This window comes from Coptis chinensis, chromosome 3 (genome assembly GCF_015680905.1).
Source record: "Coptis chinensis isolate HL-2020 chromosome 3, ASM1568090v1, whole genome shotgun sequence".
NCBI classification, from domain to species: Eukaryota; Viridiplantae; Streptophyta; class Magnoliopsida; order Ranunculales; family Ranunculaceae; genus Coptis; species Coptis chinensis.
The window spans coordinates 67,009,404-67,070,351 of NC_141458.1; the positions used below are offsets into that span (position 1 = coordinate 67,009,404).

The following is a 60,948-nucleotide window of genomic DNA, read 5'->3' on the forward strand; positions in this document are numbered from 1 at the left end:
ATGAACACTGAATTTTCATACATATATTTCCTACCATTCATATCCTAACATGTAAACTGTGTAAGCCATGAAAATCCTAATAGTGATATGAACAAATAATGTTCATATCTTTTTCTAGCAAAAAAATCACGAATTTCAATAATTATAACATGAAAAATATAATTCAATATCATTGAAATGTACCCGTAATTGTAGTTTTCCTTCTTCCCCGTCTTCAAGTTGTGAAAATAACACAATTTGTTGGTCTAATTTATCTTGGTGTTCTTCTCAATAAATTTGATTTTGAAGACTTATATTTGTGCAATTTTCAGTGTTGCATGTGTTATCTTCAGTCTGCAATGGTGATTTTTATATTTTGTTTTGTTTGGATGGAAATTTGAGATTTTGCTTAGGTTTTCGGTTTGTGGAGAGTTTTTTGGGGGGGTTTTTTGTTGAGCGTTTTTTGCAGGGGTTTGTGGAGCGTTTTTTTGTGGGGATTTGCGAGGGTTTTTTTTATTGTGGACACACATTCAATGGAAAACTTGAACTTTCCCATCCCTGTCCTTGAGAGTGATTATGAAATAAGCTTGGGTTTGGGAGTGATTATTTCACTCGGTCTCTCATTTATGCGCCAGAAACTCTTCTCCAAACTCTACAAGCTTTCACTCTTCTTGTTTCTAAACATATATACTTGGAATTAGGGATTTGGAGATATCACCTGCGACCATTCCGAACTCCTTTTTTTTTTTTTTTTTTTTTTTTTTTTTGTTGCATTGTTTTTATTAACATATGAGGGCATTAACTTATTAAATTATTTGGTTGTTTATTTTTCCTCTTATTTTTGTTTGCCCCTGTTAATGTGTTTTTTGTGTTACATACTTACATATAAGCATCCAAACTGATCGTTCATTTTAAGATAGTTTCATTGGAGTATACTCAATCTTTTAATTATTATTTATTTGAGGTGGTTGCACAGTTTAAACTATGTTTTTATATAAACAGTAAACACCTACAAATACGATTATGCATCACAAAATTATTTTAAACGTTCTAGTGGTGGGAGATGATCCTCACTTGGTTACAACTAACATCGAAATGATTACGTTGCAGCGCTTCTACTAGAACCAAAAGAAGTTGTATGCACAAAATGGGAACGGTCATACCGCCACGGACCAGCAGTCACTTGTATATGCAAGATGATCATATATCGTCGTTACTTGTGGAGGGAGTGGTAATTTATTTTGATTTCTACTCTTCTTTAATTTTATTGCACATATCGATTCACAACCAATAACTCCTATAAATGATAAACAGGATCGTCTAGTGGTTCGTACCCATGAGCACACAAAAAATTTACATAAGTGGAAGTTATCTGGAGACCAAAAGAAGATAGTTTCAAAAATGGGGTTTCAATACCTTAGAAAAATTCAACATTTCCAAGGGGACAGAGAGTTGATATCTGCTCTGATTGACCGATGGAGACTTGAAACCAATTCTTTCCACTTCCCGTCGTTTGAACTTACAATTACTCTTCAGGATGTAGGTCATATATTAGGCTTGAACATCTTTGGGAATTCCCTTGTTGACAACTTGGACTGAAGTGCATAAAAGACTTGCTCAAAATTTTTGGGCATTTCACCCCCTAAAGACAAAGTAAGAGGGAAAGACAAAGTAAGAGGGAAAAACGTTGATATCCGATGGTTAACAGATACCTTTTCCAATGTTGGATCTGAACATCAGATAAGGGCCACAATTGCATATGTCTTGTACCTCATTGGAAACACCATATTTTCTGAATGAGGGGGCAACCGTGTCCATACCAAGTACCTACAATTTCTGAACAATAATGAGTCTTGTGCCATGTATGCTTGGGCTAGTGTTGCTCTTGCGTATTTATTTAAGTCCCTAAAGGGAGCATCAATCCGCCGTACACCAAATGAGTGTGGGAGAGGAACAAAATCAAATTTTTGACTCAACTTGTATAGTTCTTCTACATTGTTGTTGGTATGTATTGTTGGGTATAGTTGAACTTTTTTGGATTAATTATATGTTGTGGAATTGATGTAACTTTTAAATTTTTGATTGTAGACTTGGTTTTAAGAGAGGTTCCGCTTGTATCCATTGACTCGTGAACCAAAAGTTGTATTCCCTGCAGCTTGCAGATGGAAATATACCAGGGATCGACCTCGCAAAAAGCAATCGTATCAACTTATCAGAGATGAGTTGAACACACTCCGTGAGGATCAGGTTAGCGTCTTATTAGTACCAACAATTTATAAAACACATTATGTCTGACATATTATTACTAATATTAATTTATTTCTTAGGTTGTCTAGTAGCCATGGGATAAGTGGCTGAATACTCCTGGTTTTGCCTTTTTGTCTTCACTCTTGGTCCCGACACCTACATGGCTGATCCACTTTGATTATGTAGAGAAGTATATGCCTTATCATTGTATGAGGCAATTTGGGTTTCAATAACGTATACCATCCCCGCTAGATAGATGGGACAGTGAAGCGAAATCAGAATTCATTGAAAGATGTGTTAGGGAGTGGAATGATTGGTGGATGGGTCATTGTGAGCACGTAGTAGACTACTCTCAGGATACAAGTGAAATGTATCTGGATTGGGACCTGGATCACTGTTTGACTCGAGTTACACCACTGGCTTCTAGCGAGTTGTTGTTCATGGATAGATAGAATCGAGAGGTGATTTTTTGTGAATCTATTAGTTTGCTCTATACCCCAACTTTTACTATGATATGACGAATGACTTGAAAAAAAATTAAAATTGGTGTTCAAATAAATAGTCTGATGGTGACCTACCCATGCCCTATTGTTGTCATTTTATGATGGACTTGTCATTACAATAGTCTCGTTATTTTTGTTTACTTATGGTTAATTCTATAATTGATGTAATCATTAACAGGTTATTGTAAGTTTCGTCTTTCTTGCAGAGGGAGCGCTCTGTTCAGTTTGCAAAGTTGGTTGAACCAATACTGCTAAATACTCGTGATCAAGAAATCCCTCCTCAGTGCGTTCGATGCTTGCGGAGATATTAAAAGATTCCTCAATACAGCAAAACCCACGTATGAGTAGCGAGCAATGTGACCTGACTGCAATTGATCCTGGATTGGTATCAACTTATACAAGCTCCAATAGTGGCAGTGACACGGACGGAGAGGCTGAAGATGACACTAATAATGATGCTCCAATTGGTGACACTTTAGCCACTCATCTTGATAGCAAATCCATTAGGGACCATTATGGAGGGATTTGGGTTGGTAAAAAGATGAGAGGGATGAAAGTATGGGTGTAAAATGGTTGTAAAGTTGTTGATTCTCTAGAGATGCAGCTTAATGAAATGACAAGAGCGAAGTTGTTTAATTGGATATGAGAAGTTATTGAATGTCCCTCTGATGAAAATGTTATTGTTTGTTGGCTGGTTAGGGGCATGAAAATTACACTAGAGACTGACGACGCGGTGATAGAGTTCTTTGCCAATTCGGCTCCTCATGAAGATGGGCTCGTTCATATTTATGTGGACTTTGTGCAAGATTTGACAGAGGCGGTCCTACCAAGAATTCAACCAACCAGCCAAGACGGTGAGTATTCCTTTTCCATCTTCACTTGTCATTGTCACATGATTTTCCTAAGTTCAATGGGTGAAACTGAGAAGGACTGAAAGACGAAGAGTATGAACATTCAGTGTTCATAGTGTAGGAACCGTTATGGTTGCATCGAATGGTTTACAAACCGTGAAAACCCATGCGCGCAGCGGAATAAGGGTGTTCACGATTTTGGTTAGGAATCATACCTTTGATCAGCTGTGATAACTCTGAGAATCCAAGCTCTATGAATCAGCAACCTCTTCATCTTTTGTTGTATTCCTATCCTTGGAATGGACGTTGTGTAGGCAACGATCTACCAGCCCTTTCTTTCTCTCTTTGCCTCTCTTGAGCAATCACTAAATATTTTGGCCAAGAGAAAAGGGTTTCTTTATATAGGCTACAACAGGGACCATGAGGAGAAATTAGGGTTAGGTATCCTGATGGGCTTGGGCTTCCCTTCGCTCAGAACACACAACCCAAGTCCATCAACAAATGGCTTATTCCACTAAATGTCATTGTTGCACTACCTCCCTAATCCCAAATTACGTGTATTACGGTTATGGGCTCCATATTATATGCTCGTTGATCTCCCCGTGTTAAGATATCGAATGCCCGTTGATTAAGTCAAGTTACTGACAACTACATTAATCAACTTCTTATGTCCTTGAGTAGTACCACTCAACCTCATTGTCATGTCTGATTAAATCCACTTGCAGGATTTACATGACAATCTTTATGAGCTCCTCAAGGGGATATCATCAACCCGACTTCTTGCGGGTCATGGATTCGTTCTATAATCAACAGCACACCTTACATACAATGCCATTACCCAATCCATCGAAGTTTGTTAATTCACAAATGAATCTCACTCATTGATGATTTAAAGCAATGTACAATGCACGTAAGTGCCCGTTATTATATCTGGATTAAGAGGACAAGCATCCATAATAACAGAGGTGTTTGTTCACTTATATAGTCAGTATAAAAAGAAACAACCTCACGTGGTCCTGTTTAATACACACAAAGTGTACTAGTCTAATTATGTAGTCAAGATAGACTAATACCAGATTATACTACAACCATACCAATGGTTTGTCCAAATCTTTCTAGGTTGTGAACGTTTAGTTATACTTTATAAGGTACTGATGATATGATCTTTTGTGTGTCACAACACACCATATCATCTACAACATAAAGTATTAGACGCATGCATATAACTAATAACATATATAATATGCATAACATTTGCCCATATGATTCTCATTCAAAATATAAAGAATTAGAGTTAATACAAAAGTAATACTTTTAGTATATAACCTTATCACATAGTCCACTAGGAGTATGAGTGGACTATGATCATTGAATGTTCATAGTCCAACAAGTGTATGAACATTCAGTGTCCATAGTCCACTAGGAGTATGAACACTGATTGCTTATAGTCCACTAGGAGTATGAGCACTATGAACACTGAATGTTCATAGTCCAACAAGAGTATGAACATTTTATGTTCATAGTCCACTAGGAGTATGAGTGGACTATGAACATTGAATGTTCATAGTCCAACAAGTGTATGAACATTCAGTGTCCATAGTCCACTAGGAGTATGAACACTGATTGTTCATAGTCCACTAGGAGTATGAGCACTATGAACACTGAATGTTCATAGTCCAACAAGAGTATGAACATTCTATGTTCATAGTCCACTAGGAGTATGAACACTGAATGGTCATAGTCCAACAATGAATATTTAATGTTCATAGTCCACTAAGAGTATGAACACTGAATGTTCATAGTCCAACAAGAGTATGAACATTCAGTGTTCATACTCCAATGTTCATACTCCTAGTGGACTATGAACACTGAGTATGAACAACAAAGGAAAGGAAGGAGAGAGAAGAAATGGGACCCATGATTGTCCTTAACTCATTACTAGTTTCGACTCTTGAGTTCTCGACTCAAGCTCAAAGCCATATTCCTTCTGAACAAAGTACATGGTTGTCCACCTAAGCAAAAAGCTGGCCATTAGATTAATTGATCCGACACGCTATTTAGAGTATGAATGTGAGTAAACTGTGGTGAGTAAACCGATCCCATCCCTATATCTATATTTCTTTCGCCATTTGAGAGTTAGTTGACTGTGAATTTGTTCTTTATTTAAATAGTTCAATTTGCTATTTCGGTATATTATAGGACATATGATATATTTGACAATATAGCTAAAGACAATATAGTGTTCTTAATTGTATTTTATTGTTTTTTACATATATTGATGTTTTGAGGCATCTAGCTCCATTGCCTAATTCCACAATTGCCAAGGAAACACAAGCAGGTGCAACAACAGTGTAAGGGGCATCAGATTTTCAGCAAGAAGGACCCTCGGTGCAGCAACTACAAAGAGATGTAGTTGACGTTGGCAAACAAAAGAAAGAGAATAAGCGGAAGCTTGGTGTTGAAGAGTCAAATTCCACTCCTAAAGTTGCCAGGATTACAAGATCGATGAAGCGTCTGGAAGGCTGACATTTGTGGAGTTTTCGCCCTTCATTTCACCGGATTTATTTGCCAAAATACTTGATGAAGAGAAACACTCGTCTGTTTATGAAGAGAAACATTACGCCAAAGCAATGTTACATTGGCATAATGTTTCTCTTCATAAACAGACGAGTGTTTCTCTTCATCAAGTATTTTGGCAGTATAAATAATCAGGTGACAAAGTTACAATCTGAGTTTGAAGTGTGTTAGTTGGCAGCCGATGCAAATCCAGAAGATTGTAAGCTTCTTCAAGACTTGGAAACTAAAGAAAGATGTTTTAATTAATGTAGAATCAAATAGTTTCCATGGCAGCTTAAGGATAGAATCAAATAGATTCCATGGCAACTATGTCCCAATCGAAATTCAATTTTGTTACTATTGAGACATCTGCACAGCCTAAGCCATAAAAATCCATGAAAACATATAATCAATCAATCATCATGTATGTTGAATTGTTTGATTCCCGAAGTTTGAAATGGAGAAGGTTGAATGACTTGGAGTTGTCATTTAATTATGAACACATCAAGAACCATCCCGTAGTGGCTGCAAAAGGATCTCTTCACTGGTCTCTTTATGATGCAGGCATATTGGTATTTAACATTGCCCTCGAATCTTGGATGAGGATTGGGCTACCGCAGACTAAATCCCCACCAAAGTTGTATAAACTGTTTCAGTTTAATGGTACTATTGCTATTATGTTCAGGTTCTGGAGTGAGGAGAACATTGCTACTATGAAATTAGAACTTAGGGTTTTACATGAATACAACAACAGGTTGTGGAGTGAACCGGGGACGTATTCATTGGACAAATTGTATTCCTCTTACCGTCACCCATGTTTCGTCGACCTACCCACAGAAAATATTGCAATTTTTTAATGCAACAACATGATCCTTTGGTACGATTTCAGTCTAGAAAAGTTGGTATATGTCAAAAAAATCCCAAGCTTCGGCAATCACTCCATTCTCCCATTCATGTCAGACTTCACTGCAACTCGGTTTAACCCATAGTTGATGTCACCATTCATGTTATATTTATCGGAGCTTATATTTTTATTTAAAATTAAGTAATATCTTGTAATGTACTACATATATTTAGGGTGACATAAATCTTTCTAGTTTATGCAACTGTTGATGTTCATGTTACCTTCAGAATTTATTCTTTGTAGGCTTATGCTGGTTTTTATGTCAGTAATGTTTATTACCTACTTCAACAACCTATTTCTGACGAGAAAAACTTACAAAAACTTATCACCAAAGTTAACACACAAATTTAGGTTTGACAAAAGTTCCTAAGAAGGACAGTACTACCCGCAATATAGTAATTCATTAAGAGTAGGAACATTCAGTGTTCGTAGTTCTATTGTATAAACATTGAATGTTCATAGTCCAATAAGAATATGAACATTCAGTGTTCATAGTTCCATTTTATGAACACTGAATGTTCATAGTCCAACAAAAGTATGAACATTCAGTGTTCACACTTGTAAGACATGAGTTTATAATAGTTTCAAATAAGAAAATAAAGATTAAGAGAACACATGATAAACATCAATAATAGTTCACTTTCATAACAACTGATATACATATATATAGATTTTTATTTGTCTTTCATAACAACTGATATACATATATACTTACGCACTCACGCACATTCATACACGTAAAAATATAATGTTTTATCCTTCCTCACATTCTTCATTAAACAACCCCTTTCGATAATTTTCCATAAACAAATGATTTTCTAGAGTCTAGCTTTTTGGTTTGTGATAAACGTAAAATTGAATAGTTTTACCTACGAAATAAAGCGATGAAACTCTAAACGTAAGTAAAACTAAACGATAATTTACATGCCTAATTTATCAAAGATTTCTACTCTCAATCCTATGAGATATAGTGGAGTAGAGTGATTCGTTCCACTCCTAGTCCTTCCGCATGTTAATGTTCTCTAAGTATAAGTATTCAACTCTTAAAGTCTAATGAAAGATTTACGAAAAGGCAACTAGACTACGATGCAACTACCCACGAGATGCACTAGTCAACTATTAGGACAACTAAGGGAATGCTACGTTGATTCTATGATAAGGAGTTTAGGGGGATTGATTCCACCTTAACTCGACTTAATCCTATTAACGGCGAATTAATCGTAATCCGAATTGAATCGCTTCGAACAATTGGTTCTTCCTAATCCCTAATTACACATGGCATTCCTACCAATTCATAACTAGCATGTGAACGATTAAACCCATTCTCATGGTGAACTAATCGTTTCTAGAGTGGAAAGGAAATTACGACGATTCTACGATATTCGGAATCAAGCTTTCATCAAGGCTTCTCAACCCCCTCTAATGGAGGTTTAGCCGAGAATCATTATGCAATTATTTCCGATTACATTTAAACTAAACATGATATAAAGAATTGAAATTTACTTAATTAAACAATAATGAAATCTAATTTAATGACTAACATGAAATAAGGACAGGAATTGAAATTAGATCTAGAAATGGAAATGACAAAAATCAAAATTGATAAAAATACTATTTTATTGATCTAATCAAAATGAAGAACAAGATTCAAAGGTTTAATCTAATACAGTAATTGAAATGGAACTAAACTTAATTAATCTACATGAAAAACTAGATCTAGAATTCATTAATGGAGGCTACTAATCTAATTCTAATCTAGGTCTAACTATCTACCATTAACTATCTCCCATTAACTATCTACCATTAACTATCTACCTCCTTTTAACAAAGATTTAAGCTTTTGTTTTTATACTTCCAGATCCAAAAATCGTGCATGGGCTTGGAGCCATGTTTTGGGCCGAGAGAATCAGGCCCAAAACCCAATTCTTTCAGTCCAAAAAGGCCTCTTCAGCTGCGGTTGGCTTCAACAGAATTTTCGTCCACTTTTGCTCCTCTGATTGGATCGAGGCTTAGACCATTGGAAAGATCTTTCCGAGCCGGTCGTTTTGACATAAGGTAGGCCCCATTCCGAGGTTTGAGTCCAAAGATACGGCCTTCGGAAGTTTTGCTGACTTTGTGTGCTATTTCTGCCCGCGTCGACTTTTCAGCTTTTGACTGGGCTTTAGAAAGGCTTTTTCTTCTTGAATCTTGGCCTTTAATCACGGAACTCCTTAGTAACCGACCTTTGCTCCTTTATCTCGCTAAAGTGGCACATTTCTGCACATAATGGACTTTGAAGCCGAAATGCATAAAACACGTGTCGGTGTTAACTCTTAATTATTACTCACATAATTGGTCTAAAAGTATGTGCTATTATGGGGTTAAAACTACAGTTTTGGGCTCTTATCAAACCACCCCCAAACAGCATTTTGCTTGTCCTCAAGCAAAGATGAGAAATTAGAATAAGTTACCAAAAATGGAGTTCTAACTACTCTCGTTTCGCTGAGTGCGATTGCATTAACCATATGCAACAAGGCCTTAAACCACTAGGAATTCCCTAGTGGACGAGTTATAGCCTCGTGAGAGTTTCCCAGTGAATGTACTCACAAACTTCATCTATACTACAACGACTAAGAAATAAAACTATTGTTTCCTTATTCATGCTCCAAATTATCTATACATCTCACTAGCTATGAACAAGAATAACCAAGTCAAAAACCTAAGCTAATATATGCATAATAATCAATCATCTATAATAAACATATATACAATGAGTAATACTATGAAATGTCTAGCAGGTCCGTTTCAAACTTCGAATAGCGTCCCCAAGTAGGTTCTCACAATAATAGTCAAGATACAACACTCTGATTTTTCCACTCAAGTTTAGCTACTCTAGTGCGTAGTGGGCACACTTTTACCTTACAATCTCAATGACAACAAGGAAGCCGAGTCGATCAAACACATCTGCCACTTACTATCACACTAGCCTATTCCTAATTGAGCTAGAGGTCTTTATTAGGTGTTGCATGGGATTAGGAGATGGTTTAAGAAGGAAGGAAATGGATATTCAAAAAGGACAAGTCCGAGATAATAGAGTTTTCATATTATGTAACTTAGAGAAAACCTTGTTATTTTCTTTTGCTTCTATACTTTGTTTCCATCCCTAGCCATATTTTTCTTTTTCTTTTCTTTGGCTTTTGACTCCCTTTTATTCTATTTTTGGAGTTTTTATTTATTTCTATTTTTTTCTTTTTCTTGGATGGAAACTTCTTTTCTTTATTTTGTGAAGCAATTAACTAACTTTTGTTTACACAAGTTTTTCTCTTCTTCTTTCTTCCTCATTCTATTCTCAGACTTATTCTAAATTGGGTAGGTTGATTTATTTTTTATTTATTTTGTTTTTGTTTTTGTAACAGGGTAAAGGGATTGTGGTTTATGAAAGGCTAAAGAAAGGCTCAGTGGGGTGACTAGCGGACAATAATTCATAGGTTTGAATTTCTGGCTATATCGATCCAAAGAGGGCCTAAATTCTCGCTTAGGATATGGCATAGTGATCAAGCAAGTGGACGTGTGATTTCTCTATCCGGATTTTACTTCTCCCTTGTGTCATTTCTCAAATGTTTCGCTCATATAAGGCTTTAGGCTATATTCTCACAGGATTTGTAGAATAAGTACTCTAGCCTAGATTTCAGAAACTTACTGCTAACAATCATAGATACTCATGTAATATATTTATAGATAGATGCAAAGATTATTACCTACATATTAACCTAAGTTTCTAACAATTATTCTAATGCAAAGCTACGGAGATTTCTAGATTGTTAAGAGCATAGAGAAGGAAAACAATACCACTATTCCTAAGTGTATAGCATGAACTTATTTATTTATATTTTTGAATTTTTAAAATTTTAACTAGAAAACAAATGCATATTAACTCTATCTATATCCTAACAGATGCCTTAATTACACGTGTTTCTATGCCCCCAAACAAGAAGCATGCTTTGTCCTCAAAGCATTGTAAATAAAGAGGGTAAGAAAAATACCATTGAAACGCGTGTGAAATTCGGAACATCCGCGAAAACAAAGTTAGAACGTACTAATAAAGGAAATAAAATTGACGCAACTCTATACGAGTTCTACCCATTATGGGGTTAATAAGAATGAAATTGCTTGGGACATAAGCAGACACTAACTAGAATGAAACTTACCTTATCTCCCGCATTACTCATCATCTTCCTCATCCTCTTCTTCCATAAAGAAGTGAGGTTCCTTTGCCCCCTTACGCCATGATAATTTGCCAGGCTTCCCGCCATTTATCATCTATTATTGCTAACCTATTAAGAGCCACTTGGTCTGACGGGGTGTAAGGTGCAACCTGATGAGGTTGTATCCTCCACCCTTGCCAAGTCATTGCACGGAAAGATCGAATAATACTATTGGTGGGTCGCATGATTAATCGACCGTAATCCAATCCGTGAAACGCGTGCACAAAAACAGAAAGAAACATAGCATAATACGGAAATCGAATGGGCATAAGAAGGTACTTATGCCTCATGCTATGGGCTCGTGCTAAACTAGACATCAAGGTTCGGGAAGGTCATGACACATACGCCCCGGCTAAAGCAAGGAAGACGCCGCAAGTGGCATCATTCACGTAAGAAAAACGCCATTCCCTAAAATGTTTAGCATGATCCAAAACATAACAGCCTCCTATGTTCATGGACAAAGCTACCAAAGGCGACGTTATATTCCCCTTGGTCCTCAATACGGAAAATGCCCGCCATACGACTCATGCAAAACTTCGTAAGTGTAGACATACATATTATCGACCCAATAGCACCATGGGTCTTGTATTTCAACTGGCATAGCCAGTCCAAGAACAAATGCTAGCAAGAACCTGGTAATTTCCATTGGTTCATTATCAATGTTGATGGAGAACACTTGTTCTCCATCTGGTCTTTCAAAGAAAATGCAATTATCGTAAAAATAAGATGCTAGTGTTGGAGAATAAAGTGCATCCGGTCTTACCATAAGCGGCTCCCAGCCAACGAATGTGATCGCTTCACGAAACCAAGCACCATAAGTAGTGCTTTGGAACAAATCTTCGAAAGACTGTTCCGGTATCAATGTTGGAGATGTCATCTCAAAATTACGCTCTGGAAAAGCTGCGAATGATCCGGATACTACTCGCAAAAACTGGAAATTTCCTAGTCCACGGAAGTCAGAGCGCGAGTGCGCTCTGAAGAAATTGAAATTTCCAAAGAGTTTGAGCGGTCGCGGTCGCTTAAGCTTAAGCGCGAAGCGCTCTCGACAAAAAACAGAAAAAAATATACAGAGCGTGAGTGCGCTCTGTAGAGGCGAAAAGCTTCGGAGTTGCTGAATCTCGGAAAATGAACCGAAACGTGGGAATCGTGGGAGTGAAAGGTGAGTGATGGAGTTTAGGTGTAGTGTGAGTTGTGAGTGTAGATTGTATGAAGTTTATATAGGTTTTATGTTGTTAAAATGGATCGGGAACTTGCCAAAACTAATTACGGCAGTTTACGGAAATCCTAAAATTTCCAAACTCGAAAACGGAAACAACTCATTTCCTTGATTCTAATTCAAACCCAGTATCTTTTAGGTTGATTTTATGATAGAATGTACCTATTTAATCTAGATTTCATCCTACCATGATACTTATTCATTTATATGCCTAAACAGCCATATTTTCACCTTGACTCCGCAATAAATTCTAACACGAGGGTTATATAAAAATCATGCTTGAATAGATAAAACCACTCCCCCCCCCCCCAAACAAGTTGGGAAGGTGGGGTCAATATTAAACAACCACGCATAATGAAAATAACCCATTATATTAAAAATAATTCATTCGGAGTACATTTCACTACAAAATTCAAATTACGGAAATAAACTTACATAAAAATAAATGACAGTAATGAAACTACAAATAAAACATAAAACATCAAACTATACTATCCCTAGCTACTCCGAATCGGTAGCGGAGGGCACACGGTCCGGAGATCTCCCCGAGCTCTCGATGGAACAAAGACCATTCGCCTTTCGGGCGACGGCCGCCGTGTCTCGAGGGTGTATCCTCGTAGGAGAATCCCCGTGAGGTGGGAATCGTGTCGCAAGATCTGTTCGAACCGGGCGCTCGAAGCTTCTAGCTCGGCCCTCATCTGTTCCCACCTCTCGTCCTCTCTCTGGGTACGGACCTCGAAGTTATGATGCATCGTTGCCTGTCGACTCTGGAGGTCTTCGCAGATAGTGTTGAGCGAACACATGCCACGATGAATCATAGCCATGCGTTCTGCATCTGACCAGCACCTCTCCAAGGCATCCGCGTCAAAACACGTCAAATCCTCCTCATCCTTCGAGGCATTCTGATTTCCCCCAGCCTCCTCGGCATTCTCCTCTCCACCAGCCTCTTCTTCTTCTTCTCTATCCTCAGCCAACCTCCAAACCCGTTGGACACACTCTTTATAGATGCGAGGGTTACGGTGGAGGGTGATGTATGTCCGATCAGTCGCCTGAGCTGCTCTCAACTTCAGCATGATCTTTATTATCAACATAGGGAGAGGGGCAACAGACTTCCCTACTCCCCTAATCATGCTAAGCAGAAACTCCAAGATACAGAACTCGTACTTCTGCTCCTGGAGTATCCATAAGATATGGAGGCAGTTCAGGCCGATGTCGCTGACCTTCTCCTTCCCCAGATCGTTCGACCAATCCATCGAAATGCGGCCGGTGGTTGGTCCTAAAGGAAGCTTCGTCGAACACAATCGCGATCTCGCGATTGTAGTCGCCTAATAACTGTCTCATGCATCAATGGCTCTACCCCATTATGTTGGGACTCCTGCAGGGGGTGACATCAGATGGATTCTAGGCGGATGCCTAGAATCTCACCAACAACCCGGTCGTCACTTCCTTCCACTCTTCGCCACAACAACAAAAATCCTAGTCCTTTCCAACTCCTTCAGATCGTAGAACCGTCGACTAAATCCTCGTGGGTAATAGGCTTCGCCGAAAGTACCACAAGCTATTCCAGTCTCGATCGATCATTTCACACCGTGAGAACGGCACGAAGTGGTCGGCGGTAAAAGCTTGTTCGGAAAAATTCGGCGTTGTTGAGCCATTGGAAGTTTGGAATGTAGTGGGGTTTAAAATGTGATGTGGTGGTGGGGGATTTTAATAGACCGGGTAAAAACAACCAGTGGTGGTGGTGGAGTGGTGGCGCAGCAGCACCAAAATTTGATATTTTGGTGGATTTTTGGTGATGTAATTTGGTGGTAGTGGTGGTCGGACGTGTTTGGAGTCGATTTGGGTTGAGTATTGATTTTGGGCGTGGGTTAATTTTTGTTTTCTTTTTATTTTGATTTTGTTTAGGTTTTGTTTGGAGCTTGGGCGTTAATGGCGGATTTGGGGAAGAAGGTCGCGACTGTTGGCTAAGATAAGGGTGCGGTCGCGCTGTCGGTGGGCACGGGTTGGGCCCAAGCCCAAATTGAAATTTTTGATTTTTTTCGATTTTTCGCGAAACTTCAAATCAAAATTGCCGCTTCGTTACCGGTCCGATTTTTGCGAATGAGATATGGAAATGATCAGGAGAGAATTTCCAATCCAATGATCCATAAAACACTCTATTCCGACCGTGGATGACATATAAGATAGTGGAAAACGCCTCGAAGTGCGTGCATGATGTACGTTATGCGAACAATTGGACTCTAAAATCATGGATTATGTCAACCCGAATCGTTATACAATTAAACGGCCTAAACAACTCTAATGGGACATAAACATTCTAGGATCGAAACATTTAACACCCCACCCCAAACAAATTTTTACAACGGAGCTTAGAAAATTTGTTTTAGCAAATGGTCTTTTAAAGTCGATTCCCCGAGACTTCCTATATTACTATGTTTATTCTTTAATATATATATATATATATATATATATATATATATATATATATATATATATATTTATTTATTTATTTATTTTTAATTTTAAAAAGAAAACAATAAACAAGAAAGACATAATTCACCCCATAGAGAAACATGACTCAAAAATCCGAGAAAACATGCAAGAGTGGAAAACGTGAATTATGTCAAACATGGACTTAGGATCCGGTACTTACAGCCACACACTCCATAGGGAGGGCCCGGTTACCTTAATGGTGCACTCACCAATATATGGAAATGAACGGAAATGCACCAAACACAAAAGTTGAGTCGTTTATAGTTAGATACTCGAGACTTATCCAAACATATGTATGAACATGCAATTTACCATATATCAACAACCGAAATAGTTGTGGATCATTCCATAAATAAATATTACAGAAAACATATCCAAACACAATCAAGCACCAAGATTTCCTATGACGCAACCTAGTAAAATGAAAGCGAAGTCGGATAACCCTATTACTTAACCTAGCATGCACCTTTTTTTTCATTTTTGAATGAGAGGGTGTCCTAGTGAATAAGTGTGGAAGAGTGAATGGTTGTGGAGAATATGGTGGATATGGATAAGTTGTAGAAGGAAAGCATGGAAAAAATGAGGATGTGGGTTTAGCACAAAACTCATTCATAGTGTAGGTAGGGATTGTCTCAAGTCTGAAAATGAAGGTGTCAAATGCTTTTGTCTTCTGAATTATTTGTTTACTAGGTGGATTTAAAAAATTATGAAGCACAGAAAAAACAAAAGGATCGAGTGCAAACTCGAGATTCCTTTGAAAGGGTGGAAGGAGGGGAGTCGAGGTGGATGTTGTGCAAAGTAGTTCTTGATAGGGTGAATCATCACCTCCTCTAAGAAACTCATTGAATTCCTCATCTAGATTGGTCATATCCACGTTACTATGATAGTCCTCTACATCTTTGAGAAAGTCATCTATCTCATCCTCATCCGTAATATGTGTATCGACTAGTGTAGGGATGGAAATGTTGGAGTCTGAACTTCCAAAGGAAAGAAATTTGGGCATATGATTATCATGGAACGTGTTGTTGAAATAATCTCGAGCAAAGCTCTCGATCATGCTAACCTCTCCATCCATAGACGAATCGGGTAACTGTGTCTTTGTTTTAAAAACATTGACTTCAACAGCAAGATGGCCAAAAGACATGGACATTGAACCATCACGGCAATTTATGAGCGCATTGGCAGTTGCCAGAAAAGGACGCCCTAAGATGACCGGGACAGAGTCGTTAACGACTTCTGTGTCGAGGATGACAAAATCAGCCGGATAGTAAAAAAATGAATTTTTACGAACATTTTCGACGACACCCTTAGGATACTTAATAGACCGATCAGCTAATTGCAACGTCATTCTAGTGGGTTGCATCTCGTCTAGACCTATTTGTCTATACAAATAAAACGGGAGTAAGTTGACACTAGCCCCCAAGTCTAATAACGCGGTCGTCGTATAGGAATCTCCTAAGGTGCATTGTACATGGGGATCTACCGGTGGTCCTTGTACTTAACAATTCCATTATGTTCGGATAGAGTTGGGAATTGTTCGCTAAAAAGCCGCCTTTTGGTATATTGGTCTTACGCCTAGTAGTACACAATTCCTTAAGAAACTTAGCATGGTGTGGTAGCTTTTTAATAGCTTCGAGGAAGGGAAGGTTTATAGTTAGGTTCTTGAAAACATCCCTAATTTCCTCATAATTTGTATCCCTAGTTAACATGGCTAATTTTTGTGGAAACGGCGGTTTCTGTTTATATTTAGCAATGGTATCACCTGGATGTTTAACCGTGGCTTCCTGTTTCTTAGGTTGTGTTGTAACTGGTACCTCTTCAGTGGTAGGCTCTTCCATTTCTATTTCGGTATCTAGTAAAATAGCAGGTGTAGGGGCTACTGGTGGGGTAACTATAGGCATAGTTACTTTGTTATTAACCACTTTGCCAGAACGGAGAGTGGTGATGGCCTTTAGCTCACCTACATTTTCATATTCATTACTAGTATTATCGGTTACCTCAAAGGCTGTATTTGTTGTTTTAGGATTAGGTATTTCGTGACTTGGAAACACACCTTTGGGTTGGGCTTTATTTTGAGCCAACTGTTGGGTTAAATTATTAACGGATTGTAAAAGCTGTTGGTTAGATTGAGCCATGGTTTGGAAAAGTTTTTGGCTCACTTGTATGAAGGTGTCAAGACGATCCGATTGTGTGGGTGTAGTAGTCACGGGTGGTGTGACTGGAACTATTTCACGTGAATTATTTATGGGTGGATTTTGATATTTATTATTTACCAGAACGATACCTCTATTAGCATTATAATTATTATAACTACCTTGACTTTGTGCTTGACCTTGTCGAGGTTGCGCTTGGTTGTTATAATTATTAAAATTACCCTAACCCTGTCCTTGTCGTAGTGGGGATTGGTTAAAGCTGTGCGTAGGCCTAACATATTGATTATTGTACCCTTGAGGTGTGACGTTTTGGTTATTTCTCCAACCGAAGTTGGGATTTTGTCTCCAAGGGCCGTTAGGTTCACTATTAATAGAACAAGCCTGTTCATAGGCTATAGGACAGTGGGAGTCGGGATGCTCAGGGCTCCAACAGAAACTACATGGATTTGAATTTAAATTCATGACGGGGATTGGCTTTTGTTGTATAGAAATGGCCTCTACCTTTTTTGTGAAGGATTCAATTAGAGTTTTAAGCTCAGGGTCTGATTTAACCTCAAACATACTGGTAGCCTTAACTGTTGAAGAAGAACTAGCGGAGCGGGAGTAATCGTCACTACCCCCAATTATTATTTCGCTTAGTCTGATCTTCCAAAAATTTATATGCCTCTGAGGCTCCTTTACTTAAGAAACTACCCCCATTCATTATGTCTAGGACTTCTTTATGGTGGTGTAGAAGTCCTTTGAAAAAGGCACGAACTAACATGTTTTTCGCTAAATTATGATGTGGACACTCTATAAGGAGATCGGTGAAACGATTCCAAGCCTCTGAAAATGATTCAAGAGGATTTTGTCGAAAGAAATGAATCTTGGAAAACATCTCATCCGTCTTTAGGGGTGGGTAAAATGTTCCATAAACAAATTGACAAGTTTAGCCCACGAAGTCCACGTAATTAGGGGCTTGGGCAATTAACCAAGACGCCTTATCGCCAAGGTGAAAGGGAATACCCTTAATTTAATTTGTTTCGCACCAACCGTAGGGATGGTGGAATGTTGTTAGGACTTGTTCAATCCTACGCGTGTCTTTGATAAGGTTTTTCATGGTCTAATCCATGAAAAATGGGTAACAAATTAAAATATTTGGGGATTCGAAATCCCCCATCGGTCTGCTAGAGAACGATGCAAGATTTGGGGCTATCTCTCAAGGCTTTGTAGAAGTCAGAGAGAGGAGTCTCTTCTTCGTTGGGCATTGTGTCAGGTGATGTGTGTGAAATAGTAGCTAGAGGTGTAGTGTTTGGTATACTAGATAGACTTGATTGTTGATGTTGTTGTGTATTTACGCTCGGTGTTTTTGTTCGCCGCACCTTAACCTCATACAAGGCTAAGACCAAACTTAGCTAAACACGCCAACACTCCAAACAATTCTCGATATACTAGTATAAACCTCTAACAGAGATGCGAGGTGTGGAAGAAAGGAATACCTGATTCGTCCTTGCTTTTATGAATAGCGTCTTGTTTATGCGTGTTCGTGTATATAAAAAGTTAGAACACCGAAAAATATGAAAAAATCAAAGTTCGAATCAAAACCGCCGAACCGAAAAATTAACAAAGGCGCGAGTGCTTTCGGATAAAGCGGTCGCGCCCCGGGTAATTTTCAAATTACAGTGTTTTAGGGCGGGTCGCGCTCCACATGGGGGCGGGTCGCGCTTTGCTCCAGTATAGTAGCGGTGCGCTTCTACTAGAAGCGTGGTCGCCGTCGGTGTAATTTTTTTTCCCGGAATTTTCCAACGTTGAATCGGATAACCACAGTATGAATCAAACACGGGTGGGTGGGTGAAATGGGACTTTAAGAAAAGTACTAACACTACGAAAACAATGCGAAAGTGAAACTAAGATGGCAGCGGCGCCATTTGATAAACGTAAAATTGAAATAGTTTACCTACGAAATAAAGCGATGAAACTCTAAACGTAAGTAAAACTAAACGATAATTTACGTGCCTAATTTATCAAAGATTTCTACTCTCAATCCTATGAGATATAGTGGAGTAGAGTGATTCGTTCCACTCCTAGTCCTTCCGCATGTTAATGTTCTCTAAGTATAAGTATTCAACTCTTAAAGTCTAATGAGAGATTTACGAAAAGGCAACTAGACTACGATGCAACTACCCACGAGATGCACTAGTCAACTATTAGGACAACTAAGGGAATGCTACGTTGATTCTATGATAAGGAGTTAGAGGAGGATTGATTCCACCTTAACTCGACTTAATCCTATTAACAACGAATCGTTGTAATCCGAATTGAACTACTTCGCAGAACAATTGGTTCTTCCTAATCCCTAATTACACATGGCATTCCTACCAATTCATAACTAGCATGTGAACGATTAAACCCATTCTCATGGTGAACTAATCGTTTCTAGAGTGGAAAGGAAATTACGACGATTCTACGATATTCGGAATCAAGCTTTCATCAAGGCTTCTCAACCCCCTCTAATGGAGGTTTAGCCGAGAATCATTACGCAATCATTTCCGATTACATTTAAACTAAACATGATATAAAGAATTGAAATTTACTTAATTAAACAATAATGAAATCTAATTTAATGACTAACATGAAATAAGGACAGGAATTGAAATTAGATCTAGAAATGGAAATGACAAAAATCGAAATTGATAAAAATACTACTTTATTGATCTAATCAAAATGAAGAACAAGATTCAAAGGTTTAATCTAATACAGTAATTGAAATGGAACTAAACTTAATTAATCTATATGAAAAACTAGATCTAGAATTCATTAATGGAGGCTACTAATCTAATTCTAATCTAGGTCTAACTATCTACCATTAACTATCTCCCATTAACTATCTACCATTAACTATCTACCTCCTTTTAACAAAAATTTAAGCTTTTGTTTTTATACTTCCAGATCCAAAAATCGTGCATGGGCTTGGAGCCATGTTTTGGGCCAGAGAATCAGGCCCAAAACCCAATTCTTTCAGTCCAAAAAGGCCTCTTCAGCTACAGTTGGCTTCAACAGACTTTTCGTCCACTTCTGCTCCTCTGATTGGATTGAGGCTTAGACCATTGGAAAGCTCTTTCCGAGCTGGTCGTTTTGACATAAGGTAGGCCCCATTCTGAGGTCTGAGTCCAAAGATACGCCTTCGAAGTTCTCACGACTTTGTGTCTTTTACGCTTACGCCAGCGTCGACTTTTCAACTTTTGACTGGGCTTTAGAAAGGCTTTGTCTTCTTGGATCTTGGCCTTTAATCACGGAACTCCTTAGTAACTGACCTTTTCTCCTTTATCTCGCTAAAGTGGCACGTTTCTACACATAATGGACTTTGAAGCCTGAAATGCATAAAAACACGTAATCAGTGTTAACTCTTAATTATTACTCACATAATTGGTCTAAAAGTATGTCTGTTACAGGGTTAAAACTACAGTTTTGGGCATTTATCAGTTTGTCTGTCAGTAAGTAGCATGCAATGTTAGGGCGCATGTTGTGTGCTTCTTTTGCATCTGTTAATTCAGAGAAATCCCATCGACCATTTATAAAAAGAATTTCCATCATTTTGCAAACATGGAGTCCACAATCAGTGCTGCAATTTTGAAAATACAATTCTCAGGTCAATTATAACTTTCTTAATGTAGAAGTTTATAAGAATTTCAGTGAATAATTATGCATTTACCTATTGGTTTGCTGCGGACATTTAGGAGAATGTATTCCTGCTTGACTACTGAGCATATGAATTGTCTTTTTCTCCTTTCTGATCTGAAGATTTATTTTCTCAACCAGTTTCTTCTTCTGCAAAATAACAAGAAGTTATTCCTTTATTTATGTTAGAAGATACAAAAGTTTCTTCTCATTTTAGTGTTGAAATTACCATGTCTTTTGCAATTTTGAATGACTTTTTCTCGTGGCTTAAGGAGTTAAAATGTAACCATTTCTCTTGTTGTCCCATTACGAACTTCACAACCAGTAGTGTCCAATGGTTTTCTGAATGTATTGGAATTGCCAAGAATTTGGCACTCAAGTCGATTGTGTCCACTATTTTTGCAATGCCTCCTTCCAATATATGCTGTGACATTAAGTGCATGAAATAATAAAAATGTGAGACCAACTACAAAATAGATTGGAAATAATAATTTGAAATAAATAATTCACCTTTGAGTTGGCAGATAGTAGACATGTTTCTTTTTTAGTTGGGAACTTTTTGCGAAGTTGGAAAGACCACCAGTCGATGACCTATTGAATTGAGCATTTTTTAGATTCAAAACAAAGTATAAATGAAGTAAGTTCTACAAATAAATGAAGGTCAGATATTGAAATTAAAAAATAGCAAAGTATAAACATTATTCGGTTGATGTAAGGTCAGGTATGAACATTCATTGTTCATAGTTCAATGGTATGAACATTCATTGTTTATAGTCCACTAGGTGTATGAACACTGAATGTTCATAGCCTAACAAGTGTATGAACATTCATTGTTCATAGTCTAGAAAGGGGTATCAGAATTTACCTGATAATCAATTTCCCTATCAAACAAAAGGTTTTCTACTAGAGAACCAGCTATTTGGAAATTGTCACCATCTCCCCATGCGATTGCGCTTCAAAAACACCAAGAAATTAGCATCAGTAAAAAATTCTATTTGATGTCATTTTAAACTTGTAAAACACTTACAGTCTTCCTAGCTTTACCTGGTGTCCACTATTTTGAAGAAAGTGTCGATAATTTGTTTACTGCTTTCTTTTAATCAATGATAGTAGGGACTTGTCTTAGGGTCTAGCAGTGGCCCACTCTCAATATCTCTGACTTGCTTCCCATTATCAAGAATTTCTTTGCAATGTCAAGGTTCATTACTTTTTTGAGTGGCTTCGTCTTCCCTTCTTTGGTGAAATTGGGGTCCATCTGTTTAGTTTTCCTATCTCTATTGTTCTTCACTTTCCTGGTTATGGAAGTCATTTTAATTTCTATCTCAGCTTCTTTCTTCCCATCATTTCTCTGTTCTTTTTCTTTCTCCTTAGGTATAGGTGACAGAGGAATACCGATGGAAATTGAAGGACCTCTAAAGTTTGGAGACTCATTTGGCAGCATTTCTGCAAACTCATTTGGCACCATTTCTGCATCCTCATTGAACACCGTTTCTGCATCCTCATTTGATACATGATGGTGGACTGCTTTATCAGTTTTAGGTTGCACTTCTTCCTTATCCCCCTCTTGCTGGTCCTTCTTTTTCAACTTTTCCTTGAACTTTTCATTTTCTTCTTTGCACAATAGAAGTTCTTGTTTGAGTGTGTTGACCTTCTTTCTCAACTCTTCCTTCAACTTTCCATTTTCTTCTTTGCACAAAACAAGTTCTTGTTCATGTGTGTAGACCTTCTCCCTCAACTCTTCCTTGAACTTTTCATTTTCTTCTTTGCACAACAGAAGTTCTTGTTCGAGTATGTTGACCTTCTTTTTCAACTCTTCCTTTAACTTTCCATTTTCTTCTTTGCACAAAAGAAGTTCTTGTTCATGTGTGTTAACCTTCTCCCTCAACTCTTCCTTGAACTTTTCATTTTCTTCTTTGCACAACAGAAGGTCTTGTTCAAGTATGTTGACCTTCTTTTTCAACTCATCCTTCAACTTTTCATTTTCTTCTTTGCACAAAAAGAGTTCTTATTTTAGTGTGTTGACCTTCTTCCTCAACTCTTCCTTCAATTGTTCATTTTCTTCTTTGCATAACAGAAGGTCTTGATTGAGTGTGTTGACCTTCTCCCTCAAAATTTGGTTCTCCAGTCTTATTGACATGGCCTCAAAATCTTTTTCAATCATAGGCTAGACAATCATTTCCTCATCAGAGGGTACAACGTCACTGTATATGTTCTGTAGCAATGCTATTTCCTCATCTGATATACCTTCGACATCAACAATTACCTGATAAAGTTCGACATCAACAATTAGTGTTTGAAATTTGGACCATGAACAATCAATGTTCATACACTTATTGGACTATGAACATTTCGTGTTCATGCCTATTTGGGGGTATGAACACTGATTATTCATAGCCAATAGAGTATGAACAATGATTGTTCATAGCCAGTTTAGTGGTATGAACAATATTTGTTCATAACTACTTTTGGATATTAGTAATACTAATACTATAGTATATTTATACACTAATACTATAGTGTGTATTTATACACTTCATATAGGTTGAAATCTACCTGATCAGAGGGTACAACGTCACTGGATATGTTCTACAACAATGCTATTTCCTCATCTGTTATAGCTTCGGCATCAACAATTACCTGATAAAGTTCAGCATCAACAATTAGTGTTTGAAATTTGGACATAGCCAATGGAGTATGAACAATGATTGTTCATAGCCAGTTTAGTGGTATGGACAATATTTGTTCATAACTACTTTTGGATATTAATAATACTAATACTATAGTATATTTATACACTAATACTATCGTGTGTATTTATACACTTCATATAGGTTGAAATCTACCAGATCAGAGGGTACAACGTCACTGGATATGTTCTGCAGCAATGTTCTTTCTTCATCTGTTATAGCTTCGACATCAACAATTACCTGATAAAATTCAGCATCAACAATTAGTGTTTGAAATTTGGACCATGAACAAGCAATGTTCATACTCTTATTGGACTATGAACATTTAGTGTTCATCTGTGAGCGTAGCGAACTCCTCAGGTCGGTTTCAAAAGCCCCCCTAAAATCCACTTCGTTGGTGTCTGTCTATAACCTCTCTAATAATCTCTCTCTCTTCTCTGCCCTTCATCTCCCCCCCCCCCTCTCCCTTTAACAGTTTCTCTCTCTTCTCCGCCCTTCATCTCCCTCCTTCATCTTTCTTCTCTCATCTCCCGCCCTTCTCATCTCCTCCCTTTTTCATTTTCCTCCTCTCATCTCCTAATCTTCTCTTCATCTCCCTCCTTCATCTTCCTCCTTTCATCTCCTCCCTTGCTACGCTCACGCCCCTACTGCTATGCAGTTATTCTAGTTATACACTAATAATATAGTGTCTATTTATACACTTCATATAGGTTGAAATCTACCTGATCAGCTTTTAACATGTTAAGTGTTGTGCTTCGGAATTGTCCAATCATATTCTTTAGATTCCATCTCGCACACCTTGGGAACTTTCTTTCATGATTTTCCACCTTTTTAATGAGTGTTGTGTGCTCACATATCCAAAACTGCAATGTGTGTGATGAAACCTATATTTAGTGCTAAAAATGTTATACAAACAGGCATTTACAAAGATTTTATATATGAACAATCATTGTTCATACTCCACCAATTGTTATACAAACATACAAACATATATTAAGGAGATGCAGTGAAATACTATACCATAAATGAAGACAAATAGTGCACGTACCTTTTGTCCAAATAGAGCAGCGAGATCAAAAGCAGAAGCGGAATCGTCGATGATCAAAGATACGTCTCTTGGTGTCATCGCCACAATTACTAGAATAGTGGCTTTGTTTTCACACAGTAAAACCCTATATAGTTGGCCAATGATTAATGGAGAGAAGAGAGAGTGAGAATCAGAATCTTGGAGTAATTCTACGTTGGTTTACTCTTCCCTTCTTATAGGGAGAAAGTGATACATACGTATCCTAAGTGATACTTATCTCAATCTCAACAAGTAGAGTTTTGCCTTACTTGGAGACTTGAGTCTTTATCCAACTTGGACGTACGCACATAGCCCATGTCTTACATCTCCCACTCGTCCATGTTGGTACTACAATACCATTCTCTTTTCCAACTACAACATTGCAAACTTCATACAGAGAGATAAAGCGTGCGACCAACGAGAGCTTGCTTTCATGAGAGAGTTTCAAATCAAGTCATTCCCCGACTGAAACGGCACATCACATCTCTAACAACTCATAATTGCCCTAGACTTATTTGGTCACATTTGGTTGAATATTTTCTAATCCCTCAAGAGTCTTAACTTCAGTTAATATTCAACCCAATCGCATGTTTGAGTTCCCAAAAATAAAAATAAATCATATAAATAATTATAGATATGGATATCATACTAGAATTAAAAATCATGGAAAAATCAAGTAGTTTTGCCGGCAGGAACTCAAAGTCAATGCGTACATATTGCCTCCAGAATGTGTTACCAAATAGTCATCCTCAATTCCTCATGTCATTTAGTTTCAGATTAATTGCTTTCCCAGACATGTTCCATATGCTTAAATTATGCTTAGCCATAGGTCACAAGCTAGAGTAGCATACATCAAAATCTACTTCATGACACAGTCATTAGTCACTGAGGGCATAAACAAGAATATGCTCACACAGTAAGTAAACAAGGATCAATTACTTACTCATATTAGGTCGAATAAGCACATGTAGTATGATTACATGCTACGGTGGAGCTCTTAAAAAAATCGTCAGCTTCCACACCATACGAATCTTAGTCAAGTCGCTTACCAAGCGCCTCACTTGAGTTTTTCAATCCAATTCCTTACCAAAGGAATCGATTAAAGTCTCACATCCGGCTAACAGGCTTTTGTTATAATTTGAAAAAATTAATAACTCATCTCAACTATTTTGAGGTGATAATTTGTATGCACCAAGCTCACATCCATTGTGCCATGAGATTATTAAAATCTAATCAACCTTTCTAAGGTAAAAGATTTTAACTCATTCATACATATCTCATCTTGCTCACATTCCATGTGCCAAGGTGGTCTCCGTGTGAGTGAACGACCAAAGCCTTACGACGAATATCCATATAATCTAACAACAAAAAATATGGAAACAATATGTGCATAGAATAATTTCATGTAGTAAAGAATCTAACGATCTCAAAAAACATGAATAACTATCAAAGTTATAAGGTCATTACATACAAAATCATAACCTACGAAGTCCTAAGCTCCTAACATGAGACATAAAGGAATCCCTTGGGATCGCCTTAGTAAAGGGATCTTCCACCATGTCCTTCGTAGATATATGTTTGAACCTTTTTACGCACAACCATATCACGAATGTAGTGGTAATGAATGTCTATGTGCTTGGATTTTCCATGGTACTTAGGATCTTTAGCGAATGCTAATGCTGCCATGTTATCACAATACACTGTGATAGGGTCTTCGGCATTTTGCACTACATTTAGTCACTTAAAGATTCTTCTTAACCAAACTGCTTCCTGAACAGCAGCACAACAAGCAACATACTCGGACTCCATTGTGGACAATATAATGCATGCTTGTTTCTTACTACTCCAAGAAATAGCACCTCCTGAAAGTAAGAATGTATAGCCAGATGTGGATCTACGCTCATCCAAGTCACTAGCCCAATCAGCATCACTATACCCTTGAAGGTTTGCTCTTGCTCCTTGATAGCAAAGCATATAGTCTGAAGTCCCACGAAGGTATCTAAGAATCCTTTTCACTGCCTGTCAATGTGCATGTCCAGGATTACTCTGAAAACGGCTCACTAATCCTACTGTAAAGCAAATGTCTGGTCGAGTACACATCATAGCATACATCGGATTCCCAATTGCATTTGCATAGGGTACATTAGCCATTTGTCCCTTCTCTGCCTCTGTCTTAGGGCAAAGACCAAGATGTAAAGTATGACCCTTTTGGACAGGAGTATCAATAGGTTTGCAATTTTGCATTCGGAATCGTTCGAGAACTTTCTTAATATAAGTCTTTTGAGATAAGCCAAGTAACCTCTTAGAACGATCTCGGGTAATCTTTACCCCCAATACAAAATTTGCCTCGCCCATATCATTCATATCAAAATTAGAGGACAACCACTTCTGAGTGGCTATGATTAACCCCTTATCATTTCCAGCCAACAAAATGTCGTCAACATATAATGACAGCACAAGAAAACTCCTATCAGATCGTTTGGCATACACACAATGATCCTCCTCAATCATCTCAAACCCATATGAAGTAATGGCTAGATGAAACTTAAGGTACCATTGTCTGGATGACTGCTTTAATCCGTAGATAAACTTTTTGAGCTTGCATACTTTGCGCTTTTGTCCTTCTACCTCAAAGCCTTTGGGCTGATCCATATAAATTTCTTCATTTAGATCCCCATTAAGAAACACTGTCTTAACATCCATCTGATAGAGTTCTAAGTCAAAATGTGCAACAAGTGCTAAAATGAAGCGAATTGAGGTAAATCTCACCACTGGTGAGAAAGTTTCCTCGTAGTCTATACCCTCTATTTGGGTAAAACCTTTCGCTACCAATCGGGCTTTATACTTATCAATAGCTCCATCTGCAGTTTGTTTAACTTTCAGAACCCATTTGTTCTTAATCATTTTGCGCCCTTGAGGAAGATCAACAAGTTCCCAAACTTGGTTCTTCTTCATGGAACTTATCTCATCTTGCATAGCAGCTAACCATTCGTTTGAAACAGGTGATGACAAAGCCTCTTGGTATGACCTAGGCTCATCATTGTCAATAGCAGCACACATGAAAGCTTCCCCTTCAATCTCAAAATGACGACGGGGTATACTTCCACGTTTGCTTCTACATGGCTCAAGATTGTCTTGATCATCTGAGTCATCTAGTGGTAAACTCCCACTATCCTCGACGATCATTGGAACTTCAGAAGGAGGAATTATTACCCCACCATCGCCGAGCGTAGGTGGAGTTACCTCTTTTGTAGCCTCAATTGGTTCTATCATCTCATAGAATTCAGTTGACAATCGAGCTTTCTTCCTACTTGGAAAATCATTTTCCATAAAATCAACATCGCGTGACTCAATTTCCACCATCCCACCATTATTTTCTTCATGAAGAAAGACATAACCCTTAGAGTGCTCAGAGTATCTAATGAATATACATTTCTTAGCTCTCATGTCTAACTTCCCAGTCTGTGAAGACGGGGTATGAGCAAAACCAGTAGAACCCCATGGACATATATGACCTAACTCAGGTTTTCTGCTAGTCCATAGTTCATAAGGGGTTGATGGGACAGACTTAGAGGGCACCCTATTGAGAATGTAGGCAGCAGTCAGCAAAGCATCACCCCAGAAGGTCGTAGGGAGGTTTTCTTGCGCCATCATCGATCTCACCATATCTAAAAGGGTTCTATTCCTTCATTCAGCAACACCATTTTGTTGCGGAGTTGAAGGAATAGTAAGCTGTCGTCGAATGCCTTTTTGTTCATAGAGCAATCTCATTTGCTCAGACAAATACTCGTGCCCTCGGTCAGTTCGGAGAGCCTTAATACATCTCTCCAATTGATTCTCAACTTCAGCCATAAATCTTTTGAAGCAATCAAAAGCATCAGATTTATGCGAAATTAAGTAAACATAACCAAATCGCGTATAATCATCTATAAATGTGATAAAATAAAGTGCACCACGACAAGCCCTCACATTAAATGGTCCGCATATGTCAGAATGTATTAACTCTAGTGGAACAGATGCTCTTAGCACCTTTCCAAATGGTTTTCTAGTTGACTTCCCAGCCAGACAGTGTTCGTAGACTGGGAGATTGACTTTTGTAAGAGGACTCAGAAGTCCTTCCCTTGCTAGTCTTTTCATCCTGTCCTGCCCAATATGTCCTAATCTAATGTGCCATTTCACTAAATTTGAAACGACATCATCATCCATAGAAGTTAAAAAAGAATCAGCTGAATTATAATTACCAAAATCAATATCCAACTCAAATAAACCATTCGAAATAAAAGCTCGTCCATACAAAATGGAACCTAAAGAAATAGAAACTGCTTCTAAGATGAAATTAACAACAAAACTAAGTTCTAAAAGACAAATAACTGAAAGTAAACTGCGTCGAACTCCTGGCGCATAAAGAACATCATGGAGTATCAGCGTGCGACCAGTGCACATCCGTATCTGGTATGTGCCAATTCCCAGTACGTATTCACTAGAATTGTTTCTCATAAAAGTTCTTTGACTGCCACTTAGAACCCGACGAAACTCCACAAATCCTACTCTTTCTTTTGCGATGTGTTTGGTTGCTCCTGTATCCACAATCCAATTTGGATCACATGAATGAGCAACATGCACCTCAGTGCAAAAAAAGCAATCAGAATAGCTAAAAGTGTTTGAGTTTACCTTCTTCAGCTCAGTGCATTCATGAGCGAAGTGTCCAAGTACGCCACAGTTGTTACAAGCCATCTTAGACTTGTCTTGCTTTTTACCAGCTCTATTACCTCTGCGGTGCTTATTTATGTTCCTTTTAGGCGCAAGTGTGTTGTTTTGAGCCCCTGTACCTGCTTTACCATTTTGCTTGCGCTTGGACCTAGTCCTGCGCTTGCTTGGTTCAGCAAAACAAGCAGTGGCATCACTGCTATTAGTCCTAGCAGCTTGCCGCTCTGCCTCTAACTCCAAATGACGCGATAACTGAGAAAGGTTGGTTATATTCTCATTATGCGTCATAATGAGTTTCATCTGTTCCCAAGAATCAGGGAGGGACCTCAAAACAGCCAAAATTTGATGCTCATCAGTAAGAACATTTCCAGCAGCTTTTAAGTCACGTATCATCTGGGACATCTTCCTAAGATGTTCAACCATAGTGTCATTCGAAGCCTTCTTATAGGTTTCGAATTTCAAAGTCAATGCACGTAACCTAGTAGCTGTGGTGCCAGCATAAGTCAATTTTAAAGCATTCCACATTTCCTTGGCGGTTTTGTACCCCTCGAACTCACCAATCAGGTCGTTGTGCATGCTGCTTAACATAGTAAAGCACGCACAACGATCCTGTTTTTGCCAGTTCTAGTACACCTCCAAGCTACGACGGTGTTGAGCAGTAGTGCCTTCTTCAGGCAGCTCCATATTATTAGTCAGAGTTTCGAGGACATTTTGCTCCTCTAGGAGGTATTGGATCTTACGGTGCCAAATATCATAATTTAGACCATCCAATTTCTCTCCTTTGTTCAAGTCAGCAACAATACTCTTAGATGCCATGTTACACTACATGCATAGATAATAATTAAAAAATTGTATGAGTTTGCTGTAAAAAGGTATTAGTTTATGTCACACACGTACAATTGCCCCCTTTCTTAAAAATTCATCGTTAACAATATTGCCATTGGCACTCAATCGAAAACTCAGTAAACATAGCAATCATCTCAAGTGCCTTTTGGTTTCTTGTCACAATAAATTATTAAAAAAATGCAAAACTTAATGAGGAGTTAAAACAGTAACTACCACTCATTGAAACAGATTATTAGTCTTTGAATTTAATATCACAGATTTAAAATATACATGCTCAACATTATATAGTGGTAATTGGATATGTAAAAAAATAATACACCGGGTTCTATCGGCCAGATATTTCGCGACAAAGGCAATGATTTGAAATATGCATAGTCTCGAACTAACACCGCAAAGATGGTGATCGGCATGATATAACAAAGACATATGCATGCAATCAAATTAATTTATGAAATAAAAGAGATCAAATAACCCGACTCACAATGGATGATCGTTTCTAGCATCAAACCAATTACCCATCTCTACTCAAGTGCCATAACGCCATAAGCCCATAACTAGTACCCATCTATGGTACTTTTATGTTTCTTTTATCTATCTTTTGTAAAGCTAAAGCTTTATAACATTGGTTTAACAGTGTTACATTAAACAAAAAAATAAAACGCATGGATGGTATGATAACTTGTTAAGTAATGAGCAACCCAACTATTCAAAAAAATAAAGGTACTGATATGTTCCATAGCTCTTTGAACTACCATAGTCTCAAGGATTGTCTATATTACTTGGAACGTGACTCTAACCAACAGTTCATTAACTTGATGAAAGCTCTCTTTTTGTTTCACACCGAACCAAAACAGAATAACATTAATCGAAACAAAGCTATTGGTTTAAACATGCTGTATACATGCATCTTATTACTGAAAAGAAAATACATTTCACTCTTCACAACTTTATGATTACGCACAGATCACCAAACATGCAATCAACAGAAAAACATATATCTTTCGATATTCATGCTTCAACAACCAAGATACGATCTTTAATCTTGTTTGCTCCGATACCAATGAAGACAAATAGTGCACATACCTTTTGTCCAAATAGAGCAGCGAGATCAAAAGCGGAAGCGGAATCGTCGATGATCAAAGATACGTCTCTTGGTGTCGTCGCCACAATTACTAGAATAGTGGCTTTGTTTTCACACAGTAAAACCCTATATAGTTGGCCAATGATTAATGGAGAGAAGAGAGAGTGAGAATCAGAATCTTGGAGTAATTCTACGTTGGTTTACTCTTCCCTTCTTATAGGGAGAAAGTGATACATACGTATCCTAAGTGATACTTATCTCAATCTCAACAAGTAGAGTTTTGCCTTACTTGGAGACTTGAGTCTTTATCCAACTTGGACGTACGCACATAGCCCATGTCTTACAATAAACATTATTGTGCATCCACTGATCGTCTTTATCTTCGTTTTTTGTGCTTTTTGGCTATAGCAATCAATTCGTCATGTATGGCATTGGGCCAAGACAACTTTCTCAATAATTCCAAGTCTTCTACAGCCTTAATTAAGGGCCAAGCTGCTCTGTAATTTGTGTTAGCAAAGAAGCAAGTGGTGAACATGTAAAGCGACATAAGCCTTGACAAATCTTCAGCTGCATGTTCATCATTTGTCTTATTCAAGGTCTACAATATTGCACCAATTAAATCAACCTTGTTGATTACTAATTTCTCCCCACCACCCAAGTACTTTGATTTTAATCTTGTTTCTTTCTCTTTAGAACCAATAGTCTCCGTTGGGTTAAAAGACATTACTGTTACAGGCAGCCCAAACATATGACTTATCTCCTCATAAGTCAGCTTTAAACTTTTTCCATCTATCTGAAATTCATTAGAGTTGTTATCATATTTGTCCAACAGATCAAATATTTCTTTGTTGGGCTTGTTTATGTTATCTTCTACAATCTCCCCTTCCCACAATGCTTTAAACAACAACCATAATGGTGTCTTCTTCATTGCCTCAACATATTTTTCTTGAATTTTCTTTTCCTTTAGAAGTTTTACTAGATTTATCATCCAGGAGAGGCTGCTTCGCAGTTGAGGTGCCAGTGCCTTGATCGATACTAGTTCCTTTCCCTGATCTTCCTTCTCCTACACTTCATTCTCTTTTCACCCTCCTCTTCTGCCTTCTTTTTAGAAACTATTTTCCTACTCTTCTTCCTTTTCTTGGTAGGAGTGCTACTCGATTCTGGCTTCTATTTCTTAGTTGCAGATTCCGAACATGATTTTTTACTTGGGGATTTTTTTTTTTTTTTGTTCTTCTTCTTGGATTTGCTTTTCATCCCTAGGAGTAAGTCCTACAAATTACTGAACAAATAAATGAATGTCAGATATCAAAATAAAAAAAAAAAAAAAAAAAAAAAAAAAAAAAGTACCCTATAAACATTAGTCTGTTGTTGTATGGTCAGGTATGAACATTCAATGTTCATAGTCCACTAAGATTATGCACACTAAATGCTCATAGTCCAACAAGAGTATGAACAATTAATGTTCATACATATATTTCCTACCATTCATATCCTAACATCTAAAATGTGCAAGCCATGAAAATCCTAATAGTGATATTAACAAATAATGTTCATATGTTTTTCTAGCAAAAAAATCACGAATTTCAATAATTATAACATGAAAATATAATTCAACATCATTGAAATGTACCTATAATGGTAGTTCGTCTTCTTCCCCATCCTCAAGTTGTGAAAATAACACAATTTGTTGGTCTAATTCATCTTGGTGTTCTTCACAATAAATTTGATTTTGAAGTCTTAGATGAGTGCAAGTTTCAGTGCTGTATGTGTTCTCTTCAGTCCACAACGGTGATTTTGACATTTTGTTTTGTTTTGATGGAAATTTGAGATTTTGCTTAGGTTTTTGGTTTGTGGAGAATTTTTTGCGGGGGTTTGTGGAGAGTTTTTTTGCGGGAGATCGAATTTGTGGACATACATGAAAAAGTTGTCCCGTGGACAATAGAATATAATTGGTCCACCTAAACACTTAGTCCACGTCAGGCTTGTGGTCCACTTTACTTAAAATTGGAAAAAAAAAAGGAAATAAATAAAATGGAAAGAGAGAGCGTACAAAATCCCCATTGTAACATTTTTCTTCTTCACCAATCGAGAGTTCATCATACCAATCTTCTTCTCCAGTCGGAATTTCAACTGATATATAATATATATAACAATTCTACTCCTTCTAATCCCTTTAAGCCCTCTAAATTTATATCAGTAACAAATACCCACAGAAACTTCCTCTAACTCTATTTTAAAGAATGTAAGTTTAAAAATCCGGTTGTTGGTTTCGAAATTTCACTCTAATTTCTAAACGGTTCTAATATGTTGGGTGATAATCGTAAAAACGATAGTTTTACCTACTCTTAACTAATTAAACTCAAGAATAAGTAAAACTAAATGAATTTTACTCTATTGTATCAAAGTTCCACTCTCATTATCAATGCAATATTTGGAGTAGAGAATTTGTTCCACTCCTAGCTCGTTTAGAATATAACGTTTCCTAGTTCATTTATTCTAACAAAACGATGAGAGTAATGAAATGAAATTATGCTAAGATGGTGATTTAACCAATTTAGATGTTATGATTTAAAATACGGCAATTCAATACTACGATGACAATATGAGAATGAATTAGGGGAATTTGATTCTATATTGATTCGACTTAATAAACTAGCATAGAATTCGTTGTAATCCTAATCTTTATGTTTTCACTTAAAGATTGGGTATTTCTAATCTCTAATTATTCATGGCAATCTCTACCAACTAATAATTAGTATGTGAAACAATTAAACCCATTCTCATGGTGAACTAATTACTTTCTAGAGTGGAATAGATTATCACAACTATATCTACACTAACACAATCAAGTTTTCATCAAGGCTTCCTCAAACCCTTCTAATGGAGGTTTACCCTTGAGTCATCAAACTATCATTTATAAAATAAGAACAATAAGAACAAAACATTATTGAAAGAATAAATATACTTTATTGAATCTAAAATAAAATAGTATAATGATTCAAACTGAATTAAACTAAGTAAAATCACTAATTAATTAATTCTAAAACTATTTTATCAATCTAATCTAGGATCCAAAAGAATTTAGCCTTAGTCATCTTTATATAGAAGAGGCTAGATCCATAATTTCGTGAATGGGCTTAGGAGCCATGTTTTGGGCCCGAAAATCGAGCCCAAAACCTCATTACTTCAGTCCACAAAGGGGTTTTCAGCTCAAAATGGCTTCAATAGCTTTTTCGTCCACTTCTGCTCCTCTTATTGGGTCAAAGCTAAGACCATTAGAAATTTCTTTCCGATCCGGTCGTTTTGACATATGGTAGGCCCAATTCCGAGGTCTGAGTCCAAAGATACGATTTGCGGAAGTTCTGTTAACTTTTGTGTTATTTTTGCTTGCGTTGACTTTGACTTTTCAGCTTTGACCGGGCTTAAAAAGTCTTTTTCTCCTTGAATGTTGCCCTTTAATCATAGAACTTCTTAGCAACCAACCTTTGCTCCTTTATCTCACAAAAGGGACGTATTTATACACATAATTGACTCCAATGCCTGAAATACACAAGAGCACGATAACAGTACTAACTCTTACTTATTAATCACATAATTGGTCTAAAAATAATATTGTTAAAAGGTTAAAACTACAATTTTGGGCTCTTATCAAACCACCCCCAAACAACATTTTGTTTGTCCTCAGGCAAATATGAGAAATTAGAATAAGTGACCAAAAATGGAGTTCTAACTAATCTCGTTTCGCCGAGTGCGATTGCGTTGACCATATGCAACAAGGCCTTAAACCACTAGGAATTCCCTAGTGGACGAGTTATAGCCTCATGAGAGTTTTCCAGTGAAGGTACTCACAAACTTCATCTATACTACAAAGACTAAGAGATAAAACTATTGTTTCCATACTTATTCTCATATATCTATCCATCTCACTAGCAATGAATACAGAATAGTCAAGTCGAAACCTAAGCTAATATATGCATAATAATCAATCATCTACGAATAAACATATATATAATGAACTATGCTATGAAATGCAATAACAGGTCGGTTTCTGAAATCATAGAATAACGTCCTTCAGTAGGTCCTCACATAAATGTCAAGACAAAAACACTCTAATTTTTCCGCTCAAGTTTTGCTACTCCAGTGTGTAGTGGGCACACTTTACCGTACAATCTCAATGACACACAAGGAAGTCGAAGTCGATGAAACACATCTGCCACTTACTATCACACTGACCTATTCCTAATTGAGCTAAAGGTCTTTATTAGGTGTTGCGGGGATTAGGAGATAGTTTAAGAAGGAAGGAAATGATTCGAAAAAAACCAGTCTGAGATAATAGAGTCTTTATATTATGTAATTAGAGAAAACCTTGGTCTTGCTTTGCTTCTACACTTTGTTTCCATCCTTAACCATTTTTTTTTCCCCTTTTGGCTTTTAACTCATTTGATTCTGTTTTTGGAGTTCTAATTCTTTATTTCTTTCTTTATTTCTTTCTTTTCTTTGGATGGAAACTTTCTTTTCTTATTTGAAGCAACTAACAAATTCTTGGTTTCACAGGTCTTTCTCTTTTCTATTCTTCATTTCATCTCTATTCTCAGACTCATTCAAAGATGGGTAGGCTGAATTTTTTTTTATTTTGTTTTGTAAAAGGGTAAAGGATTTGTGGTTTATGAAAGGCTAAAGAAAGGCTCAGAGGGGCGATTAGCGGAAAATTATTTCATGTAGGTTTGAATTTCTAGCTATATCGATCCAAAGAGAGCTTAAATTCTCACTTAGGATATGACATAGTGATCAAACAAGTTGACGTGTGATTTCTCTATTCGGAATTTACTTCTCCCTTGTGTCATTTCTCAAATATTTCACTCATATAAGGCTTTAGGTTATATTCTCACAGGATTTGTAGAATAAGTACTCTAGCCTAGATTTCATAAACTTACTGTCAATACAAGCATAGATACTTATGCAATATATTTATAGAAAGATGCAAAGATTATTGCCTATATATTAACCTAAGTTTCTAAAAACTATTCTAATGCAACATCTAACGTGAAACTTCTAGATTATTAAGAGCATAAAAAAAGAAAACAATATCAATATTCCTAAGTGTATAGCATAACTTTTTATTTATATTTTTGATTTTTTTACTTTTTTTACTAGAAAACAAGTGCATATTATACATATATATATCCTAACAGGTACCTTAAATTACGCGTGTTTCTATGTCACCCCCAAACAAAAGCTTGCTTTGTCCTCAAAGACATAAAAAGGGTAGGAAAATACCATGGAAACACGTGAAATTTTGGAACATCTGCGAAACAAAGTTAAAACATACTAATATAGATAAATAAAAAACAGACGCAACTTTATATGAGTTCCACCTGTTATGGGGCAACGAAAAGTAAATTGCTTGGGACATAAGCAGACACGAACAAAAAATAAAACTTACCTCCCATCCAACATTTAGGCGTCATCATCCTCCTCTACATAGAAGCGAGGTTCTTTTGCGTCCTACCACGGCACGATAACTTGCCAAGCCTCTCTCCATGTATCATCAACCCGTGTTAACCTGTTAAGTGTTACTCGGTTTGATCAGGTGTAAGGCGCAATCCATTGAGGTTGCACCCTCCATCCCGACCAAGTCATAACAAGAAAAGAACGAACAACGCAATTGGTGGGTCTCATAATTTCAACCCTAACCTAATCCGTGTAGCGGGTACAGAAATCAGGGAAAAAACAGCACATGATACGACAAACCAAGACAGGCATAAGAAGGTACTTATGCCTCATACTATGGCCTCTAGCTAGACTAGCCACTAAAACCTTGGGAATGTCATATAGGAAACGTCCCTCAGCTAAAGCAAGGAAAACATCACCAACGGTACTATGCGCAGAAATAAACTGCCAATCCCCTAAAATATTCATCATAATGAAGAACATGGTAAGGCCTACGTTCAGGGACAAGCTACCAAAGGCTATGTTATACTGCCCTCGAACCATTACACGAAAACCCCTTCCCTCATAAGTCTTTTGAAAATACTCATAGTTATAGAGGTACGCATTATTAGTCAGATATCCACATGAGTTTGTAAGAACAGGCATAGGCATTCCCACAACAAATGCAACTAAGAACTTGCTAAATCCATTGTCGTATCATTAACTACGACAGAGAACATTTGTTCTCCATCTGGTTGACAAAAGAACTTTGAATTATTATAGAAATATTCAGTAAGTTAAGGTAAATACGAGTCATCAGGACTTACCAGTAGATGTTGCCATCTTGACTGCACGATTCTATCACCGAACCATCCTCCATAGGTGTCACTTCGGAACAAATCTTCAAAAGACTGTTCCGGTATGATATGAGGGGATGTCATCACAACAAATACACTCTAGAAGAATCAACCAAATAGAAAAAAAAAACAGAAGTGGCTATGGAGGTGCAAGGCGCGTGGCGTGCTCAAAGTTGGCTATGGAAGGGCGTGGGTCGCGCTCTTGCCTAACTCGACTTCCAGGCACTTCAGGCATGGCGCGCTCCGTATACCTTGGGTGCTCTGAAGTGAAAACAAAAGAGAAAAAAATTGAGAGGTTCAAGGTGAGAGATGCAAAGTGAGAGTTGTGGTTTGTAAGTGTAGAGTGAATAAAGGATTTATAGAGATTTAGTTTCTAAAACGAATTCTACAAGTTTCTCAAATTGTTAAGGCAATTGACGGAAACAAAATATTTCTAAAAACCAAAACAGAAACAGACCAGGTGCATGTTCCAAATATAAACCAACAAATTGTTTGGTTTGAAATTAAAATAGCAACTTCCTAATTCTATTCATTGAAATTCCATCACTACAACACTATATAATCTTAGCCACACCAAATTTGGCAACATTCCCACACAACTCATATTTTCACAGTTTGCAAAATTAAGTTCTAAAACGGTGGATAAGGATAAAAGCAATGCTAAAAATAATAATACCACCCCCAAACAATTCGGGAAGGTGGGATTCATGTAAAAATCATCCCATGCTTGCACAAAACCCAAATTAAATTAAAAATTCAATTAACAATCAAATATTCAAAAATAATTACATAATCCAAATCTAACTAATAAACTAAACAACTCAAAATAAAATTCTACTGAAAATAGGGAAATTTCCTAAACACATCACAACTAAACTCCTAGCCACGAGACGAGGATGGTTCCGAGTTATCAGTCATGCGTCGACAATGCTCATGCCTCTCAGACTCGTCAAATGTAGAACTTTGATAGGGTGGCAAGCGTCGTAGAATTTTCACTTGGAACTTCCGCTGACTCTCTAGATATGTGTTCATGGATTCCTCGCGCTCCTTATCACGCTGGACTAGGGTCTCCACGGTAGTCCTGAGCTCCTCATAATTCTGATGGATGCTAACTTGCCTAGTCCGGATGTCTTCACAAATGGTGTTAATAGAACGCTGGCCACGATGAATCAATGCCATGCGTTCTATATCAAAGGTAGCCTTTTCCAAGGCATCAGCTTCGAAACATGTCGTATCATCCACATCATCATCATCATCCTCCACAACCCTATCTCCAGGCAACCTCTACGTCCTCTGATTACAATCCATATAAATCTTTGCATTTGAATGCGGCCTTAACATAATCTTTTCAGATGTTGATTTCTCTCCAAAATGCATCATGATTCCTGTAATCAAAACAGGGAAGGGTGCATTACTCGCTCCAACTCCTCTAATCATACTTAAAAGAAAATCGAGGATGTAGAAATCATACATCTTTTGCTGTAATATCCAGAGTATGTGCAGACAGTTCAAATTGATGTCACTGATTTTCATCATTCTAGTGACATTCTTACCAATCCACTGGGCTACAGCCAGCTGGTTGGTTCTCAGAGACGACTGTCGGACACAATGCGACTTCGTATTATACTGTCCTTCCAACACAGTCTCTCTCATCAACACCTCTATCCCCACATACTGGGATTCCTACACTGTGGCTATGAGGTTTTGTTTTGCCTCAATTTTTAAAATCCTAGACAACACGGCTGTGTCCACTTCTCTCCCCGTACTACCGATCTTCACAAACATCTTCCTACCCTCAATTTCCCTCTTCTTGTAAAAACTCAAAACCAAATCCGTGTGATAAAAATCCCTTGGTGAATACCATAACTTCGACCACTTCCTACTCCTCATCTCATCATTGTAAAAGGGCACAAAATGTTCCGTTGTGAAAGCTTGTTCCAGAAGGATTTTGCGTTTTTGGGCCATTGATGTTTAAAATCGAAAATGGGTTTCGGGTAAGGTGGAGGAGAGGTATTGAAACAAGAAATCGAACTTTGGTTAGAGTGGTCGTTTGATTTGGGTGATTTTTTTTTTTTTGTTTGTTCGAACTGATGGAGGCGGAAGTGAAGAAGATGAACTGGATGAGGCGAAATTGGAGTGGGTGTTGTTTGATTTGAGTGGAAGAATCGGTGGTTTTATTTTATTTATTATTTTTTTTCATTGATTCGTTAATGGAGGCTGATGGAAGCAGAGAAGAAGGTAAACAAATCGTGAAGGGTTTTTGGGTTGTTTTGGACCCTCACGTGCGAGACGCGTGTGCACAAGGTTTTGGGCCCAAGCCCAAACAATATCGGAAAATCCCCATTATGTCCCTATGCGCACAAATTTAAAATTGAAATTCTCGACTCGTTAACGGTCCGATTTTTGCGAATGAGCTATGAAAACGATCAACAGAGAATTTCCAATCCAATGATCCATAAAACACTCTATTCTAACCATGGTTGACATATAAAAAGATGGGAAACACCTCAAAGTGCGTAAATGACATAAGTTATGCGAACAAATGAAATCTATATTCATAGATAGTGTCAACCCGAATCAAAATACTATTAAACGGCATAAACAACAAATATAGGAAGTTAAGAGATCAAGAAAAGGAAAGACCAACACCCCACCCCCAAACAAATTTTAGACAACATAGTTTAAAAAAAAATTGTTTAAAAACGTTGGTATTTTAAAGTCAGATTCCCGAGACTTGCTAGATTACTATTTTTATGGTTTTAATATTTTTTTTTACTTTTATGAATAAGATTTAATATAAAGGAAAACAATAAAGCAATAAAGACATAATTCACACCATAGAGAAACATGACTCAAAAACTGAGAAAACATGCAAAAGTGGAAAACGTGAATTATGTTAAACTTGGACTAAGGATTCGGTACTTACAGCCACACACTCCATAGGGAGGGCCCTGTTACCTGAATGGTGCACTTACCAATATATGGAAGTAAAAGAAAGTACACCAAACAACAAAGGCCAGTCCTCATAGACAAGGTCCTATAAAAGGACATCCTCCACATCAGGGGACATTAACTCATGAAAATGTTTTAACCGTTGGCCATTGACTTGAAAGGTACTGTTGTCCTTGGGATTTACCAAGGTGATTGCCCTTTAAGGGGTGACTTCAGTTACCATAAAAGGACGAGACCAACAGGTTTTTAATTACCCTGGGAAAATATGCAAACGGGAGTTGTAAAGCAAGACCTTTTGACCAACCACAAACTCTTTGCGCAAAATTTGTTTATCATGAACACGTTTCATGTTAGCTCTATAATCCTTTGCGAGATCATAAGAATCGTTAAGGATTTCTTCAAGCTTATTTAATTGCAATTTGCGCTTGACACCCGCCTCATCAAAATTGAAGCTAAGGCTTTTTATAGCCCACATAGCATGGTGCTCCAATTCAACAGGCAAGTGACAAGGTTTTCCAAAAACTAGTCTAAAGGGAGACATACCTATAGGAGTTTTAAAAGCAGTCTTATACGCCCATAAGGCATCAGTTAGACGCTTAAACCAATCTTTCCTATTAGGATTTACAGTTGTTTCTAATATTTTTTTAATTTCCCTATTAGAGACTTCTACTTGGCCACTAGTTTGTGGATGATAAGGAGTTGCCACCTTATGGGTAACTCCATACTTTTTAGCTAGAGAAGCAACAACTTTGTTGCAAAAATGTGTTCCGCCATCACTAATGATGGTTATAGGAATGCCAAATCGACAGAATATGTATTCCTTAACAAAAAACACAACTGCCTTATGGTCATTGCTACGGCAAGCCATGACCTCTATCCATTTAGACACGTAGTCCACGGCAACAAGAATATAAATAAAACCGTGGGAAACAGGAAAAGGACCCATGAAATCAATGCCCCATACATCAAAAATTTCTACTACCATGATGGGATTTAATGGCATCATATTACATTTATTGATTCGCCCAAGTTGTTGGCAATGAACACACGTCTTGCAATGCACTTGGGCGTCTTTAAAAAGGGTAGGCCAATAAAACCCACATTGAATAACTTTAGCAGCTATTTTCATACCACTAAAATAGCCACCACACTCTTTGTCATGGAACGATAGAACCTCATTATATTCCCACTGGGGAATACAACGACGAATAATCTGATATGCACAATACTTTAAAAGGTAGGGCTTATCCCAGTAGTATAGCTTAACTCTGGCCAAGAACTTCTTACGTTCATTTTTTTACCAAACATCAGGAATAATATTAGAAGCTAAATAATTCACAATGTCAACATACCATGGTGCAGAGAAAATAGCTTACAGATGCTCATCAGAAAAAAAAAAAAAAAGTCAGGTATAGACTCAGAATCATTATCATCGTCATTTGTTAGTCTAGATAAGTGGTCGACAGCTACATTTTCGACCCCTATTTTTTTCTTAATTTCTAAGGTGAACTCTTGCAAGAGAAGAATCCATCAGATCAATCTCTGTTTAGCATCCCTCTTTGCAAGAAGGTACCTAAGGGCTGCATGGTCCGTGTAAACTAAAGTCTTAGTACCAACCAAATAAAGACGAAACTTATCTAAAGCATAAACAATAGCTAAAAATTCTTTTTTCATAGTTGTATAATTTCTTTGAGCATCGTTTAAAGTTTTACTAGCATAATAAATAACAGTATGTGGACTTATTATCTAGTTTCTGTCCCAACACAGCACCAACCGCATAATCACTAGCATCACACATGAATTCGAAAGGTTTAGACCAATTGGGAGGTTGTATAATCGGTGCAAATGTTAAAGCGGCTTTTAAAGTTTCAAAAGCTTATTTGCAGTTATAATTGAAATCAAAGATGGCATCCTTTAAAAGCATATTAGTTAAAAGCCTAGCCATTTTTGAAAAATCCTTGATAAAATTCCTATAAAAAGCCTGCATGGCCTAGAAATGCTATAATGTCACGGACAGTCCGTGGTATAGGTAAAGACGCTATCTTATCTAATTTAACCTTATCTACTTCGATGCCATCACTAGATACAATATGCCCTAGCACTATTCCTTTTTTAATCATAAAATGACATTTTTCCCAATTTAAAACCAGACTCTTCTCTTCACACCTTGTCAAAACCTTAGACAGACAGTCAGTGAAAGAGTCTTCATAGATAGAAAAATCATCCATGAAAACTTCCATGAAGCGCTCTACCATGTCACTAAATATATGAAGCATACACCGTTAGAAGGTACCAAGAGCATTACAAAGGCCAAAAGGCATTCATTTATAGGCTTCTAAAAGGACATGTGAAGGTAGTCTTTTCTTGGTCATCAATATCGATAATAATCTGAAAATAGCCAGAGTAGCCATCTAAAAAACAATAATAAGCGTGACTAGCTAGACGTTCGAGCATCTGATCTATAAAAGGTAAAGGAAAATGATCCTTTCATGTCATGGCATTTAATCATCTGTAATCAATACATATCCTCCATTTCATAGGGACTCGTGTGTAAACATATTCACCCTTAGCGTTACGCACCATAGTAACCCCCGATTTCTTAGGAACTACATGGATGGGACTTACCCATTTGCTATCGGAAATGGGATATATTATACCCGCATCGAGTAACCGTAAGACTTCTTCGCTGAGGTTTGCGAGAAGTCTTTGCATTATCCTCCAAATGGATACGATGCGTGCATACATTAAGGTCAATCCCCTTAATGTCGTCTAGGGACCAACTAATCGCAGAATGATGTTCCCTAATCACCCTAATCAAACATGCATCTTCATCCGCAAACAACAGAGAAGTTATAATTACCGAATGACTACCATCCGAATCAAGTTGAATATACTTCAACTCAGAAGGAAGTGGTTTAAGCACTGGGGTGGGAGGACTGTCGATAAAGGCTTCTGGAGGTTCCTCATCATGAATAGTGAAGACTTGTTTAGGTAGAAGATCCTCAAACTCGGTAGATGGAGCTACAGAAGGATCTAAGATAGATGTAGACTTGAAAAGGGCGTTAATTTCCTCTTCGTAGGAGTCATCCTCAAAATCTGAACATCCAAAAGAAAGGAATTTATGCATCTGGTTTTCTGGAAACGTGTTATTAAAATAGTCTTGAGTTAAGCTCTCGATCATGCTAATCTCTCCATCTATAGATGAATCTTGTAACTGTTTCATCATTTTAAAAACATTTACGTTAATAGAAAGATGGCCAAAAGACATGGACATCGAACCATCGTGGAAATTTATAAGCACGTTGGCAGTTGCCAAGAAAGGACGCCCTAAAATGATAAGAACAAAGTCGTTAACGACTTGTGTATCGAGGATAACGAAATCAGCCGGATAGTAGAAATCCTAAACCTTAACAAGCACGTTTTCAACAACACCCTTAGGATACTTAATAGACCGATCAGCTAATTACAACGTCATTTTAGTAGGTTGCATCTCCTGTAGACCTATTTGTTTATATAAATAATAAATGAGTAAGTTAACACTCGCCCTAGGTCTAATAGCGCGGTCGTCATATGGGTATCCCCTAAGGTGCATTGTACAGTAGGACGACTAAGGTCATTGTACTTAATGATTCCATTATGTTCGGATAAAGTTGGAAACTGTTCAGTTAAAAAGGCATCTTTAGGAATATTTGTTTTACGCCTAGTAGTGCACAACTCTTTGAGAAACTTAGCATGGTGAGGTAACTTTTTTATTGCTTCAAGAAAGGGTAGGTTTATCGTTAGATTTTTGAAAACTTCCCTAATCTCATCAAAATTCGTATCCATGGTTAACATGGCTAATCTTTGGAGAAATGGTGGTTTCTCTCTATATTTAGCATATGGATCAACAGGATGTTTAACCTTGGCCTTTTGTTTCTTAGGTTGTGGTTTAACTGGTACTTCTACAGGGGTAGGATCTTCAGTTACTACTTCGGTATCTAGTAAAATACCATGTGTTACGACTACTGGTGGGGTAACTACAGGCATAGTTATAGCGTTATCAACCACTCTGCCAGAACGGAGAGTGGTGATGGCATTTAGCTCACCTATATTTCCATTTTCAATACTATTATTACCGTTTACCTCAAAGGCTGTGTTTGTTGTTTTGGATTAGGTATTGCTTGACCTGGAAACACACCTTTTGGTTGTACTTTCTCTTCTGTTAACTGTTGTAAGGAAAGTTTGATGGACTGTAAAATTTGTTGTTGGGTTTGTATAAAGGCGTTGAAACGATCCGGTTGTGGAGTAGTGGTTGTTACAGGTTGTGTGACAAGAACTATGTCACGTTAATTATTAATGGGTGGGTTGTGAAGTTATTATTTACCGAAACGATATTTCTATTAGCATTATAATTATTATTGTTATAAATATTATAATTACCTTGTCCTTGTCCTTGTCCTTGTCGTGGTGGAGCTTGGTTGTAATTGTTTGTTTTCCTTACATTTTGATTATTATACCCTAGAGGTGTAACTTGTTGATTATTTCTCCAACTGAAGTTGGGATTTTGTCTCTAAGGGGCATTAGGAATAGGATAGCTATTAATAGAGCAAACATTATCTGGTCATGATGGTTGTTGTTCATAGGCTTAGAGGACAATAGAGTCGGATGCTCGGGACTCAAACAGAAATTACATGGAATAGAGCTGACATTCATGACGGGGGTAGGCTTTTGTTGAACAGAAATAACTTCTACCTTTTTAGTGAGAGATTCGATTAAAGTTTTAAGCTTAAGATCAGGTTTAATCTCAAACATACCAAAGCCTAATAACTTTAACTGAAGAACTACTAGCGAGCGGGGTTATCGTCACTACCACCCTAGTTATTATTACGTTTTGTTTGATATTCTAAAATCCTATAAGCCTCTGAGGCTCCTTTACTAAGGAAACTACCCTCATTCATTATATCAAGGACCTCTTTGTGATGGTGTAAAAGCCCCTTGAAAAAAGCACGAACTAACGTGTCTTTCGCAAGGTTATGTTGTGGACACTCTATAAGAAGATCAGTGAAACGATTCCAGGCCTTTGAAAAAGATTTATGAGGATTCTAGCGGAAAAAATGAATATTTGAAAGCATTTCATCTGTCTTCAGTGGTGGGTAAAAATGTTCAATAAATAATTAAACAAGTTTGGCCCATGAGTCCACAAAATTAGGCGCTTGGGCAGTTAACCAAGACGCTGCCTTATCGGCTAGGGTGAAAGAAAATACCCTTAGTTTAATTTGTTCCGTACCTACCGTAAGATGATGGAATGTGTTAAGAACTTGTTCAATCCTACGCATATGCTGATAAGGTTTTGAATGGTCTAACCCATGAAAAACTGGTAAAAAATTAAATATATTCGAGGGGATTCGAAAATCCCCCACTGGGTCTGCAAGAATGATGTAAGATTTCAGGCTATCGTTTAAGGCTTTGTAAAAGTCAGAGAGAGGAGTCTCTCTTTCTTCATCCATTATTTTAGGTGTAGTGTGTGGTATACTAGATAGGTGTGTGTATTGACGTTCACGATAGATTATGTTAGTCATTTTTTCTCTACCTGACCTTAATCTCATGCAAGGCTAAGTCAAATATTAAAGAAACACGACAACAGTCAAAACAACCCTGATATGCTAGAATAAATCCTCTAACAGGAGAGGCGAGGAGTGGAAGTAGGAGTACCTGAATGTCTCCTTGCTATGCGTTTGAATAGCGTCTTGTATATGTTATTTCAGTGTATTCAAGCAGATAGCAACACTGAATAACTTTGAACAACGAAAGTTTTAAACTAACCTGTGAAAATCGGGTCGGTTCAAGATGGGGGCGCCAGAGTGTGCCCTTCACGAAGCCGCCACGACTCAGAATTTTCCTGTGAAGGGCGCATGTTACGCTCTTGCCTGACTCGATGTCCAGGCGATAGAGAGCGGGTCGCGCTCCAATTTTGGCTATAGAGGGCCCGTGTTGCGCTCTTGCTTTTTCCGCTAAAAAATTTAGTTTCTGAACCAAACAAACACAGTTAGATCAAAACAAGGGTGGGTAGGTTTAATGGGATTTTGGTAGGATTAACACTACTAAAGGAATTGAATCTAAACAAAACTAAGATGGCAGCGGTGCCATTTGATAACTGTAAAAATGATAGTTTTACCTACTTTTAACTAATTAAACTCAAGAATAAGTAAAACTAAATGAATTTTTACTCTATTGTATCAAAGCTCTACTCTCGTTATCAATGCATTATTTGGAGTAGAGAATTCGTTCCACTCCTAGCTCGTTTAGAATGTAACATTTCCTAGTTCATGTATTCTAACAAAACGATGAGAGTAAAGAAATGAAATTATGCTAAGATGGTGATTTAACCAATTTAGATGTTATGATTTAAAATACGGCAATTCAATACTACGATGAAAATATGAGAATGAATTAGGAAAATTTGATTCCACCTTGATTCGACTTAATAAACTAGCATAGAATTCATTGTAATCCTAATCTTTACGTTTTCACGTAAAGATTGGGTATTTCTAATCCCTAATTATTCATGGCAATCTCTACCAACTAATAATTAGCATGTGAAGCAATTAAACTCATTCTCATGGTGAATAATTACTTTCTAGAATGGAATAGATTCTCACAACTATATCTATACTAACACAATCAAGTTTTCATCAAGGCTTCCTCAAACCCCTCTAACGGAGGCTTAGCCTTGAGTCATCAAACTATCATTTATAAAATAAGAACAATAAGAACAAAACATTATTGAAAGAATAAATTTACTTTATTGAATCTAAAATAAAAGAGTCTAATAATTCAAACTGAATTAAACTAAGTAAAATCACTAATTAATTAATTCTAAAACTATTTTATCAATCTAATCTAGGATCTTAAAGAGTTTGGCCTTAGTCCTCTTTATATAGAAGAGGCTAGATCCACAATTTCGTGCATGGGCTTAGGATCCATGTTTTGGGCCCGAAAATCGATCCCGAAATCTCATTATTTCAGTCCACAAAGGGGTTTTCAGTTGGAAATGACTTTAATAGTCTTTTCGTCCACTTTTGCTCCTCTAATTGAGTCAAGGCTTTGACCATTAGAAAGTTCTTTCCGATCCGGTTGTTTTGACATATGGTAGGCCCAATTCCAAGGTATGAGTCCAAAGATACGGCCTGCGGAAGTTCTGTTGACTTTTATATTCTATTTCTACCCGCGTTGACTTTGACTTTTCAGCTTTAACCGGGCTTTAAAAAGGCTTTTTCTCCTTGAATCTTGGCCTTTAATCATAGAACTTCTTAGCAACCAACATTTGCTCCTTTATTTCGCAAAAGGGATGCATTTCTACACATAATTGACTCTAATATCTGAAATACACAAAAGCACGATAACAGTACTAACTCTTACTTATTAATCACATAATTGGTCTAAAAGTAATATTGTTAAAGGGTTAAAACTACAGTTTTGGGCTCTTATCATTGGGCTAAAGTTGTTGAATCATAGTGATTTGAGATTGAAATTAAAAATAAAAAGAAATAAAAATGACTTTATGTACATATTTGCAAGAGTTTGGGCTTGCATTTGTAACCAGTTATTGAAACTTCAGTTATAGATCTACCCCATTTAACAAAATACCGTTGGAGTTCATGCCGGAATTTGTGTTAGAGTCTAAAAGAAGATGGTTTTGGTGAACAACGAGCGTTCTTTTGTTCTTTTGTGAATAAGAAGGTTAGAATGGGGATTTTATCTTATATTTTCTTCATTTTGTTTCCTTTCCTTTTTTTACTTTTATTATTATTATTATTATTTGTATATTATTATTATCAAGTGAGCGTATGCGAACGTTCTTGAGTTGGGTTTCGTGAGAGGGTCTAAAATGACTCTTGTCTGCTGTCTGTCTGTGCCCCCCCCCCCTATAGTTTCTCTCTGCTTCTCCTTCTATTTTATTTTCATCTTCCGCTTCTCACTCTCTTTGTTCTCCGCCCTTCTCTTCATCTCCCTCCTTCATCTTCTTCCTCCTCTCATCTCCTACCCTTGGTAATTTTGGTAATTTTGATATAACCGTTGCCAGACACAGTGCGATTTTAGAGCCAACGGTGATTAAAAGCAATAATCAAAGCTACAATCCTTTCTTTTACTCCTCTTCAAAATTCTGAGTTTGTGATGTCATATATGGTTTTAATTCCCCTTCAGCTTTATGGTTATTATCCATTAATACTAAAATTTTGCCAATTAATTGTAGATTTTCCAATGAAATTTTTCACTCTCATTATTTGTATGGGAATTTTAGAATGAAAATTTTTCCTTGCAAAGAAGTGGGCCATGATTTTTTTTTTTTTATTTCACCACTATTTGAGATAGTCTTATGTTCTAAATGTTTAATCACTATTGTATATTGAATGATTTGTTCCATCTATTTTATTTTTCTATACATATTTGTTTTATATTATGGGTTATGTCTTATTCATAAGTTTGATGTTTGAAGCATTGTTATATGTTATTTCCAATCTGTTTCTGATGATGATTTTTTTTTTTTTTTTTTTTTAGAAAATTGTATATTAGTTGGAGCATTTTTAGAAGCTCCCTAGGACATGTTTGATTATAAGCCTAAGAGGTGAATTCTATTTACCATCCTATGTTCCTGAACATTTGATTACATACTGTTTGGTGACATGTAAACAGTTTTGCATTCATTCATCTTGTCGGACTTTCAAAAATTCGTCGTTACAGTGACAACTAAAATTTATCCTCGTGTCAATGCGAATATTACAAATACGAAAATACCTATTGTTGTTTTTTAAATTTTTTACTGTTTGATTCCTATACATCTATACGGAAATACCTAATTCATCTTCCTCTTCTCACTCTCTTTGTTCTCCGCCCTTCTCTTCATCTCCTTGCTCCTCAATCTCATTTCCTACCCCTGCTACGCTCACTTCCCCATTGTTATGCAGTAATTCTAGTTATTATTATTGAGTGAGCGGAGCGAACAAACTTGGCAGAAGGGGGGGTTATGCTGACAAAAACTAAGTTGGTTGGTTTCTATCTATCTGTCCTCACCTATCTCTCTCTCTCCCTCTCCCTCACAACCAAACCCTAACACTCTTTCTCTCCCCACCCAGAAACCCATCTCTCCCTCTCTCTTCTTCACCCTCCGCTCACGCCCCCCTCACTGCTTAGCAGTTATCTAGTATTATTATTTATTATCAAGTGAGGCAAACCGAACGATCTTGTCAAATGAGGCGGACCGAACGATCTTGGCCGACAAGGGGGGTATGTGGCCCAAAAAGTATTTTGGTTGGTTTCTGTCTTTCCTCATCCTCGAGCAATTTCTCCTTCCCTCTCCCTCTCCCTCCTTCCTTCTCAACCAAACCCAACTCTCTCTCTCTCCCCACCACAAACCCATCTCTCCCTCTCTCCCCACCACAAACCCATCTCTCCCTCTCTCTTCTCCACCTCTACTCACGCCCCCACTGCTTGCAATTATCTAGTGTAATATGGGAATGTGTTTTGTTTCAGAATCTATGGTTGCAGTTCATCTACCTTTGGAGGATTTGGTTTGAAAATATTGAGATGGAAGCTGAAGGGAATTCTTCTTCATCTAGTTCCACTGTTGCCAACAAGAAGTTAATGAATATGAACAATGAAGACAGAATCAGTGGCTTACATGAACCACTTATTCAACACATCCTATCTTTCATGGACATGAAAAAAGTTCTCCAAACAAGCCTTCTTTCCAAAAGATGGACAAACCTATGGTGATCAGTCCGAACTCTTAAGTTTCATGAAGATTCCTAGACAAATTGTTAGAATCGACGTAATCTCAAACTTAAGAAGAACAAGTTGACTAAGTTCAAGTTTTTTGTAGACACGATTTTATTTCTCCGAGATGGATCTGATATAGATAAGTTCGATCTGTATTTCCTCTATGCCGAATATGATGATTCTAGACTGATTGATAGATGGGTTACTTATGCTAAAAAACAACAAGTTCAAGTGCTAAGACTTGGTGGTGTATCTATTCTTCCATTTAAAACAGTCTGTTTATCTGGCTGAGTTAAAACTTTGGAATTACTTGGGATCTCTCTTTCGAGCAATAGTCATGGGGATTTATTTTTGAACTTGCCAATTGTGGAAAGTTTTATTATTGATCATTGTGACCATATTAATGTTAGAAGGCTTGCAATATCTGGTCCTAAACTTAAGTACTTGCAGTTGGAGAATATTTTTCAAGGAATTAATTATAAAACCTCGATTAAGATATATGCGGCTCCAAGTCTCGCATCACTCAAATGCATTGGCTATACCTATAAAGACTACACCTTGGAGAATCTTTCAGCTCTAGTCACTGCTGAGATTGACACATATATGTATTACGGGGATAAAGATGCATATGACATGGCAACCCTCAGTATTTCAGTTGGTAGATACTTGAGTAGCATCCTAAAAGGAATCACTAATGCAAAGTCGCTTACTCTATCAGGACATGGCTTTCAAGTATGTTTTCTTTCATCTTTCACTATTGTGAAAATGGCTTCAGCTAGCATTATGTACTTTTCTTTTATTAGTGAGAACTTAATTATTTCAATTGTATAAAGCTTTCAGAACATTGGGAAAACAAATGTGCTTTACGGTTTCTTTTCTTTTTAATTTTTGGTCAAGAAGTTTAGAACACAGTAATTTTAACTAACATTGTTTTAAATAAGTGTGTCAGGTGACATAACAGATTTGTTGACTACAAACTTAAATGCCAATTTAGACAATCTCTATACTCTGAGGTACCTTTCTCGGAGGAATACCCCTCTACTGATTAAAGCTATGGTGTTGAATTCCAATGGTTTGTAACTTAACTAGGTTGTCAATGGTTGATATATAGATGCTCTCCTCGAACAATTCAGTTGTAGCATATAGGAAAAACACCATTTGTCTAGCACTTCCTCACTGTCAAAATTTTACCTGTGAAGTAGTTGTTTCTAGATTGCTCTCTTTTTCATTCTCAGGCTTTTGAAGAATTGCCAAATATGTTGGAAGGGGTGCCAGTTTCAGTCCAAAGTTTGAAGTATTTGAAGCTTACAAAATGGTGTGACAAATCTTACATCTATTCATTGGCAAAACTATTAAAGGTTTTCCCACTTTTAGAAACTCTTGTCTTGGAAAGAACCGAGGTATTGATCTATTACTATATCATATTTCAGATTTTTTTCAACTCTTATCTTGTAGTTATATAGTTACAGCTTAAAGGTACCAACTACTAAGTTCATCAAACGCAGCGGAATAATATATAACAAATCAACAACTAGGGTTTCAACTCAATTTAATATTAACTATCATGATCTTTCAAAAATAATAAATTTTTTTCTAATAACCCATTGACAAAGAAGGCTACAAAACCTATATATAATAATACTACCCCTTAATAACTAGAACTCTAAACCACTCTAACTAGGGTTTTATTATACATGCCAACATTGCTACTTAAAATATAAACAAATAAATAAATGTCTCACTAGGGATGCCTATTACATCTGTTCTGTTTGCCTCTTTTGTATATGTTGCTAATTATTGGAACAAGCGGAAAAAGTAGTAACAATAGAAAAATAAAATAAACCGATTGTTGAAACACAAATTGTACTGTTGCTTTACCAATTGTTTTATTTAAGGGAATTATCGAGCCTGAAGATGAGGGAGGAGATTGGGATGCAGAGTTATCATTTACTTGCAAGCTTCATCAACTAAAGTGTATTGAGATGCAAAATTTTGAAGGGTCTGAAAACGAATTCAAGTTTCTCGAGTTTTTACTAAAAAGTGCTTTGGTGTTGAAGAAAGTTGGCGTTACCTTGACTATTAAATTGAGTGGCAAGGAGAAGGAGTTGGCCGAACTCAATAAGAAGATACAGTCACTACAAAAAGCATTTTCAGAGGTTACCATATTGCTAAATTTGGAGACAGTGCTCTGGTTAATTATCTCATATCAAGAGTGGCTAATCTCGAAACACTAGGTATGCTTATAGGTTTAAAATTTTCTATGATTAGTAGATTCCTTTATATATTTGATAGCAAGGCTTTATAATCTCAACAAGTATTACATGGTAATGTTGTTTCAAGTAGACTATTGTATCTTTCTCAGACTCATTTTGTTCATTCTCTGCTTTTCCGTCTTCTAGTGAACTACTTGTACAATTTTCTACATTAAAAGACAAGAAAAACCTTTCATGTTATTTTCTTACAAATTATATTATTTAGAACAGTATCCTTTAAAGTGTAAAATTTGAATTCTATTTTTGAATATGATATGTATTTTTCGTAAGAAGTGGAACTTTAAGAGGGACTGGCATTTGTGAAAATGGAAGAAAGATTGAATTGGCTTAAAAATCTATCTGAGCCATCTCAAATGATTGGCTATGTGCATTGCAAGATGGTAGTGTTTTCTCAAATATATGGCGAACAAATGAGCAAATGCAGTTTGGGGCAAATGTTAGAAGATAAAAATTGATGAGTAGTGAACAGTGTGGTACCTACTCTTCCTAGTCTCTCACAAGTTCAAATCTAAGATAACCTATTAATTAGCGAAAGTTGCATTCTAGAATGCTTTTCCATTAGAAATTGGTAATAAAGTATATAGTCCAAGACTGAGGAGTCTAAATAGAATTATATTCTGTAAGTTCCCACCGTAAAGTAGGTCGAATGTTTTTCTGTATTTTTTTTATTGTTTTATTTATATATTTATTATTATTATTATTTTGGGTGGGGCTGTGGGGGGGGGAGCTAAAAAGAGTTTGTTCTGTAAAACTGATTACTTTTTTGACACTATATTAACCCTCTGGATTTTGACAAAAGGAAAAAGAAAATGTTTATTTTATACTCTCGTCCGTCAGTGCACTGATACTACTCAAGTAAGGTGTTTGATCTATGTAGATATTTTTCTCATTGTAGGTGTCTAGTTTTGTTTCTGGGACAGTCCTATTAAAGTCTCCTAGAGACTTCAAGAATTCCATCTACCCAATCACGTGAACAGAAGTCTTACTAATCCTAAAGTTTTGAACCATATATGCATGTCCATCATATATGTACATACATATGACCCTAAAAGTTTTGAACCATCTAGAAATGATTTGGGGGTCTCTAGACCATTTTTTTTGGGGGGTAAATAACAAAAACGTGGGTACAAGTTATAATCTCTTATTCTAAGTCAACCTTAAGATTTTAAAAGAAACTAGGGAAAAAACTTTGGGGAGAGAAAGAGGAGGAGATCATTGTCTTCATTGATTTTCATGCTTTAAGGCAAGTTTACCCTCTCGCTTAGGTGCTTGGTACTTAGATATTTCTTTTGCACAAACAATTTATGAATTGTCATAATCTAAAAGTTTTTATTTTATTCCACTTTGATATATTAAAATCATGTTAAGGCTTAAATGGATTGTGATGACTCAAGAAACATATTAGATTTTGACTCTCTGCTTGTACAGGCTTTTGAAAATTTCAAAGAAAGAATCTTCCATATTACTCTTGATAATAAATCAGTATCTATGTGTCTGGATTTCTTAGAATTTGGATTTGATTGATTTGGAGTTGTATTTAATTTCATATGAATTGTTTCCTATGACTGTGCAGACCAGAAACCGTTTTTCTGACATTCCCAAAACTTGAGGTTTAGTCAGATATTACAATGACTTAAGTACTTAATTAGATAAAAGTTCCTTAAGACTAAATCTAGATCTATGTGTCTGAATTTCACAGGATTTGGATTTGACTGATTTGGAGTTGTATTTAATTTCATATGAATTGTTTCCTATGACTGCGCAGACCAGAAACCGTTTTTCTGACATTCCCGAAACGTGAGGTTTAGTCAGGTATTACAATGACTTAGGTACTGAATTAGATAAAAGTTCTTTAAGACTAAATCTAGATCTATGTGTCTGAATTCACAGGATTTGGATTTGACTGATTTGGAGTTGTATTCAATTTTATATGAATTGTTTCCCAAGACTGCGCAGACCAGAAACGGTTTTTCTGACGTTGCTGAAATTTGATCATGTCATTTTATTTTATTTTTTTACATGTTATGACACTCGATTGTGTTTGCAGCTAGTGGACTTTCAATATCTATATGTGATGTTTTATTTTATATAGGTTCATGTTTATTTGCACATTTAGCTTTGTTAAAGATAATGAGTGTGTTATATGTATGTGGTTGATTTTCAGCAAAAGGATCCCACCGTAGTCGATGTCAATAAGTACTACTGGGCGTGGGCTTGTCGTGGTTTAAATTTGACGAATGGATCCCACTGTAGCCATAGTCAATAAGAGCTACGGGACGTGGGCTTTTCATAGTTTCTGAGATATTTGTTTTTTTTAGTTTCTTATGTTTGGATTTGTTACCCATGGTTAATGATAACCATTATCCTTTGATATTAAGTATTACAAGTCATACTCTTATCATGTGGTGTTGAAAATAAATTCTGAATCATTTGCTAGTATAAGTTAAATAAAGTGTTAACTAATATGCAAAAGATGGTTTTATTGCTAAGTAGGTCCTAAGCTTTTGGGTAAGCTTGCTTATATTGAGGTTTAACCTCTTATAGTTGTTGCAGGTTCTTGGACTTAGCCTAGTTAAGGTCGATACACGTATGAGAGTTGGGGACCTACTCTGCTCAGAGGACTCCTAACCTTTGATTAGATGTACGTAACAGGGAGTCATATGTTCTTCTTTTGTCTTTTCTGAAAGGGCTTCTTTATGAGGTGCTATGGTTGCTCACTCGGAAACCCAGGAAGATCAGGATGGGGTAATGTCTTTAGAGATTATCGAGGCCAAGTCTTGGGAGTGGCAGCTGGTGGACTCGGAGTATCAACAAACAATTTGGTAGAGGCAGCAGCAGTCATGGAAGGGATCAAGAAAGCACTCGAGATGGGCTGGACATCTATATGGACTAAAACAGACTCTAAGGTAGTAGTGAACCTCTTCCATAAGAATAATGTTCACTGGTTAATGCGGGATGAGTGGGAACAACTAAAGAGAGAAGCTAGATGGATCAATGTCACCCATACATGGAGAGAAACTAGCTTCGCTGCAGACAACATATCTAAGTATGGTGCGACACTACCTTCTATAACCAAAAAATGGTGGAATGGAAGACCATACTTTCTAAAGGTGGAGGATCCATACACTACCAACTTTCGATTTGTAACTTGAAGTTATCTTCTTAAGTTTCTTTTGTAATCAAAATGTAACTCTATTTTATTCATTAATCAACTACCTTTAAGCAATATATATATATATATATATATATATATATATATATATATATATATATATATATATATATATATATATATATATATATATATATATATAAGATGCTATGACTTGTACATATTTTTTTTGAGAATACTATATGTGAAACCCTTTGATCATCAATTATGAGATTAAATGTTTTGCAAATATTTATCTTATTTTTGAGTTCTTTTATGCTAAGTTTGATATTTAACAATTAATGCTCCTTAAATTTATATTAGAGGTGACCAACCTATTATAAATTTATGGGGTATTACAGTTGGTACCCATATCCAAGACTGGTAGGCAAGGAAAAAGTCATGACAAACCTGCATAAGTCAGTCATCAGTAGAGGATATCACTTGCTAATATTAAACAGGAATTTTGTTATGGCTGTCGTTTTCTTTTTATCTTCCAAAAAAAGTTCTTCTCAGTTTTATTCTCTACTCCATAAGCCGGCTTTCTTTTAATCTTCCTCTGAAAGTTCTTCTCGGTTTTATTCTCTACTCCATAAGCTGATATTAGTGATAAAAAGTTACCATCAATTGGAAATACGTGAACTTAGTTCCTGCTTTTGTTGTTGGAAATAACTTTCATAGTCTACTTGTCAGTTTTGATGTTATAAGAAACCAGATACTTGTCATCACATAGTAGTATGATCTTTCCGTTCGTTCAAATTATCATAGGTGAAATCGTGTAACATGACTGCAATATTTGTTCTTTCAATATAGTAAACTGCTTAGCCCAAGACTCCTTTACTTTATAATTTTTCATCAACCATATGTCAACAACTTGTTGAGAAGAGCAGTTTACCAAGAGATCGAATTTGTGGACATACATGAAAAAGCTGTCCCGTGGACAATAGAATATAATTGGTCCACCTAAACACTTAGTCCACGTCAGGCTTGTGGTCCACTTTACTTAAAATTGGAAAAAAAAAATCTTCTATCTAATCTATCTAATAATTCCCATCCAATAGCTCTAATATTTGCTCACAAGTTATGACTTGGCAGATCCAAGTGTTTTAAGGGTTTGTGCAATTTTGTTAAACTAAATCACTACCATGGGATTGATAAGTGCTCAAAAAGTGCAATTTAACCCTCGATTATGCCTCTTGTTTAGCCATCTTAGTGGACTAATAGTGTTTGTAAGTTATGTTTTATGATTCTACAGGTGAAAAAGAGAGTTTTGTAGAATATTAGAGAAAAAGGGGTAAAACGGAGCAATTCGAAGCATTAAGGATCACATGGGAAGCCCGTGGACAATCATGGAGAAGGCCAAGGAATTTAAGCTATTAAAGATGCCACTTAGACTTATTTTAAAGCCTATTTGGAAGCCCAAGGCAAAAGGATTCGTTGCTTGGACCAAAGTCCGCAAAAGACGAAAGAATGATGGAGCAAAAGTGGAAAAATAGAGTCTCGCGTCTGAGACGCATGAAACGACATTGTAACCAATTCTTTCTCAGTTTTGGAGATAAAGTTGGACTTTGAAAGAAGTTGATTTGTATTAGGAAACAAATGGCAGTTTGGAATGCTTCTAGAACTCATTGTAATCCCTATAAATAGAGGACCTAAATACCTCATATAATTAGCCAATTCACTTATACTCTTGTCTCCAGAACTTGAGGTAGAGAGAGATTAATAATAAAAGATTCGGTTTTAACTAGCCGAGTCTTAATAAATTAGTCTTTCTAGTCTTATGTTCTTCGACTCTTCTTCTTCTCGTTCTTCGTGTTCTTCCTTCTTTATGGAAGGCTAATTTTCTCCTTCAAGGGAGAAGATGAAGTCAGTGCTTAGGGTTTGTTGATTATTCTGGTTCATGGTATTTTTCAATCAAGTTAGTTCTTTATATTTTTAGTTATTGGTTCCATTGCCCAGACTAGGGGATGGAAGTATAGATTAAGATTTTATTTATTACAATCGAATATCATATCATGCTAGTTTAGGGTTTTATTTATTGCAATTGAATATTTGCTAGTGACATGCTTTTATTTATTGCAATTGAATATAATGCTAGAATAGGGTTTTATTTATTGTAATTGAATATTATACTATTATTCTCTATTTTTTTTCTAGTTGTGTAGTGTTTTACAGTAAGAAAAGTATTCCTTGTGTTTGCCTTAGATGGTGATTCATTGAATAGCTACCCAAGCTCACATAAAAGGAAAGAAGATATTAATAGCATAAATATAGGAACAACCTTAAGTAGAGTTATTCGTTAACGATGTTTCATCCAAGAGGGCATTGGCACTCGCTCGATTGCCTAATTGTAGTCTACTTGTGAGAACAACCATGAAGCAAAAGGTCATTGAATCAAAAGTATCGGTGGATTCTAATCTCTTGAATTCCCTCTCTTATAAATTCTAAATAGTTTAGTTAATTTAGTTTAGTTTAGCATTAGAATCTAAAATCTCTACAATCATAGTTTTTAATCCCTTAAACCCCCTCTCTAGTCCCGTCCTTCATATAAACATACACTTAAAAGTGGAACGATACCCTACTCATCCTTTACTTATTGAGGGATAATTAGGTTTTGATACGCTTCTATTTTGTTCAATGACCATCATCTATCTACATCATCCATATACCATCTCATACACAAAAAGAAGCAAGGTTAGGGATCTATCCAAAAATTAGCCAAAAGTCAACAATTGTGGCTGGGCCTCCAAATTTGACATATTACTACATAATTGGTTGGCCCACTTGATGCTATTAGGCTTAAGGATAATGACCAATTGGGCTGGCCTTAATTAGGTTTTGGCGAGCCGAAGGCGCGGCGAGTTATTTGACACGGTACTGCACAATTGGCTAGCCCAATTGATGCTATTGGGGTTATGGATAATGGCCAATTGGGCTAGCCTTGATTAGGTTTTGGACTTTTGGCACGCCGAAGACGCGACAAGTTGCTTTGTGCCAAAGGCTCGCGTATCTATGCCGTACGGCACGGGCAAATACTATCTTCTATCTAATAAAATAGAAGTGTGTGGGGCCCGAAGGGCCCTATCCAATGGTTGTTATTCATTTTCAATAAAATATGGCGTGGCAGAATCTAGGTGTTTGAAGAGGAGTGCATCCAATTTGCTATCCCATTCAACATCCAATTTACTTTTTGATGGGACAACACATTGATGAGCTATTTGGCTATATGAATGAGTCAGAGGTGCTGGGTTATAGTGTCGTACAGCACGGGCACACCCTAGTATATCTAACAAAATAGGGAAGTGTGGGGCCCAAAAGGCCCCATCCAATGGTAGTTAATCATTCTCACCAAAATATGACTTGCGAGATCCAAGTGTTTAGTGGGTTTGTGCAATTTTGTTAAGTGCAATCAATACTATGGGATCTATCCAAAAATCAGGCAAAATTCAACAATACCATGGGCTTATAAATTTTTACTCCTCCAAATTTGACATGCTACTGCACAATTAGCTGACCCCAATTGATGCTATTGGGCTTATGGATAATAGGCAATTAGGTCGGGCTTACCGGCGCGGCGAAGTTATTTCGCGTCGGCGCGGCGTGGCTGACCTAAGGCGGCGATGTTTGTTTTCGTGCGAAAGCACGAGTTGTCAGGAGTAGTATGGCAGGCGCGTCGAGGTCTCACGAGCTGTAGGCACGGGCATACCCTAGTAACCTAATAAAAAGGAATGGTGTGGGCCCGCAGGACCTTCATCTTGCGGCTCATATATCGTTTCTCAAGTTGTGACATAGAATTTTAAAGTGAGCTATAGTAGTGTGCTACATCTCTACGCTGCAAACGGTTACATTGTATCTCTTTTCTCTAATTTAGGATAAAGAGAGAAATTTCCTTCATTCTCCACCGAGATCAGATCTGCCGCCTCTCTCTCTCTCTCTATCAGGTATGATTCACTCTAATGGCTACTTTCTCCTAATTTTCTTTTTCTTTTCTTTTTCACTAACTTGCTAAGGTTAGTGAGGTATGTCATTTGCGTCCTATTTTATTTAGGGGCACCATTAAGTCTGACGAGGTATACAAAATCTTTTCAAAATATATTTCTCCTTCCCTCTCCCTCTCCCTCTCCCTCCTTCCTTCTCAACCAAACCCAACTCTCTCTCTCCCCACCACAAACCCATCTCTCCCTCTCTCTTCTCCGCCTCCACTCACGCCCCCACTGCTTGTAGTTATCTAGTGTAATATGGTAATGTGTTTTGTTTCAGAGTTCATCTACCTTTGGAGGATTTGGTTTGAAAATATTGAGATGGAAGCTGAAGGGAATTCTTCTTCATCAAGTTCCACTGCTGCCAACAAGAAGTTAATGAATATGAACAATGAAGACAGAATCAATGGCTAAAATGAACCACTTATTCATCACATCCTCTCTTTCATGGACATGAAAGAAGTTCTCCAAACAAGCCTTCTTTCTAAAAGATGGACAAACCTATGGCGATCAGTCTGAACTTTTAAGTGTCATGAAGATTCCTGGACAACTCGACGTAATCTCAAACTAAAGAAGGGTAACTTCAAGCTTTTTGTAGACACGGCTTTATTTCTCCGAGATGGATCTGATATAGACAAGTTCGATCTGTATTTCCTCTCTGCCACATATGATGATTCTAGACAGATTGATAGATAGGTTACTTATGCTCAAAAACGACGAGTTCAAGTGCTTCAACTTGGTGTATATATTCTGTCATTTAAAACAGTCTGTTTATCTAGCAGCGTTAAAACTTTGGAATTATTTGGGATCTGTCTTCCAAGTAATGGTCATGGGGATTTAGTTTTGGACTTGCCAATTGTGGCAAGTTTTATTATTAATTATTGTCACCATATTGCGGTTAGAAGGCTTGCAATATCTGGTCCTAAACTTAAGTACTTTCAACTAGAGAATATTTTTCTAGGAATTAATTATAAAACCTCGATTAAGATATCTACGGCACCCAGTCTCACATCACTCAAATTCATTGGCTATACCTAGGAAGACTACACCTTGGAGAATCTTTCAGCTATAGTTACTGCTGAGATTGACACATATGTGTATTACGTGGCAACCCTCAATATTTCATTTGGTAGATGTTTGAGTAGCATCCTAAAATGAATCACTAATGCAAAGTCGCTTACTCTATCAGGACATGGCCTTCAAGTATGTTTTCTTTCATCTTTCTCTATTGTGAAAATGGCTTCAGCTAGCATTGTCTACTTTTTTATTATTAGTGAGAACTCAATTATTTCAATTGTATAAAGCTTTTAGAACATTGGGAAAACAAATGTGATTTACGGTTTCTTTTCTTTTTTATTT

General features: G+C 36.9%; 1 long non-coding RNA gene and 1 pseudogene across 1 annotated transcript; both read left to right on the forward strand.

Moving 5' to 3' along the window:
- The first annotated feature begins 49,993 nt into the window (after nucleotides 1–49,993).
- On the forward strand, nucleotides 49,994–52,419 carry LOC147510478 (F-box/LRR-repeat protein At3g26922-like; annotated as a pseudogene).
- Nucleotides 52,420–53,625: 1,206 nt separating this feature from the next.
- LOC147510479 (uncharacterized) lies at nucleotides 53,626–55,686 on the forward strand. The gene is made up of 2 exons (XR_015216801.1): nucleotides 53,626–53,701; nucleotides 55,012–55,686. It is a non-coding gene; the product is annotated as an uncharacterized LOC147510479 (long non-coding RNA).
- The last annotated feature ends 5,262 nt before the right edge of the window (nucleotides 55,687–60,948 follow it).